The 55,517-nt window shown below is 48.9% G+C and overlaps 1 protein-coding gene across 2 annotated transcripts; it reads left to right on the forward strand.

The window, feature by feature from the left end:
- The first annotated feature begins 2,712 nt into the window (after positions 1 to 2,712).
- On the forward strand, positions 2,713 to 46,731 carry EMP2 (epithelial membrane protein 2). Of its 2 annotated transcripts, none has more exons than XM_052661583.1 (5): positions 2,713 to 2,839; positions 35,025 to 35,156; positions 38,646 to 38,736; positions 42,008 to 42,154; positions 43,238 to 46,731. In XM_052661583.1, the coding sequence occupies exons 2-5, from the start codon at positions 35,079 to 35,081 to the stop codon at positions 43,423 to 43,425; spliced, it is 504 nt and encodes a 167-aa protein (XP_052517543.1). In that variant the 5' UTR covers positions 2,713 to 2,839; positions 35,025 to 35,078; the 3' UTR covers positions 43,426 to 46,731. The 2 variants fall into 2 exon arrangements, with proteins under 2 accessions (XP_052517543.1, XP_052517537.1); XM_052661577.1 differs by lacking the exon at positions 2,713 to 2,839 and adding an exon at positions 32,859 to 32,992.
- Positions 46,732 to 55,517: the final 8,786 nt, after the last annotated feature.

Below are 55,517 nucleotides of genomic sequence, written 5' to 3' on the forward strand. Positions count from 1 at the left end.
GGCAACGGTATCTGGTTAGAAGGTGCTAACACTGTCTTCTCTGGGTAGTGTTTATATTTGCAAGTTTGTCTTCTATTTTTGGTAGTTGGGCATTGGTTTCCTGTTTACCATACGATATAGGGCTTCCTTTTTTAAAATAAATATAGTTAGATAAACAGAGTTGATTGAAAGAAAAATATTAAGTGAATACTGGTTCAGTTGGCCTGTGGATATGGCGGAAATCATGGTGAGTGTTTTGTAAACAGCGATATAGTGGGAGGAGGAGAGCGAGGTTTGCTACAGTCAGAGTGGGTTCAAATTCACACTCCGTGTCTCGGATAGGGTCTTTGGATGAGCTACTTAGGTAGCTCCTGTGAACCTCAGTGTCTTTATGGGCTGTTGTGTCATGTTAATGATAGAGTTCGTGGCACAGTGTGAGGCCTCAGCAAACGGCAGAAACACGCCTCTCCAGCCTGTACCTGGACTGTCCATTCTGGGAGAGCCTTTGGGTTTTTCAGTCCCCCAGGTGGCCACGGGATAGGCAGGCATCAATGTTCCTGCTTGTGGTGGGCCCTGCACAGACCCCCTCTGCAGCAGCCAGACCCCTTCTCCTCCCCTTTTATGTGGGACCTCAGTTCACATGGACACCTTCCTGGCCCCTTGCCAGCCCCACAAAGAATCTCTTGCTTGGGAGATGAAAGTCTTGATTAGTCATAGAATTTCAAAACGAAAAGAAATGTGGGATGTCAGACACTTGTCCAGCTAGGGAACATCGAGATGGGGCTTGGATGAAGGCTGCTTCAAATTGCCTAAGGATCTCTAATCTAGACCCAGGGAGGGTTTCCCCTTGCACAGTTTCCCAAAAGGATTGAAGAAAGACTCATCAGGGGACTTCCCCGGTGGTCCAGTGGTTAAGAATCTGCCTTCTGATGCAGGGTACACCAGTTGGATCCCTGGTCGGGCAACTAAGATCTCACATGCCTCGGGGCAACTAAACCTGTGTTCTGCAACTACTGAGCCCACACATTGCATAGAAAAAGTCTGGATGAGGCAACGAAGACCAAATGCAGCCAAGAAGAAATACTTCAGAAAATTTAATGAAGCATGGTTTCCCAGCCAGACCAATTATCACACAATAAGTTAGCATTTCTTAAAAGAGTTTCTAATTCTTTTGTTATTGGCACAAGTCCTTTGCCTTATGTTTTGGGGTAAGTGCAGGTAACATTAACCTGTTCAATTAAATGCTTAAAAACGTACTGTAATACTGTTGTGGTTCTGTTTTGGAACTTCAACTTTTTCAACAGTCAGTCCTCCCTCCCCACCACTGCTCACCCCCCACAGATGGGAGTCAGGCCCCTCTGACCTTTTCCTTTATCCCACAAGAGCCTCCAGGGCACAGTAACCCTCTCAGTCCCAAATGAGGCAACTGAAGCTGGAGATAACAGTGTGTCTTTTGACGTCATTTCCAGGGACAATGAATTCCAGGACCGTGGGTTCAAAACACGTGTGGTGGTTTGTGTGAGGCAGACTCTGGTGGAGTCCTAAGATGGGATCCCTGGTTGTCCAGCCACTTCCCAAGGTTTCCCAGCCACTTCCCAAGGCTTCCCAAGCCACCAAGGTCAGGGACTCTGTCAGATAATAAGAACAACTACAGCTTAGATTGGTGGTGGTTTAGTTGCTAAGTCGTGTCCCGCTCTTGCGACCCCATGGACTGTAGCTCGCCGGGCTCCTCTGTCCATGGGATTTCCCAGGCAAGATTACTGGAGTGGGTTGCCATTTCCTTCTGCAGGGGATCTTCCCCACCCAGGGAAGTCGCTCAGTTGTGTCCGACTCTTTGCGACCCCATGAATCGCAGCACGCCAGGCCTCCCTGTCCATCACCAACTCCCGGAGTTCACTGAAACTCATGTCCTTCGAGTCAGTGATGCCATCCAGCCATCTCATCCTCTGTCGTCCCCTTCTCCTCCTGCCCCCAATCCCTCCCAGCATCAGAGTCTTTTCCAATGAGTCAACTCTTCGCATGAGGTGGCCAAAGTACTGGAGTTTCAGCTTTAGCATCATTCCTTCCAAAGAAATCCCAGGGCTGATCTCCTTCAGAATGGACTGGTTGGATCTCCTTGCAGTCTAAGGGACTGTACTAAAGGTATGACACGTCACTGTGTATAAAACGTCCGTTCTCTTCCCTGTCATCTCCGGCATCTTAGATTAACTGAGTTTAGATTAATTGAGTTTAGATTAACTATGTACCAGGCACACTCAGGTATGACCATTTCCGGTCTTATAGTAACCTAAGGAAAGCGGTTCTACTGTGACTTCCATTTCCAGAAGGGGAAACTGAGGCAGGAAAGATTAAAGAAAAAATCACTACGTTGAGAAAAGGGCCAGGGAAGGGGTGCTAAAGTAGGGAGTCGATTCCAGAACGCTCGTCCTTAAGCCTTACGGGAGGGGAAGAGACGGGGAGAAGATGGGCAGGGGTGGAGGGAGAAGGGCGAACGCAGCGCAGAGAGCCTTCGCGTGCCCACTCCCTCCTTCTTTACCCCCTCACCCGGCTACCAGCTCTGCCCCAAACTGGCCCAAAGGAGCGCAGGGAGGCGGGCTGGGGCAGGGGTCGCTGCCCGGGCTCCGGCCTTCCCCTCCCGGGTCCCCCACCCGCCTCCCGCGGTCCCTCCCCCTCGGCTCTCCGGGCTCCTGACATCACGCCCTGGGAGGCGGGGTCGGGGAAGGAGGGGGACGTGGGGAGGAGGCTCGGCGCCAGCGAGAGGGAGGAGGGAGAGCGCGCAGTCCCAGCCCAGAGCTTCAAAACAGCCCGGCGGCCTCGCCTCGCGCCCCAGCCCGTCGGTCGGTCCAGCCGCCCGCGTCCGGTGAGTCGGGGGCGCGCCCGGGAGCCGCGCGCTGGTCGGGGCGGGGGGCGCTCGGGGCAGCGAGAGCCGGGGCAGCGCGGGGCGCGAGCCCCTGCAAGTACCCGACGCAGGGAGATCCCTGCGATTGGGGTGGGGGGCAGGGAGGGGCCCCTTCCCAGCGGAAAATCCACTGTTCCTCCGCCAGATCGCACGGGGGCCGACTTCCCGCCTGCCCCCCGGCCCGCCCTGGATCCCGAATTCCACCTTCCCACCCCCGGACTGCTTCCTTCGCCTTTCGCGCCGAGGCGGGCGGGAAAAGTTTGGGGAGGAGTCAGGGCGACTCCCCTCGCCCCCGCCAACTCTACGCCCAGGGCTCTGGGATCCCGGGCCGCCCCCCTCTCGTCGTGTGAGAGTCCCCGGCGCCTTGGCGCGGGTCCCCCGCCTCGTGGGAGCGCGCGGGACCTGCTGCGCCCAGGCTGAGTCGGTGGGTCCCTCTTGGCCCCTGGCGGCGGCGGCGGCTCCGTGGCGCCCCCCAGCGGCGAGGAGCTGCTGACTTCGGTCTGGGGCGGTGGAGGGGCTTGGGTGACGCCTATGTCCCCTCTCCCCTGCGGTTGGACTGGGGAGGAGCACTGAGAGCCCCACCCATAGGTCCAGAGCGATGGGAGGCTAGCGTTCGTGTATAGAAGGCCTATACACTCCCCCCAAACCCAGGGTCCTAAACCCACCGGTAAAGAATCTGCCGGCAATGCAGGAGACCTGGGTTTAATTCCTGCGTTGGGACGATCCCCTGGAGAAGGAAATGGCAACCCATTCCAGTATTCTTGCCTGGAGAATTCCATGGACAGAGGAGCCTGACCGGCTACAGTCTACGGGGTCGCAAAAGTGGGACACGACTTAGCGACTAAACCACCAGCACCAAATCCACCCCAGGGAGGCCCTGTTTGGGGGCTGACACAGGAACCTCAAAGAATGAGGGTTAGGTGGGGGCACCTGTACCTGCTGGAGACCCCACATTGCAAAGCCCTTCCCTCCAGGCCACCAAACCCACCTCTGACTTTGGAACAAGAATGACAGCCCTGTTTCAGGTTTGGGAAAACGGTCAGTGCCCCCTCCCAGGCTCCAAAGCGGTGCATGTGAAATGCCGTGGGGTGATCTTTGAACTTAGCTGTATCTAAAATGCAGAGAACAGGTAAAAAGTGACCGGCAGAGTGAGGAGTAAGGTAAGGGGCTTGGAGAGGGTCTTGAGAAGCACTGACAGGAGACACCTAGAATAGGCGAGTTCATAGGGACGGAAAGTAGAGTAGAGGTTAGCTGGGCCAGGGGAGAGGGATGGGGAGTCCTTGTTTAATGGGTACAGAGTTGGGGAGGATGCAGAGATTTGGGGTATAGATAGTGGTGATGGTTCTATGACATGGTCAATGTATTTAATGGCACTGAATTCTACACTTAAAAGTGGTGAAAATGATTAATGTTATGTTCTGTATATCCTGCCACAATTAAACTGACTCTGTAGCCACCTCTGTGCTTCAGTCTGAATCAGCTAGAAATCTGGGAGGCCAGTCACGGTTGCCGGCTACCTCTCCCCAGAATTTGGCCTCAGTATAAGGAAGTGGAAGGAGGGCGAGGAAGGGACAGGAGCCAGGTTTCCCCAGGAGTCTGGAAGGGACGAGGAAGGGAACCGAAGCTGATGGAGCCTCTGTAGGGCACGGCGCGCTCCTAGAAGCCACCCCCACCCACCCTGCCACCCTGCACCAGCTCCTCCACGCTCCCAGGCTGCAGGTGGGAAGAGTCAGGCCAGAGACCTTAAGTCAGTTTCTCAAGGTCCTTGAGCTAGTAGGTGCCAAGGGCCAGACCTTGGATCTCCATCTGTTTTCCCCAGTCCCTGCTTGTATTGCCACCTGGAGATGCCCTGGTGGGACTTGAAGAGGCAGGGGGAAGACCGTTCTGGGGAAATCAGGGCCCCGATGCCTTCGGGGCCCTTGGCAGATGCCAAGCCCGAGGCAGAGGGAGGGCGTGGGGGTGGCAGGAAGGTGCAGAACCTGTTTTCCCACCTAGGGGTTTTGGATCAGCGTCCTCCACCCTCGCTGGGAATTGGGGAGTGGGAGGCAGGGAGTGGGCCACATAGCCTGTAGCTACCTCTGTCCTTCCAGTGGGGAAAGTGAGATTCACCCGAAATCTGGGAACAAGTGACTGCGTTGGAAGCCACAGAGGGGGGCCACAGGGCAGGTGAGGGCAGGGCCAGGCCGGTGGGCACTGATGCTGTGCTGCCCCGCCCAGAGGGGAGAGGCGGAGCCCTCTTCTGCCGTCCAGGCCCCAGATTAGGGCACAGTTTATGAGGGGCTTCCCAGGTGGCACAGAGTGTAAGAATCCACCTACTAATGCAGGAGACATAGGAAATGTGAGTTCGATCCCGGGGTCGGGAGGATCCCCTGGAGAAGGAAATGGCAACCCACTCCACTATTCTTGCTCGGACAATCCATGGACAGAGGAGCCCGGTGGACTCCTGGAGCCCATGGGGTCACAGAGTTGGACGCCACTGAGCACACGAGGGGCTAACGAAGGTCTGTGGCAGCCAGTCGTAGATCCAGGGCACAACCATCCTGTCCTCCCTGCCACTCCCCTGCACACACAAGTCTTGTCTGAGGCCCTTTGTTTATAGAGTGGAAGTGAATGTTTCACCTAGATTTTCTCTCTCTGCCTGTGCACATTATCTTCAGGGCGGGAGCTGAAAGCACGTGTGTGTGTGTGTGCGCAGACTCCCGATTTTCCAGGCACGGGCGATTCCCAGGAAGGCTCAACTGGCCCATGTCTCATCCCAGGCCTGCACTTACTCCCCTGCCCTCCGGGGCCTTCCTGGTTGACAGGGGCACAGTGGAGGCTGGCTCTTTGTCACAGTGAACTCCGTCAGACGTGACCAGGAAGGGAAGTCTGTCCAGACAAAAATACAGGAATGCCTTTCCAGGCCAGATGGGGTGGTGGTGGATTGCTGGCTGCTTGGTGGGATTTGTTTGGAAGGCAGAAGTCCAGCGGACTGTCCTGGGGAAGGCAGATTGGTGTGTGTGTGTGTTGCAACATGTGGCTGCTGCCCAGCTTTGTGGGCAAACGAGGCCTCTGACCCTGGCTTCAGGGGCTAACGTGGCACAGAGGTGGGTTCTCCAGTCATGGGGTGGTGACAGCCATCCCCCCAAAGAGGGAAGCAGAGTCCTTCCAGGAGAGGCTGTTAAAAGCTGACGGCAGGACTCCAAGACAGGGGGGTGGGCTCCAGGGACCTCTTACTGGGCGATTGGCAGCAGCAGCTGGAATGGGGAACCAGGGCAGCTGGCACCTTAGACAGAACTGGGACCTGACCCTTGGATGTTGGCGTCATCTCATCCAGAGAAGAACGAGGGTGGGGTGGGGGTGCTGGGAAGAGGAGGCGCCCGTTCTTACCCCAGGAGCGATGGAGCCCGGCTTCCTGCAGGAGTGACCCCAAAGTGCAGTTTTGGCAGGACTGGCCCGTGGCTGGGGATTGTCAGATGCGTCTGGCTCTTGTTAGGGACGGGCCGAGGGGGGGAGTCTAAAAATACCCAAGGCAGAGCTGCCACCCAGCAAGAGCACGGCCTGTAACTGGGCAACCACAGTAGCACTAGCTGTCCCCGCTCCAGTCACTGGGGCTCTTCCAGGCGGCTAAGCCCTGGGCAGAGGCTGGGAGGCGTGAGAGTGCCCTGGGCCTCCGTGGGCTGGGATCAGAGTGTTTCAGGGGCATAAGGGCCTTAGTACGGATATGAGAGTTGGACCATAAAGAAGGCTGAGTGCCAAAGAACTGATGTTTTCAAGCTGTGGTGCTGGAGAACATGCTGGAGAGTCCCTTAGACAGCAAGGACATCAAACCAGTCAATCCTAAAGGAAATCAACCCTGATTATTCATCGGAAGGGCTGATGCTAAGCTTGAAGCTCCATTACTTTGGCCACCTGACGTGAAGAGCCAATTTACTAGAAAAGACCCTGATGCTGGGAAAGATTGAAGGCAAAAGGAGAAGGGGGTGACAGAGGATGAGATGATTGGATGGCATCCCTGACTCAATGGACATGAGTTTGAGCAAACTTGGGGAGATAGTGAAGGATGGGGAAGCCTGGTGTGCTGCAGTCCATGGGGTCACGAAGAGTTGAACATGACTTGGCGACTGAACAACAACAACAACAACAACAACAAAGGGCCTTAAAAAGTCCCAGTGTAACTGCTAGGGATGCTCAGAGGAGGAGTGACTCACCCGGGGTCACTCAGCAGGGTGGCAGCAGTACCTGGACGAGAACTGCGTCTGGGGACTCACTGCCAAGGAGCTGGATGACTGGGAGTTGCCAGTGGGTTCCTAGGCCAGGTCCCCTTATGGTCCCCCAGGTCCCAGGGATGCTTATGGCACGTGTCATCCATCCAAGATGTTGAGTTTCCACGCTCACGTGCTGATCAGTGAAAGGTGGGCCAAGAGCCATGCTCAGGCAGTGGGTCACTTCCCACTGGCCTCAGGTCACTCCCAGCCAGAGCTGTTGGGCTCTGGGAATATCATCCATCCTCAGGCAGGAAATAGGAAGACTTGGGGGCTGGAGAAAAGCTGTCTTCCCACCTGAGGACACTTGGTTTGTTCACATGGTATCTCCAGGGCTTAACAAGGAGTTGTTGACCTGAATAGTTAAATTCCCAGGACTCTCACCTTTTTGGGAAGCTGGGCTTCAGTTGATCTAGAGAGGGACTGAAGGTGAAGAGATTCTCCAACTTCCTGCCCTCCTTGGACAGGTTAGATAACATCAGCTTCTAGAAGCTTCCTAGCACTCCTGGGTCTAGAGCTGAGGGATATAAGCTCTAGATATTTGGATATTTGGTGCCAAAACTGAGCTGAGAAATTTGGGTGTGAAACATCTCTCACCCTGCAGGATGCAGAGAGGGACTGGTTAAGTCCCTCAGTGCAAACTGCTTGTAAGCCTAAGATCAACTAAGTTTGTCCAATAGGGAAGTCCCTTTGAAGATTTCCTTTTCTGATCCTTTTGATCACAAACTTCTCTGGAGAGCTTTCTTTCCTTAAAATGAAGTTAGTTAACAATTTTTGCAATGAATACATGTGACCCAAAGTCTCATTCATCTTATTCTAAGGAATGTTTCCCAAAGTGTATTATCGCTGGTGGTAACCAAGATCATTTTTAAAAGTTCATAGTTGAATGTGAAACAAACAAACAAAAAGAGTAATTATGTCTTTTTCTCCATTGATATGAAAAAAACAGACAGAACACAAACCCATAGTTTTGCTACTGCATAGGGTGAAACACTGAAGTTGATGTTTTAAACTCTAAAGCATTTTTTTGAAATAATGGAAAGGTGTCGTTAATAAACAATGATGATCCTTGGGTTTGGTAAAAATCTTAGTGTGAAAGGGACTGCCTTTGGGGAGATGGCATAAGTGTAAGTGTTAGTTGCTCAGTCCTGTCCGACTTTTTGTGACCCCATGGACTATAGCCTGTCAGGCTCCTCCATCCATGAGATTTTCCAGGCGAGAATATTGGAGTGGGTTGCCATTTCCTTCTCCAGAGATGTTCATCCTTTTGACAACAATCTTGAAATATCTGTGAGCTCCCCGCCCAAGCTCCTCTTCTACAAAGAGGCCCCAATGTTCAGCTTCAGACCTGATGTGCCACTCAACTTCCGAAGGAGTCTCTGCATCTTTGATGAGGGTCATCATGCCCCCAAATGCCTTGGATGGTTGTTCCGGGGATTGGAAGAGTTGGAATATTGATGTTCATGGAAGTGGCTGAAGGTGTTTGTGGTTTGCTTGAACCAAAGCAAAGCTGAGGGAGCGTCTGGCTTGCCCACTTTCATCCTGATGGCTGTTATCACATGACTCTGGGCATTGAGCCATGTAGGCAAAGGGGGATTTCGCTCTCTTCAAAGGAGGTTTCAGTCCCACGCAGAAGATGGTGGGTACAAGCATGTATGTGCCAGGAGTGGAGTCACGAGATGGGGTTTCAGGGGAGCCCATGTCATGGTGTGCAAGAGTTTCCTTAAGCCTGTCGGACTGGAGATGGGCTTGGAAGAGTCCCTAGAATCCCCCTGGGCAGTGATGGCTCCGGGTTTGCAGAAAGGAGGGAGAGGAAAGGTAGCGGGTGCAGGCAGAGGTCTTGCTTGGGCGGATGCACGTGTCTCGTTAGCCGGCAGTGCAGGGCGCAGGAGAGGAGGGCAGGCCTGGGGGCCGAGCCGGATGGCAGAGACAAAGGGGGCTTCCCTGCACATCCCAGTGAACCTGGTTGGCGAGGCAGGCGTGATGACGTTCACACTGCAACACTGGGAGGAAGAAGGAGTGAAAGGGAAAAAGTGGAAGTATCCTAGAAGCAACTAAATACCCATTGGTCACATTAGGGAGTATTTTGCAGAAGTTAGGGCTTCCCTGGTGGCTCACATGGTAAAGAGTCTGCCTCCAATGCAGGAGACCTGGGTTCAATCCCTGGGTCGGAAAGATCCCCTGGAGGAGGGCATGACAGCCCACTCCAAAATTCTTGCCTGGAGAATTCCATGGATAGAGGAGCTTGGTGGGCTACAGTCCATGTGGGTCACAGGGTCGGACAAGACTGACTAACGCTTTACAAAAGTTAAAAAAGCAAAACTCAGGATCTTCCCTTGGCAGTGCAGTGGTTGAGACTTGCACTCCCAATACAGGATTCTGTCCCTGGTTGGGGAACTAAGATCCCACATGCAGGGTGGCCAAAAAGCATAAAAATAAAAATTAAAAAAAGACAAGATGCAAGGGGGGTGGGAGGGGTAAAATAGGTGGAGGGGATTAAGAGGCACAAACCTCCAGTTATTAAGTAAATAAGCCACGGAGATATAATGTATTTAGCTATTAGACTTATCATGATGGCTATTTCATAATGTGTGCAAATGTCAAGTCACCATGTAGCACACCTGAAACTAACATATTGTACATCAATTATATTCTCAATCAAAATTGTTTAAAAATTTAGATCTCAGAGAAAAAACTTGGAGGTTCATCTCTGTGTACCAATGTAGAAAGGTTGATAAGTAACAAAGGTATATATGGGAAAATAGGTTATTTACATAAAAGCAAACTGAAACAGTGTTCCTGTGGCCTCATATGTGCTACATGTATGCAAGGAAAGTGACTGGAAGGACATATCAGAATCAATCAGTGTGGCTACCTGTGGGGACGGGGAGAGGAAGGAATGGACTGTGGGACTCCAGTCTTGTTGGTTTCTGAGAAAATATATTTAAGAGTTACGTAAGTGTGGTGGTGGTGGTGGGGCAGTTGCTAAGTCATGACTGACTCTTTGTCGACCCCATGGACCGAGGAGCCAGGCTTCTCGGAGCCAGGATTTCCCAAGCAAGAGTCCTGGAGTGGGTAGCCATTCCCTTTTCCAGGGAATCTTCCTGACCCAGGGGTGGAACCGGGGTCTCCAGCATTGCAGGTGGGTTCTTTACTGTCTGAGCCACCTGGGAAGCCCTAATATGTGTCTGTGAAGTTCAAGAATAATGAAATAGTCTTCCCTGAATTGGTAAGCAGTGTGAGTTTTGCAGGTTTGGAGTGGGGAGCTTTTAGAGGTGGGGTGGGGGCAATGGTAGACAGACTAGGTGGGGGCTGTGTCACAATTCAATGGCAAGGTAGCCAGGACATGTGCCATTCAGCCTCCATGGAACGTGCCCCTGGGAACGTCCCTTTGTGTACCTCTCCTGGCCATGATGGTTTTCCGTCTGGATGCTGTTAACAGACAAGTGGTAGTTTGGGGAGGGGGTAATGTGGTACATTTAGGGTGTGTTAAGAATCCACCTGCAACACGGGAGATGAAAGAGACTTGGGTTTGATCCTTGGGTTTGGAAGATCCTCTGGAGTGGGAAATGGCAGCCCACTCCAGTATTCTTGCCTGGAGAATTCCGTGGACAGAAGATCCTGGTGGGCTACAGTCCATGGGGTCACACAGTGGGACATGACTGAGCGCACACATACAATAGGGCCATTATGAGATCCCTGGAAGGGTGTCCAGGAGACCATTAGGAGTGGCAGTCTGGGGCTTTGAAGAGAATTCAGAGAGACACCAAAAGGGTCTGGAACTGTGCTGTAGGTTGGTGTTTGAGAATAGGAGAAAATGACTTACATTTTGCCAGTGTTAACAGCAGTAATTTGCCATAGCATTTACAGGGTGCAAAGCAGTTTGGGCCACTTGCTTTACAGCCTCTATCTCATTTATAATGAATAACAACCCTCTGGGGTTAGGAGTATCATTATCTCTGCCCAATAGATGAAACGGAGTCTTAAGAATTTTGCTTTAGGATTTGAATCCTAGTCTTGTAGACCCTGGGGGCTTCTCAGGTGGCTCAGGGGTAAAGAATTCTCCTGTCAGTGCAGAAGAGGAGGGTTCAATCCCTGGGTTGGGAAGATCCCCCGAAGAAGGAAATGGCAACCCACTCCAGTATTCTTGGCTGGGAAACCCCATGGACAGAGGAGCCTGGTGGGCTACGATCCATAGGGGTTGCGAAGAGTCGGACTTCACTTAACAACTGAACAACAGCAAACTCTCGGACTCTGCAGACCCTGTCCCATTGGATGGTTGGTTGGGTCCCATCACATCCCTCTTTTTAACAGACATCTGAGTCCTCTTGAAAAAATCCTGGTCCTTTGGGCCAAGAAAGTGTCTTTGCTGCTGACGTGTTGATGGATGTCTTAGAGGCCTGTGTTCTTCCTCTCAAGTCAACTTTCTCAGTCCTGAGGATCCTGGACCACATGAGGGTCCTCTGCCTTTAACAGCCTGGTCACAGAGAGCAGAACTCACCCCCACCTCTGCCCTGGGCAAAGCCAGCTTGATTCCTGTGTTTCAGATGTGTGTGTGGAATGGAGAAGGAATCCTCTTTCTAAGCGGTGATCACTTCCATTGCTTCCAACGGTCTTCATTTGAGGGACCAGCTCTTTCGAGTTCCCAGGGGTTTCTGCAGCACCTCTAGCACACAGCTAAGTATGCAGTGTGTGCTCAGTTGTATTTGATGCTTTGCGAGCCCCTGAGCTGTAGCCCGCCAGGGTCCTCTGTCCGTGGGATTCTCTAGTCAAGAATACTGGAGTGGCTTGCTATTTCCTCCCCCAGGGGATCTTCCCCGCTCAGGGATTGAACCCATGTCTCTTGTGTCTCCTGCACTGGCAGGCGTGTTCTTTATCACTGAGCCACCTGGGAAGGGTGCAGTAGGTGCTCAGTAAGTCTCTGCTGTGTGAATAGCTGAGGGAGGGCATCCCCCCAGGAGTCCCTGGTTTTCCTGCTTTTCAGCCCACCCCCGGGAGGAGTGGCAGAAGTGAGGCCCCCTGCCTTGGATGAGAAGCGGGCAGGAGGCTGCAGGGGTGGAGACGGGCAGCGTGGGGAAGGGCTGAGGGCAGCTGCTCCCCTCCCCGCCTGCCGCAGTTGGTTCAGGTCCAAGTGGCACAGTCAGCATCCCTCTATGTCAGCATGACATGGGGTCACATTCTTCTAGGCCAGAGCCCGAAAGAGGCTTAATCATCGGCCCTCCCAGAGTGCGGTCTGCACACCCACAGGCATTTGGAGATGATTTCTGTAGCATACAGGCAATGTTACAAACTGTAATACGCTCTTTTTTTTTCATGTATTACTAAAATGTCAGTCACTTGGCAAGTGATATTGACTTTCCCTATACAGTATAATACCCGTTGAAGGGGCTTCCCTGGTGGCTCAGTGGTAAAGAATCTGCCTGCCGATGCAGGAGATGTGAGAGACTCGGGTTGGATCCCGGGGTCAGGAAGATCCTCTGGAGGAGGAAATGGCAACCCACTCCGGTATTCTTGCCTGGAAAATCCCCTGGCCAGAGGAGCCTGGCGGGCTACAGTCTATGGGGTCGTGAAGAGTCAGACACGACTGAGCACGTATCACTATCACAAAATAGCGAGTATAATTGTCTGTGCTCCTGTTTTCATTTCCCTGGGGTACTTACCCAGGAGTGGAATTGCTGGGTGCTATGCTAACCAGGTGGCGAAGTGGTAAAGAATCCACCTGCTACTGGAGGAGACGCAAAAGACGCAGATTCGATCCCCTGGGAGATCCCCTGGAGGAGGTAATGGCAACCCACTCCAGTGTTCTTGCCTGGAAAATGCCATGGACAGAGGAGCCTGGCGGGCTGCCGTCCATGAGGTCATAAAGACTCGGACACGACTGAGACATGTACACAGACGGTAACTCTGTGTTTAATTGTTTGAGGACCAGCTAGACTTTCCCACAGTGGCTGCAGCATTTTACACTCCCAACAGCACTGGATGAAGTTTCTCTGCTTCCCCAAGTTTTAATTCCGTGCCCAGCCCTGTCCTGGCTCCTGAGAAACTTCCACTGGTGGAATTCCTAGAGGTCTAGAGCAGGTTGCAGGGGGGCGGGCTCCTGGGTTTAAGGAAGGGCCCACCAAAGGTTCTGGGCTGGGCTGGGCCCAGCTGAGTAGGCGGGGGGATGGCGGGGAGGAAGGAAGGGCACATGGGGAGCACCTGCGAGAACTGGAAACCGTGGAAGGCAGAGCCCTCCATAGCACTGTTCCCTGCAGGACCCTGGACTGATTTTAGGTGCTGCTGGATACCACATCGTCTTGTAGTGCGTTGGTCTCTCAGTTGTGTCTGACTCTTTGTGACCCCATGGACTGTAGCCTGCCAGGCTCCTTTGTCTGGCAGGAATTCTCCAGGCTTGAATACTGGAGTGTGTTGCCATTCCCTTCTCCAGGGGATTTTCCCAATCCAGGGATGGAACCCGGGTCTCCTGCATTACAGACAGATTCTTCACCGTCTGAGCCACCAGGGAAGTCACTCGGTGACAAGGTGGTTCTCTTTTCAGTTGTCTCTCGGCTCTTCTGATTCCATCAAGGGGAACATGCCTCTCTGACTGTAATTTTCCTTCTTTTTTTTTTTTAAAGCTCTATTTCTTTTTATTAGTCACAGTATCACAGGCAGTGTGCACTCTTTGTGTCTGGCTTCTTTGATTCAGCATAAGGGTTGTGTGAATCATCCATGATGTGCGTTAGTACCTACTTGTAGCTCCTTTTATTCCTTTTTCATTGCCGAGTAGCGTTCCATTTTATGGCCATGTCACACTCTGGCTTTGGGTGTGTGTGTGGTCATGACACATGCTTGCAGAGTCTAGTTCCCTGACCAGGGACTGAACCTGGGTCTGCTGCAGTGAAAGTGTGGAGCCTCAACCACTGGGCCACCAGGGATTCCATCAGGGGGAAGACGCTTCTTCAATTCTAGTTTTCCTTCTTTAACCAGACAGACAGACCAGGTCTCCACACAGCCTTTTGGAGGACAACAACATTGAACCAGAACATGTGAAATTTTTTTAGTGGGGGTGGCTATTAATTTTCTCAATCAATCGATATGGCAGGTCATGCTGATTTCCCATTCCCAGGGAGCCAGAAGATTTCTTCTTGAAATACCTGTATTTCTCTTACAGAGTGGATTTATTTCATGACAAATATGGAATAAAATCTTACAGTGGTACTCAGGAAGGAGGTAAGCTGATGACTGAAGTTCTTCTGATGTTTAGAGCTCAGTTCTCAGGTGGTGTGTCAGGAAGTGGTGAGGTCTCCAGTCCTGGGGCTCATACACATGGAGACTGGTCGCTATAAAAATCATCCAGGTGGAGGCCGGGGCAGGGGTGATTCTGTACAATCACACAGCACCCTTAGCTGAGACTGCGTGAGTCTGTGATTCTCATTGTGTGGGGCCCACTCCCAATTCCACCGCTGGATGATTGTCATAGCTGCAGATGGAGATCATCAGAGGTGGCCCAGCTGGATGGGCAGGAGGTCTGGCGGGCTGCCTTTCTTTCCAGCCAGGCAATCTCACAGTTCCCCCCCCACACCCCGGGGCATGCTGGTGGGGATATGTTACAGGGTGATTCCAAGTTCATGGGGATCACTCCCCAGCTGGCTCAGCATCCGTCCCGATCTTGGATGTTTAACAGAGGGCATCCCTTCCTTTTGTTCCTTTTTCATTGCTGAGTAGTATTCCATTTAATGGCTGCGTCACACCCTGGTTTTGTGTGTGTGTGGCCACCACATGGCTTGTGGGATCTGGTTCCCTGACCTAATTAAAGGACATGGCCTGCCAGCTCTTGGGTTAGTGAGTCTGTATGGTCTGCATAGGTATCCCAAAGGAGAGCTGCTATTTTAGTCGGGGTTCTCCAAGAAACAGAGCCAGCAGAATGTGTGTACATTTGTGTGGCAGAGGATGCGATGGTGAGATAGCATCACTGACTCAGTGGACATGAATCTGAGCAAACTTCAGGAGATAGTGAAAGGCAGGGAAGCCTGGTGTACATGGTGTACATGGGGTTGCAACGAGCTGGACATGACTTAGTGACTGCACAACAACGACAACTGTATACGTGTGTGTATACACTTCTCTCCACATGGAGAGAGGTGTATTTTTAAGGAACTGGCTTATGCAGTTATGAAGGCTGCTGCTGCTAAGTCCCTTCAGTTGTGTCCGACTCTGTGCGACCCCATAGATGGCAGCCCACCAGGCTCCCCTGTCCCTGGGATTCTCCAGGCAAGAGTACTGGAGTGGGTTTCCATTTCCTTCTCCAATGCATGAAAGTGAAAAGTGAAAGTGAAGTCGCTCAGTCGTGTCTGACCCTCAGCGACCCCATGGACTACAGCCTTCCAGGCTCCTCCGTCCAGGGGTTTTCCAGGCAAGAGTACTGGAGTGGGGTGCTGAAAGTCCAAAATCAGTGGGGCAGGCTGGCAGGCTGGGCACCCAGGGGAAAGCTGGTGCTGCAGTTCAGCTCCAAAGGGTGCTGGGGGCGGGGGGCGGTGGTAGTGAATGTAAGTGTTTTGTTCTATTTGAACCTTCAAATGATCAGATGAGGCCCACCCACATTATGGAGGGCAGTCTGTTTTACTCAGAGCCCACTGATTTAAATGCTCATCTCATCCAGAACCATCCTCACAGAAACCCTGTGGCCCAGCCAAATTGACACAGAAAACTAACCATCACAGATGCTGCAGGTGGGCTAGACTCACAGCATTTAGTGCTGTGCTGTGCTTAGTCGCTCAGTCATGTCCAGCTCTTTGCAACCCCATGGACTGTAGCCCACCAGGCTTCTCTGCCCGTGGGGATTCTCCAGGCAAGAACACTGGACTTGGTTGCTATGCCACTCCAGGGATCTTCTTGACCCAGGGATCAAACCCAGGTCTCCCGAAGCCCTTTTAAAATCATTCCTTTTTAAATTCCCTACCAACCCTCCAAGGAGGAAACCTCAGTTTTGTGCTATTATGTCTTTAAGAGAACTTCCCAAACACATGGGATGTCCTGTTGCTTCAGCAAAGAAGGAGAAAGCGAGCCTTGGACTCAGAATTTTGAGCAGCAACAGTTTCTCGCTGGAACTGAGTAATGTTCTGTTTTCATTGTGTATTTCTTTCCTCCTCATCGACTGCCACCTTTCCATTTTGGTTGTGATATAGGGTTTCCTTTTGTAAAGAGGTAAGTTCAAAAAGTGAGCAGGCTGCTAGCAACACAGGTGGTACACAGATACACCAGAGATGCTGCACGTGGTGCAGGAATGACAGGTTTGGAGGGACATTGACACAAGCACGGTGAGGACGGTGCCTGAGGAGCCCCTACCTGTCCACACGGCTTGAGCTGCCTGTTGTCTGTTTGTACTTCTTCCCTGCTGGAGACAGCTGGGTGGTTTATTTCCCCTGGGTGACTGCCCCCCGAGAATGGCAGTGGATGAGGGGAGGATGCTGACTCAGGACGGGAAAGGTCTGGGGGTGGCTGTTCTAGGAACTCCTTGGCCATGGTGGTGGCTGTGATCGGTGCCTGTACGTAGCACTCGTTGGGTGCCAGATGCTGTTCTAAGCACTTTCAGTCTATTATCTCCCGGTGGTCCTAGGAGGTGGGCATATCATAGTCATTCCCATTGTACAGATGAGAAAACTGAGGCACCAGGTTGTTAGGCTGCTAGACTGCGGTCCAGTCTGGCTCTGTTTATGCTCTTCTGTGTTTTGCACATATTACTTCCTCATCTTCTCCCCTTTGTCCCCTTCGTGTGTTAACTTACCTGGAGGTGGAGGCCTGGCTTTCTGGTCCTGGGGGTCCCTGGGTCTGGCCAAGTTATAAGCATTGGTTCCCAGTCCCTAACTTGCTGGCAGAATTCACCCAGTTTAAAATGACAGTTTAGGAAAGACGGAAAAGCTGTTAAAGTGAGCACCACTGATCTCCTGGGGGTTACTTGGAAGTCACTAACACAGGATGCTCTGTGAAGGGAAGAACATCCCTAACCTGATGGCTGTGAGGATGACAAGCACCCCGAGTCTGACACTTGCCTCACCTCAGCCACTTAATCCAAATGACATATTGTGTGCCTGCAGGTCCCAGCCCGCTCTGAGCTGGGGTGAGGGTGTGTTGGGTGGCATAATTATAGGGAGCTCCTTGGATGACAGCAGCCAACAGGGAGCCCTTTAATTGATGGGGTCAGACAGCAGTCATTGGCAGAATGGTGGTTATTAGCTCTTCTGCCAAAGCTGTGCAAATTAGCAGACACTCACCAGGTGTTTGCTGAGTAACTTTGGGCACTGGGGATAAGTAAGGCGTGGTTTCTGTCTTTGAGGAACCCTGAATCTAAGAACATAGTGTTTCTCTTGTATCAGTTAGCTCTTGCTGTGTAACAAACCACCCTGAAATGTACAGGCACATCCCAATTCATTGCCCATCACTTGATTGCACTTTGCAGATTCTGTGTTTTTGTACAAATTAAAGGTTTGTGGCCACCCCACGTTGAGCAAGTCTGTCAACACCATTTTCCCAGCAGGGTTTGCCCACTTTGCGTGTGTCACATTTTGATAATTCTCTCAATATTTCAAACTTTTTCACTGTTACTCTATTTGTTATGTGATCTGTGATCTTTGATGTTACAACCACGATTTGTTAGTCTCAGATGATGGGTGCTTCCCTGGTGGTTCAGGCAGTAGAACGTCTGCCTGCAATGCGGGAGACCCGGGTTTGATCCCTGGGTCAGGAAGATCCCCTGGAGAAGGAAATGGCAACCCACTCTAGTACTCCTGCCTGGAAAATTCCATGGACGGAGGAGCCTGGTAGCCTACAGTCCATGAGATTGCAAGGAGGTGCACACGACTGAGCAACTTCACTTCAGATGATGGTCAACAACTTTTGTAGTAGAGTGTTTTAAAATTAAGGCATCTACATTGTTTTTCTTTTAGGCATCATGCTGTTGCACACTTAATAAACTACAGTGTAGTGTAAACATAGCTTTTAAAACACTTTGTTTTTTAATATGTATTTATTTTGGCTGTGCTGGGTCTTTGTTGCTGCCCACAGGGTTTCACAGGCTTTCTTTAGCTGTGGCAAGCAGGGACTGCTCTCAAACTGCGGTGCACATGGGCTTCCCATCGCAGTGACTGCTCTTATTTCGGAACACAGGCTCCTGAGTACATGCTCAGTGGTCGTGGTGTACGGGCTTAGTTGCCCTGAAACATGTGGGATGTCAGTTCACTGACCAGGGATCAAACCTCTGTCCCCTGCCTTGGCAGGCAGATTCTTAACCTGTGGACCACCAGGGAAGTCCCATATAACTTTTATGTGCACTGGGAAACAAATTGACTCACTTTATTGCGGTATTTGCTTTATTGAGGTGGTCTGGAACTGAGCCCATAATATCTCGGAGGTCATAATGTCTTAAAAGAGAAAACATTTATTTAGTTCACGATTCTGCAGGTGGGCAGTACTGGGTCGGCTCTGCAGGGCTGTCTCCATCTCTGTGGCCAGCTGGGGGGTCAGCTAGGAGCTGGCTGGTCTTGGGAGCGCCTTGCTGGAGAAAAGCTCATCTCTGCTCCATGCAGTCTCCTACCATCCATCGGGCCAGGCTGGGCTCGCTCCTGTGGTAGCCGAGACAGGATGTACATGAGGTCTCTTGAGTCCTGGGCTCAGAACTGGCCCTTTTGCTGCCTTCTGTTGATAAAAGAAATCACCCAGGTTCAGTGGGGAAATAGAGATTCCACTTCTTAATAAGAGGATTCGATTTGCTAATAACATTTTGTCAAAACCTTTTGCACATATGAACATGAGAAATATTGGTCTGTATTTTTCCTGTTGTGGAATGTGTTGCCTGGTTTGAGGATCAGGATGATCTCTGCAGGCCTCATAGGATGAATTGGGAGCCATTCCCTCCTCTTAGATTTTTTTGGAATGTGTGTGTAGAGTTGGTATTGATGTTGTTGACATTTAGCTGCTAAGTCGTGCCTGACTCTTTGCAATCCCATGGACTGTAGCCCTCCAGGGTCCTCTGTCCATGGGATTTCTCAGGCAAGAATACTGGAGTGGGTTGCCGTTTCCTTCTTCAAGAGATCTTCCCGACCCAGAGATCGAACCCGTGTCTCCTGCGTTGGCAGGCAGATTCTTTACCACTGGGCCACCAGGTAAGTCCACCAGGTATTATAATAATACCACCAGTTATTATTCTTCCTTAAATGTTTGACAGAATTCACCAGTGAAGCCATCTGGGCCTGGAGTTTTCTCTTTGGGAAAGGACTCCAGAGCCTTGATAAATACTTCTTTCTTCTTGTATGGCCAAACGGGAAGGAAAAGTCTGGCTCCACTTCTTTATTTACTTATTTTTCGGTATGTGTTTTTCTGTTGAAGTGTAGTTGATTTACAATGTTTGTTAACATTTTTGACTTCTTAGCACAGCCCCTTGAAATCTGGCTCCTCTCTCCCCTCCTTTTCTGCCTTCTTCCTTCCTTCCTTCAGCACATTTATTGAGCACCATCTATAACCGAGGCACTGTTCTAAGTGCTGAGAACACTGACGTGCAGAATCTGCTGAGTCCCTGACACGGTGGCAGGGGGATAGTTAACCCCCACATGACAACGAGGAGGAAAATAAAGAAGGGCTTTAGTTCAGGTCACTAAAATGGTTACGAGTTTGCCAGCGAGCTGACTTTCCATCCTGATGCCTTTTTCCTACTCTCTTGGCTTTGGGGCCCCACCCTCGGCTCTCGGTTTCCCCGTCCCCTCCCCTCTCCCAGCCCTTCCTCCCTGGTGCTATTTCACAGTTACTAGTGGCTGTGTCTCCCATCCAGCTCACAACGCAGGGATTTCTTTTCCCAGGTCCCATTTTCCTGTGGGTGATGGTGCTACCCATATTTTCAACTGTCCCAGGAGCATCTCCACGGCTGGTAACTGGACATTTCTACCACCAATGACCTGTTCCCCTCATCCTTCAAACTGCTCCTCCTGCTCTGAGCCAAGGACATTAGCAGAGCCAGCATCTACTCTGAGCCCCCAGAATCCTTTGCCTGATCCACCACCCATCACATTTTTATCTTTATCTGGACCCTCTCCCTTTCCTTTTTAATAAATTAATTTTTAAAAACGTTTAATTTTGTATTGGGGTACAATGTTAAGATAGATTTAGGTGAACAGCGAAGGGACTCAGCCATGCATATACGTGTATCCATTCTCCCCCAAGCTCCCCTCCCATCTAGGCTGCCACATAATATCGAGCAGAGTTCCCTGCAGGACTTCCCTGGTGGCTCAGACAGTAAAGAGTCTGCCTGCAATGCAGGAGACCCGACTTTGATCTCTGGGTCGGGAAGATCCCCTGGAGAAGGAAATAGCAACCCACTCCAGTATTTTCGCCTGGGAAATCCCATGGATAGAGGAGCCTGGTTAGGCTAAAGTCCACGGGTTGCAAAGAGTCAGACACGACTTAGGGATTAAACAACAACATACAGTAGGTCCTTGTTGGTTATCCATTTTACATATAGCAGTGTAGGCAAGGACCCTGTCCTTTTCTCACTGGGGCTTCTCCAGCAGCTTCCCCAATTCTCTTCCTCCTCACCCATCCTTCTGATCGTGGAATGTTTTTCCTCTAGAGATAAGTCTTATTCCTTTCCTACTTCAAAGCCTACCCCATCTCCCCACTGCCTCTAGGGTAACACTCAAACTTCCAAGCCCCATCGAGCTTCTCACCCAGCGTGGAGTTCTGGCTCAGCCCCGAGGCCCTGCCCAGCTCTTCTCAGGCTCACTCTGGTGATACTTCTGCGCCTCAGAGCATCCTGTTCCCTTTGCCTGTAACACCCTGTCCCCATGGCTCTGCCTGGCAAGCCGCCCAGCCTCTGAGACCCAGCCCAGTTGTCACTTCTTCCATGAAGCCTCAAATGCTGCCCCCACCCTAACACGGGGCTAGTCACCCCTTCCTCTGCGTTCTCATAGCACGCAGGTCATCACCTCGTGCTTATTTGTTTATATGTCCCGTTCTTTATGTACCAGGCAGCTCCCAGGAGCTGTGGAGCCTGCCTTTCTCACCCCTGTGTCACCAGGACCTGGGAATTGGTGGACACTCCGTGAATGCTGGTTGCCTGATTAACTGCTCCTTTTAAAAACAACGGAGCGCCTACTGCTGATTCATGTTGATATATAGCAGAAACCAACACAATATTGTAAAGCAATTATCCCTCAATTAAAAATACATAAATTAAAAAATTAACAATGGGGGAATTCCCTGGCAGTCCAGGGGTTAGGACTCCATACTTCACTGCCAGGGACCTGGGGTTCCATCCCTGGTCAGAAAAGAAGACACCCCCTCCAAAAAATGGGTGACAGGCTAGTGATCTGAAGGCTGGGGTTTGAGCCCTGACTCTGCCACCTGCTAACTGGATGATGGGGACGAAGCCCTCAACCTGACTTCTCGCCTGCAAAGTGGATCCTAGTCCTTGCCCATCCTTTTGACGGAGCTGTCACTTCACTGACAGGTATTTATCCCGTGTGCAGTGAAGAGAAGTGCTTTCAGCCTGGAGGACTCATGAGTGACTGTGTGCTCTGCTTCCCGTGTCCCCAGTGTGTGTCACAAAGCGTGTCCCAGAGTGAGGGCAGATAGTGATGACCAGCCTCCAAAGCCACGTGTGGACCCAGGACTTTGGACCGATCTCTTGATCAGGCCCGAGGCTACCTGGATCCCAAAAGGGAAAAGAAATTCAGATTTAGGGTGGGCAAGACTTAGGGTTTCTCTGATGCCAGATTGTCTGTCTTCAGATCCCAGCTCCAGCCTCTGCTAGCTTTGTAACCTTCTAGAAGGTGCTTAACCTCTCTGAGCCTTAGTTTCTTTGCCTAACTATAGCACCTATATCATAGCTGGTTTTGTGAAGAATGACTAAGGTAATGCACAGAATGAGCTTAGAACAGTGCCTGTCACATTCCAGGCAATAAATATCGGCTATCGTTATTGTCAATGCTGTTATCATTATTCCAGTGGATTGAAAGGCTCAGGCCTGCACAGATAGAACCATCCTCAGTGGCTTCTGCCCTGGAGCACTGCCAAATCCCAATGTCCTCGGCCTGTTGCCATATTTGGACAGAGCCAAGCGTTGGCTATGTGCCCAGAACCCCCAACCAAACACAGGGAGCACAAAGCGGGGCCGCCCGGGCACAAAGGGCTTCTGCCATCCCCAGGTCATCTCGGACGCCTGGTGATTCCAGGCTGGCTGGTGTCCAGATACGAGGGCAGGAGGCTGAGCTGACCTCTGCCTTCCTGAAAACAGGCCAAAGCCGCCATCCCCTCTGAGTGCCAGGGGAGCTGGGCTGCGGGTGCTGGGTTCCAGCCAGCCTGGCGGGGAACCGCCAGCTTCAGAGTGGGTCCGGGGGTGCCCCTGGCTGCGTGGCCTTCCCTGGCCTGCTGGGTGGGAGCTGTGGGCGGAGGCCTGCTGGGCTGGGGGACCTCAGACACCAAACATTGCGGGTTTGTTTTGCAAAGTTCTGGACCTCAGGACTGTCCTTTTGCTTACAGTTCTGGGAAAAGGCTGCAGCTCAGCTGAGAATGGGCCATGGCGTAAATGGTAGGAAGAACCCCTGAGGGCGGGGTTGGAATCAAGTGGACAAGTGGTCATCTCACAGTGTGTTCTCACCCGGGGGGAGCCGCCACCCTCTGGCTCCCCTGCACGTCATGACCGAAGCCAAAGCAGCTTCCTTTAGCTGCACCAGCCAGGGCCGTGCTGGCGGGGGGCTTGCGTTTTCGTGAAGGAGAGGAGGGGAGGGGACACTCACATCGCCCTGGGGAAGCTCCCTTGGCCTCTCTTCACCTGAAAGACCCTGCTGGTGATGTCCCACCATAAACAACAAATAAGGTGGTGCTTCTGGGGGGGATGGGGGGTCAGGGAGTCAGCAGCAGGACCTTCTCCACACCCAGTGCTGGACGTGCAGCACACACACAGAGACGCAGACACACAGACACACAGAGGCACACAAACACACACACAGACACACAGAGGCACACAAACACACGGACACACACACACAGACAGAGACAAATACACAGACACACACACAGAGACAGACACAAATACACAGACACAGAGACACACAGAGGCACACAAACACACACAGACACACACACACAGAGACAAATACACACACACAGAGACAGACACAAATACACAGACACAGAGACACACAGAGGCACACAAACACACACAGAGACACACAGAAGCACACAAACACACACACAGACACACAGAGGCACATAAACACACACAGACACACACACAGACAGAGACAAATACACAGACACACACACAGACACAAATACACAGACACAGAGACACACAGAGGCACACAAACACACGGACACACACACAGAGGCACAGACACAAATACACAGACACACATACAGAGACAGACACAAATACACAGACACACACACACAGAGACACAGACACACAGACACAGAGACGCAGACACAGAGACAGACAGAGACACACAGACACAAATACACAGACACGTACAGACACACACAGATACATATACAGAAACACACACACAGAGACACACACATAGACACACACAGATGCACACACAGACAGACAAATACACAGACACACACACAGACACCTATACACAGAGACATACACACAGACACACATGCACACAGACACAAATACAGACGCATACACGAACAGAGACACAGATACAAAGACACACACACACACACACACACACACACAGAGACAGAAGACACACACACAGACCCAAACACATTTCAAGCAAAGCCGGGTCCAAGGTGTAGCAGGAGGGCACCTCTGCCTAGGAAGCATTGAGGAGATGCCAGTTATTGGTGTATCCTGGTTGCTATCTGAGGTCTGGAGGGACATTTCTGGGAGTACTGTCCCTTATCCCAAACTATCAGCCTTTTTTCTTTTTAAACCATCAGCCTCTGGAAGTTGAAATTCGCTGACCCACGAACACTGCATGCTGGGCAGAACCCCCAGGGCCCACCCCCGCTCCTGGCGCCCCTCCCCTCTGCCCCCTCCCTCCAGGGTGATGCCCAGAGGACGCTCGCTCCTGCTCAAAGAAGCACGTTTGCTCCTCCTGCTATTCCAGCTCCTGATTCTTTTTCCTTAAAAACATCTGAAGTTCTAGTATCTTGTGTTCTCTATTATTTCATGCGATTATTTTTATGGCTGTTTTGTAGAATGGGGAGTAGTTAGGCCTTCAGTCTGAACTTACTTTGCCATGATTCCTACACGGCACCTAAATCAAGGTGGGGGATCCAGGTGAGACATCCCACCTGAGCTTCTGGGTGGAAAGGAGGCACACTGTGGTAAATTTAGAAAACAGAACGGACTCCATTCTCTTGTGTCTGAATAAATTCCCTTCAAGGAAAAGCTCTATCCAAAGTCCACACCAATCTCAGAGCAGATCAATAAAGACACCACACGCTTCAGCTGGGCTGAAGAAGTAATGGGATAAAGAGTGCAAGAAACTCTATTTTTAGTACAAATGACAACTTAAGCATGGTTTTTAATCAAGCTCTCTCTTGATTAACACAGTCACATCTCTACTTTAGCTAATGGCCAGGGCAGAGAGACACTGCCTTCCAAAATCCCTCCTGCCTCATACAGAGGTTGCGGGAAATCCAGCCAAAGGGAAGGATACAAGGATGACCTGGGGGACTTCCCTGGTGCCGGTGGTTAAGAATCTGCCATCCAATGCAGGGGATGTGGGTTCAATTCTTGACCAGGGCACTAAGACCCCACGTGCCCTGGGGCAACTAAGCCCATGCACCGCAACTGCTCAGCCGTCACGCCACAGCTAGAGAGAAGCCCATGTGCCACAACAAAGATCCAACACAGCCAAATAAACGAATGTTTTAAAACAGATGACTTGACGCTGCCTGTGGCCTGTTGCCTTACTTTCATTAAGCCCTAAGCGTGGGAAACAGGAAAGCGGGTGGCAGGGCGAACGTCCCAGATTTGGAGTTGGAAAAAGAGGGGTTAGAGTCTGTGAACTTTGGCGAATCGTGTGACGCCTATGTGAGCCTCAGTCTTTCATCTGTAAAATGGGGATAATGACACCTTGCTCTGCCAGCTTCAGAGGGTTGACCCAGAGATCCAATGCAAGATACACATTGTAAACTGCAACTTGACCTTTAATCATGAGGAGTCTCATTTCGTGTGGGTTGCCCCTCTGGGCACCACCCCCTCCCCAGGGGGCTTTATCTCCTACACATCTTGATGCTGGCATCCTGTGCCCTGGACACAGGAGAAGATTTGCTGGTCTCTGTCCTGTGACAGTGGAAGCTGCTGAGGCTGCACCTGACAGAGGGCAGAGGAGGACAGAGTTGGGAGGGAGGGACTGCTGGAGATAGTATCTTGCAAAGGAGGAGTCAAATCACAGGCCCTTAACTGAAACCCTGCATTACTTTGTGTCTGGGGTTCTGCAGTAGAAGTCTTGGAATGATGAGAAGTTTACAAGAACTGAAGAAATGGGGGACATAGATGGAGCCACAGAGGGAGCAGGGAAAAGACAATTAGTAATGCTCGGGAAAAGAAGAAAAAGGTGCATAGTACTTCAGCTGGCTCTGCAGTGTATGATGTTTACATGGTCATAGCATAAATGAGAGCTATTGATGTATGAAAAGATTGCCTTCCCAAGTGGCGCTGGTGGTAGAGAACCCACCTGCCAATGCAGGAGACATAAGAAACGCGGGTTTGATCCCTGGGTCCGGAAGATCCCCTGGAGGAGGGCATGGCAACCCACTCCAGTACTCTTGCCTGGAAAATTCCTATGGACAGAAGAGCCTGGAGGGCTACAGTCCATGGGGTAGCAAAGAGCTGGACACACTGAAGCGACTTAGCCTGCTCACACAAGACTGTATCGGGATGGTGGAGTAGAAGGGTGATGATGATGAAAAAACTCAGGAAGTCTGTATTGTTTGTAATAGATGAATCAGGAAAGAGAAGTGTATGAATATTGTTTGGACATACAGAACTGTTGGGAAAAGAAACAGCTGAAAAGGTTAGAAGTGATTGCTTCCGGGGATCAGGACTGGGGCAGGGGCAGAGACTGTGGTTTTCATTATATGCCTTGGGTTCTATAATCTTTTAAAAGAGAAGTTTGGCAAATCGTGGGACTTTGATTTCTAGACAGGAACTTGAGAAACTCAACTAGTACAGTCTCCCAACTGTACGTCTGCCTTAACATTCAGACTGGCTCAGAGGGTAAAGCGTCTGCCTGCAATGTAAGAGAGACCGTGGTTCGATCCCTGGGTCAGGAAGATCCCCTGGAAAAGAAAATGGCAACCCACTCCGGTACTCTTGCCTGGAAAAATCTCATGGATGGAGAAGCCTGGTAGGCTACAGTCCATGGGGTCACGAAGAGTTGGACATGACTGAGCAACTTCATTTTCACTTTCAGACAGGTACACGCCCTGACCCAGGTAGCCCCTAGACTGTCCTGCTCAATGCCTGAAGGAATCACAAAAGGAGAAACAACATCTTTCGGACCACTTGGTGAAATTTGTGCTTGGAAATGGCAGAGGCTTTGGGGAAATAGTTGTTGACCATTGAGAGACTGCTGGGTGCCTTCTGAGGGGTCTCCCACTGAGGCCAGAAGGGCAGTTGGAGTCTGGGCCAGGACACTCCCTGGTTCTGCTCTTGCCTCTGCCTTGCCGTGGGATCTCATCGTGTTACAGCCCTTTCTGGCCACAGTTCCTGCCTCTGGACCCACGGCTTTGAGTTTTCCCAGGGTTTTTATATAGTTTTACATTTCTAGAAATGACAGCAAATAGCTTTCTGTGCACTGAGCACAGCAGGGAACAGAGGGGCAATGGATAACAATCGAGTGAATAAATAAGATACTTTCGACAGTGAAGATCCTCCGAAGAAAATTGTATAAATCTTAATTATGTCAAATTGGTTCATAATGCTTTTCAGGTCTACAATATTCTTCGACTTCTCTGTACATTCATTCAATTAATTTCTGAGAGTTCGATATTGAAACTCCAACTAAAAATCTTAATTTATCTACTTAGAACAAACATATAGTGGAACTATATGTAACTTTGTTCTGTATTTTCAGGTCTCCTGTAAATGTGTTATCATATTTTCATAATTTAAAAAATTTAAAAAAGGAAAGAAAATAAGCCAGGGGGTTGGGATGGATACCGAGGGGATAGATACTGGAGGGGCTACTGGGTGATCAGGATCCAGGATCCTGGGGAGAGGATGCTTGGCTTGAGACCTGGACAGTGTGAGAGAGAGCCAGCTGATGGTGGAAGGGACGCAGTGCTCCTGGGAGCCCTGCTCCAAGGGACTGAGACCAGACCCGGCTGGCCGAGCGCTGAAGCCCACGAGGACAAGGGGAGGCAAGAGGGATCAGCATTCAGTATGATGATTTTGGAAAGGAAAATAAATTTCTGTGAATGGCAAAGATGAATTTGATGCCACCCTGGGTTTGGTGGGCCAACTTTCATCCAACATCTAGCCCATGGAGCTGTCTGTTCTTCAGTATATCCAGAGAGGGCCCATGAGACACAGAGCAGGAGTGAAACATGGGAGGGAGAGACCACTGGGGAGAGCCGTGGATATGGCAGAGGCTGGTCTGTACAGGCCAGAATTATGCTTCCAGGGGAATTGAGGGATGTTATTAACTCAAAAACAACAACAACAACAAAAAAAAAAAACCAAAAACAAAATCCACATGATGTCAAGGCTTGTCCACCCACACGATCCTCATGGAACAGTTGGTCCCGTACTTTATACTCCTTGAAGACCCTCTGAAGATCAAGGCTGGCACAGTGTCCAGTATTGCTTGCACTAAATTAAATTTGAATTGAATTGAAAATTAAAAGTAAAATAAATGTACTTGCCTTTGACCTAACACCCCTACTTCTAAGATTCTGACCCTCGGAAACACTAACACAAGCACACCAAGAAATAAGTACAAGGATATTCACAGCGGTGTAGTTTCGAGTAGCAAAAAGTCTGGAAATGCCCTAAATAGCCCTTATTGTGTAGTTTCGAGTAGCAAAAAGTCTGGAAATGCCCTAAATAGCCATTATTGGGGAACTAGTGGAGTAGATGTTGGCATCACCGCCCAACAAAACCCCAGGCAACCATTGCAAGAATGAGGTGGACTCATATGTGGGAAAAAGATCTCTAGGGATATTATCAAGTGAGGAAAAACGAGGTTGGAGGATGGCTTCTCAGTTCTACAACCCTGCCCGCCCCTCCCTGAGCCCTGGACCCCGAAGCCAAGGGAAACTGGGGCTCTGGGAGACAGACATACCCACTTATTATCTAGGACGGAGGTGTGGGGAAGGACAAAAGAAAAGCCTTGTGAGGGAGCCTGTCAGTAGCTGAGCTCCACCAATCCAGGAAAGCGGACCTGATGCACCTTCCAATCAGAATCAAAGGAGTGAGTGGGGGCGGGACCTGAGGCCGAGAGTGTTGCCCTGTTGCAGCTCCCTCCACACTGGAAACCAGAGTAGTGGGGAATAAGCATTCCTACCTAACAAGTATTTCTGGAAGGATACACAGGAAACTGGGAGAGTGTTTCCTTAAAGGAAAGGAACTTGAAGACTCAGTCAGGGCTAGTGGTGAAGGGGGACTTATTTTGGTATAGAGATGCAAGAGCAGAGGGTCGTTTTTTAGTATCTCTTCATGGTTCATGGGTTTTTCTCTATGAATGAATAAGTGCCTCCAAAGGGTCTGGTGAGGTTACCAAGCCATGCCTTAGGTCTGAAAGTTTTGTCATTGATTTACCCCGTTTTGTTTTTCACTGGGGATCTGAATTCCAGACACCATCACGCGGGAGGACTAAGTAGGTGAATTTACTTCTCTTCTCCCTAATTTCCCTGGACTCTTAACTGTTCAAGCCAATCAGTAGCCGCCTTTGTATGCCCTTAGACTTTTCTCTTAAACTGGGCTCAAGACCTTACTTAACATCTTGTAAAAACTTGCTCTTCTCTGTAGGAGCTTACTCCTAATGTCTAGAATTACAACTGAAATCACTCCCAGGTGTTAAAGCAGTGCTTCTCAGACACTAGGCGTTTGAGAACCATCTTCAGGATTTTTGCTAACATTGGAGACCACCTGCCCTTTTATTTACACAATATTTTTTCTTAAAAAAAATTTTTTTTAAACTTTTTTATTTTGTGTTGGGATATAGCCGATTGACAATGTTGTGATTGACAATGTTAGGTGAACAGCGAAGGGACTCAGCCATAGATATACATATATATATATCCATTCTCCCCCATAATTTTTCTTAAATGATTCACTAAAACTCCAATAAAGTTGTTTTAAAAGGTGACTTTCTATCACTACTGTAAGTGCCATTACTTCTTATAAAAAGAAAGAACTTTAAAAATAAACATAATAAAATCTAAAAACATTGTTAAATTCTAGCTATGCACTGTGGCCAGTCCAAAGGTCTTCTTTTTCTTTGTGTTTAAAGGAAAATTGCTAAGTGTTAGAGATAGGCTCCCCCCACCCCCACCCCACCCCGGTAGCTTAGTTGGTAAAGAATCTGCCTGCAGTGCAGGAGACCCAGGTTTGATTCCTGGGTTGGGATGATTCCCTGAGAAGGAAATGGCAAACCACTCCAGTATTCTTGCCTGGAAAATCCCATGGACAGAGGAACCTGGCAGGCTACAGTCCATGGGATTACAAGAGTCAGACATGACTTAGTGACTAAACCACCACCACAGAGACAGGCCAGCACCAAGCCGCGTCTTTTTCCTTGATGAGCTTGGAAGGATTAGAATGGGGACTTTCTTACTATGTGGTTCACTGTTGTGTAATGCCATGTCCATGCACCATCCAAAGTCTTGCCCTATAACATTTGAATTCCACACTTTAGGAAAGAGTTAAAGTCTTTCTTTTCTGTTTCAGAAAGGTTTAGTTATGCATCCTTATGTATTTATATCATCCGAGCTGAACAATATGTAAAGCTATTATCACCCTGGAATTACTGGCACTGCTTGTGATGCTGGCATTTTGGCCTTCCAGCTGATATTGAAGGAACGTGGCATTCAGTGTGGTAATGCCCCTTTTTTTTGTGAGGACCAGAAATGCATCTATTTGAAGGCAGCATAGGATGGCAGCTAAGAATGACGCAGGCCTGAACAAAGGGGAATTTGTCCTTTTTGAAAGAACTGGAAGAATCTGTGAGCTGGTTCACTGCGTTCTTCCAAATGATGATGTGTACACAGAATGGCGGCTGAGAACTTGGCTCTTGGATCACTGTTCATGAGTCCTGGGTCTCAGAGAGCGGCCGGCCCTGGTGTGAGGTCACGAGCCTTGGTCTGTCTCATGAGGGAATAATGCATCCCGTGAGTGAGAGTGAGCAGAGAAAGGGTGGGGGGTTTTGTGCAACGCAGCTCTCTTAAGTGGAAGAGTTAGTGTCAGAAAAAGGCTGTTTTATTCTTTTAAAAAAAATGTTATTGAAGTGAAATTGATTTACAATGTGTTAATTTCTGCTATCCAGCAAAGTGATTCAGTTATATATATGTATGTATTTCATCTTCTTTTCCATCATGGAGTATCACAGGATATTGGGTATAGTTCCCTGTGCTCTACAGCAGGACCTGTTGTTTATCCATTCTATATACAATAGTTTGCATCTGCCAACCCCAAACTCCCAATTGTTCCCTCCCCACCCCTTGGCAACCACAAGGTGGTTCTCTGTGTCCGTGAGTCTGTTTCTTTTTCATAGATCTGTCCATTTGCATTGTATTTTAGATTCCACATATAAGTGATATCATATGGTATTTTTCAAAAAAAAAAGCCCATTTTAAGTGATTCTACTTCAGAAATATCAATGGATGCTCAAACTATTGGGGTGACATTTTAATGAAAGATTGGATCTTAAGGTCAACCCAAAATATCTCCCTACACGTGCTACAACAGGGATGAACCTAGAAAATACTACCAAATGAAAGAAGCCAGACGCAAAAGGACAAATCTTGTGTCATTTCATTTTTTATGAAATATCCAGAATCAGCCCAATCCATAGACAGAAAGCAGATTAATGGTTGCTGGGGGCTGAGTGGAGGGAGGAATGGGGAGTGTCTCCTTAATGGGTACATGGTTTCCTTTCAAGGAGAGGAAGTGTTCTGGAACTAGACAGTGGTGATGGATGTACAGCCTTCTGAATGTACTAAATGTCATCAGTAGTACACTTAAAAATGATGTGCCTTTTATCACAGTTTAAAAAATGCCTCCCCAGAAGTTGCTTTTTAATTACAAAGGAAAAGTGCACAATGGAGAAATCTGGTGACCCTGAACCCCTTAATCAAAGTTAGCATCACCAATAATGGACAGCCTGACATCCTATGCCTCCTGGTGGGACACACCAAGGTCACATGAGTGTGTAATATTCACACCCTGAATCTAATCATTAGGAAGCATTTAAAAATGGAGACTTTCATGTACTGATGAACCTATTTGCAGGGGAGTAAGGAGACACAGACATAGAGAACAGACTTATGGACATGGGGGCAGGGGGCGGGGAGGGGAGGAAGGAGAGGGTGGAATGTATGGAGAGAGTAACATGGAAACATATATATTACCCTATGTAAAGTAGATAGCCAATGGGAATTTGCTGTGTGACTCAGGAAACTCAAATCAGGGCTCTGTAACAACCTAGAAGGGTGGGATGGGGAGAGAGGTGACAAGGATGTTCAAGAAGGAGAGGACATCGGTATCAGTTCAGGCCGTTCAGTTGCTCAGTCATATCCAACTCTTTGCGACCCCATGGACTGCAGCACGCCAGGCTTCCCTGTCCATCACCAACTCCTGGAGCTTGCTCAAACTCATGTCCATTGAGTCGGTTATGCCATCCAACCATCTCATCCTCTGTCGTCCCCTTCTCCTCCTGCCTTCAATCTTTCCCAGCATCAGGGTCTTTCCCAATGAGTCAGTTCTTCACATCAGGTGGCCAAAGTATTGGAGTTTCAGTTTCAGCATCAATTCTTCCAATGAATTTTCAGGACTGATCTCCTTTAGGATGGACTGGTTGGATCTCCTTGCAGTCCAAGGGACTCTCAAGAGTCTTTTCCAATACCACAGGTCAAAATCATCAGTTCTTCGGTGTTCAGCTTTCTTTATAGTCCAACTCTCACATCCATACATGACCACTGGAAAAACCATAGCCTTGACTAGATGGACCTTTGTCAGCAGAGTAATGTCTCTGCTTTTTAACATGCTGTCTAGTTTGGTCGTAGCTTTTCTTCCAAGGAGTAAGAGTCTTTTAATTTCATGGCTGCAGTCACCATCTGCAGTGATTTTGCAGCCCAAGAAAATCAACTCTGTCACTATTTCCATTGTTTCCCCATCTATTTGCCATGAAATATTTTCCATGAAATGCTATGGCTGATTCATGTTGATGTGTAGCAGAAACCAACACAATATTATAGAGCAATTATCCTTCAGTTAAAAATAAATAAATTGAATTATAGTAAATAAATATGCTGCAAGGATATATTATACAGCACAGGGAATACAGCCAGTATTTTATAATAACTTTAAATGGACTATAATCTCTAAAAATATCAAATCACTGTGTTGCATACTTGAAATTCAAATAATATTGTGAATCAACTATACATCAATTTTAAAAGGAAATATATTTAAATTCTTGTTTAAGTTTCAATAAACTCTATGCCTCTAGACTATAAAGAAAGCTGAGCACAGAAGGATTGATGCTTTTGAACTGTGGTGTTGGAGAAGACTCTTGAGAGTCCCTTGGACTGCAAGGAGATCCAACCAGTCATCCTAAAGGAGATCAGCCCTGAGTGTTCATTGGAAAGACTGATGCTGAAACTGAAACTCCAATACTTTGGCCACCTGATGCGAAGAACTGACTCATTGGTAAAGACCCTGATGCTGGGAAAGATTGAGGGCAAGAGGAGAAGGGGACGACAGAGGATGAGATGGTTGGATGGCATCACCGACTCAATGGACAGGGGTTTGGGTGGACTCCAGGAGTTGATGATGGACAGGGAGGCCTGATATGCTGCAGTTCATGGGGTTGCAAAGAGTTGGACACGACTAAGTGACTGAACTGAACTGAACTGATGCCTCTAGAAAAAAAAAAAAAGAGACTTTCTACAAAATAAATGGTCAGTACTCTAATATCAGTGCTAGGAAGGCCAAGAAAGGCTGAGGAACCATAAAGAGATATGACAATAAAATGCAACACATTATCTTGGATTTGGCCTGGACCAAAAAAATAGCTAAGGCCACTACTGAGATTATTGGAGAAATTTGAATATGGACTGTAGATGAGATAAAAGTACTATATAATGTAAAATTGGGGGGATTATCATGCTGTGATTACGTACAGTGATGGCCTTGTTATTTCAGAGATACGAAATATTTAGACATAAAGTATGGCATAGACAGAGTGAGTGAGTGAGAGTCGCTCAGTCGTGTCCGATTCTTTGCGATCCCATGGACTGTAGCCTGCCAGGCTCCTCTGTCCATGGGATTTCCCAGGCAAGAATACTGGAGTGGGTTGCCATTTCCTTCTCCAGGAGATCTTCCCAATGCAGGGATCGAACACAGGTCTCCTGCATTGCAGGCAGATTCTTTACCATCTGAGCCACCAGGGAAGCCTACTATTAAGAGATGTTTCTAAGTATAAAGACAGGTCCACTCAAAAAGTATCAGCAGATACATGCTTGACTTTATCTTATATTCCATAGACAATACGTTAGAGTGTGTAATGAAGCCATATATCTTTTCCAAAGTAATACCCAAGACAGAAGTAGCACTAAATTTATAAATGACAATCATCAATCGGATGAAATAATTTAGATGAAGCTTTTCTCTTTCAAAGAGATGGTGTAGGCAACCTACTCTCAAATGGTTCAGAACACAATGTGTGTGTGGTGGGGGATGGGATATTTGGAGGGAGAGAAAGAGAGGGTTAAAAAAATTAAATCAACCCACTGAAAACTGGTGCTGTAATATCGTAAAATAGTGAAAACAAGGTCTGATTTGGAGTGTGTTTTTAAAAGTGAAACTAAAAATTAATTTTATGTTCTACAAAACTTTAGCGATGGTAACTGGTCACAAATGATTGGAGTGAGTGAAAGAAGAATGAATCATGTATTGATTTGGAGGGTTAGTAGCATTCACTCGTTCAACTGGATTAGTTGGTGTGACATTTTAGACATTTTCGTGTTGTTTGACCAAGATGATGGTCATTTTTTTAGAAATATTCAAAGACTTCATCAGTTTTCCCAAGTGTTACTTTTTGTCCTTTGATATTCACAGCATTCTTTTGAATGCTTGCTTTCTTTGCTTTCTTCTTTGGATCTTTTCGATACAAAGATGTGTGCCCAGGAATGGGCTTGCTGGATCACATGGCAACTCTAGCTTTTTAAGGAACCTCCATACTGTTTCCCATAGTGACTGCACCAACTTACATTGGGATTAATTTTATAGTCAGATCATTAAGAAATATTTCCTTAGTTGATCACTTTTGCTTTGTTACGCGGCAAGGCAGCAGGGACTGTGATAATGAATACTCAGACGGTGAGCTTACTCGGGTGCTATGAAGTCCCCATGGCATTGCTTGGTGGGTGGGGGATCCGAAACAGTATTTTAGAGCGCTCCTTCCTGCCCTGGTGCCTGCGGTGTGCAGCTTTGAAGGCTGCAGTGCTCTTCTGAATTAGGGATTGTAATTGATCCTCACTTCTCTTCCTCCACGAGAAATGTCTGGCCTCTGGATGCAAAAGAGAGCAGCTTCTCATGCCAGACTTTATCCAGTGAAGTCTCCAGGCAAAGGAAAGAGGGAAGAGCTGTTTAAGCTTTTCTAAAATCTCATGAAAGTTTAATTTTTCACTTTCCTAGTGTTGTGTCACTGACAAATTTGAATTTCTTTCACCCTGTTTAGCACGTCTCCTCTGGGCTTTAAACACTGCTCTGTGCCTCTCGGTGCCCCGTGAAAATGTTGGTGCTTCTGGCCTTCATTATCATCTTCCACATCACATCCGCGGCCTTGCTCTTTGTCGCCACCATCGACAATGTAAGTTCCCTTTCCTTCTGACCTTCCCAGAACTGGATCCTAGAGTCAATAGAAGCAGGGTTGAGAACTCCCACAGTTCAGTTCAGTTCAGTTCAGTCGCTCAGTCGTGTCCAACTCTTTGCGACTCCATGAATCGCAGCACACCAGGCATTCACGTCCATCGAGTCAGTGATGCCATCCAGCCATCTCATCCTCGGTCGTCCCCTTCTCCTCCTGTCCCCAAACCCTCACAGCATCAGAGTCTTTTCCAATGAGTCAACTCTTCGCATGAGGTGGCCAAAGTACTGGAGTTTCAGCTTTAGCATCATTCCTTCCAAAGAAATCCCAGGGCTGATCTCCTTGAGAATGGACTGGTTGGGTCTCCTTGCAGTCCAAGGGACTCTCAAGAGTCTTCTCCAATACCACAGTTCACAAGCATCAATTCTTCGGCACTCAGCTTTCTTCACAGTCCAACTCTCACATCCATACATGACCACAGGAAAGACCATAGCCTTGACTAGACAGAACTCCCACAAGGTGATTATGATTTGGGGTTATCCTCCCTTCCAAGGGCTTCCCTGGTGACTCAGCTGGTAAAGAATCCGCCTGCAATGCGGGAGACCTGGGTTCGATCCCTGGGTTGGGAAGATCCCCTGGAGAAGGGAAAGGCTACCCACTCCTGTATTCTGGCCTGGAGAATTCCATGGACTATAAAAGTCAGCCACGACTGAGCGACTTTCACTTCACACCCTACCAAGGCACACCTGTCTCCTCAGCCCAGGCCTGAGGACTCTTGCCTGAAGTGTGGGAGTTTGAAGCACCCCATATGTAAGTCTGGATGGGCAGGGACCTTGGTCCACTGTTCCCTGAGTCCCCCACAGATGCCTTAGCTGTAGGAATTCCTTTGCAGACGTGGCTTAAATCCAGCTCTCCTCAGGTCATTTTCTCAGCTTCAGCACTGTTGTCCTTTTGGGACACCAAGAAGATCAAACCAGTGAATCCTAAATGAAATCAACCCTGAATATTCACTGGAAGAGCTGATGCTGAAGCTGAAACCTCAATACTTTGTCCACCTGATACAAAGAGCCTACTCATTGGAAAAGACCCTGTTGCTGGGAAAGATTGAAGGCAAAAGAAGAAGGGGGAGGTAGAGGACAAAACGGTTAGACAACATCACCAACCCAATGGACATGATTTTGAGCAAGCTCCGGCAGACAGTGAAGGGCAGGGGAGCCTGGCGTGCTGCAGTCCAAGGGGTTGGAAAGGGTCGGGCATGACTTAGCGACTGAACAACCTCTTTGTTGTGGGTGCTTTGCACATCGCAGGGTGTTTAGCAGCATCCTTGGTCTCCAGCAGCACTCCTGCCCCTAGCTGTGACACCCCAAAATGTCTTCAGACATTGCCAAATGTCCCTGGGAGGCAAAGTCACCCTTGCTTGAGGACCGTTGCCCTAGATCCCTCAGGTGACCCATCCCAGGTAACCTTTGCCCCTCTTGCCTCTGACATCTCCTTACCAACAGGATTCTTGTTGTAAGCCTACCTGAGCATGCCCTTCCCAGCAGAGTGGAACACTCCCCACTCTGACCATGTACCCATGAAAAATTTAATTTTTTTCTTGGAGTATCCATATGGCAGGGGTGCATTTGATAAATAACATATTGGCATAGATTAACATCCCCTCTGGCAGAAAAATGAAGCTTTTAACCAGATGTTCCCTAGGGCCCACATCCTGATCCAAAGGCCTCACTTCAGTCCTGATGGCTTCAGACTGTGGACACATTTAGAGTCAAACTCTGCTCAGAAAGCCAGAAAGGGCATTGTACAAGTGGCCTCCAGGTCAGTCAGCATATAATCATATGATTGACTCCTGTCAATTCATCATCAAAACAATAACAGCAACACGGACCAGGAGAAGACCTGTCACTTAGAGGCTGCTGACTCTGGAGCTCCTACCCCCTGTCCTTTGATCATCTCCTGTGATCGTCACCTCAAGTCTGTGAGATCCTTCCTCTCCTGGCGGTATTTCATGATGAGAGACCTGGGCCTTAGGGCAGTTAGGGTGTCTGTTGGAATTTACGGGACAGGAAGCGGCGGAGCTGGGATTTGAAGCATTCCAGAGGCCCCTGGTTCTAGATGCCCTAAGGGAGATGAATGAGTGGATTTGGGTTGGCGTTCCTGGGGGTTCTGGAAGAGCTGTCATGAGTGGCCAGGGCAGGGGCCACGTTGTTAAAGCCTTGGGAACCTACCGTTATCCAAAGAGCCCACTTTGTGTGAACCGAATGGTTTTGAACGTGCTTTTACAATCTTTTTCTATTTCTTGCATCTAGCCCTTGGGATCCTACAAAGGTCCCAGACAGAGTGAAAGGGATACACTAATATTAGGGGCAGAAAAGCCATCAGCCATAGCACCAGCCCATCCTATGGGTGTTTCTGTTACCACGGGCCTTCCTGAGAAGACACAGGTGGGCGTTTTTACCAGTCGATGAGTCACTCGATCTTTATTATGTGTTAGGAATTGCGCTTGGCAGTGTCATTGGGGCCCGTAGTGAGAGCTTAGTGACCAACTGTGGCCTGGATGGATGGTGGTTTGGGGAGATTCCAGTCTTTGGGTGGATGGAAAGCAGAAGGGAGGGCATGGATGTGTGCTAAGTTGCTTCAGTCCTGTCTGACTCTGCGACCCCATGGATTGTAGCCCGCCAGGCTCCTCTGTCCATGGGGACTCTCCAGGCAAGAATACCGGAGTGGGTTGCCATGCCCTCCTCCAGGGGATCTTCCCAACCCAGGGATCGAACCCACATCCCTTATGTCTCCTGCATGGGCATTCTTCACCACTAGTGCCACCTGGGAAGCCCAGAAGAAAGGTCACCTGGGCGCAAAGAGCAGCAGGAACAGAGAGACACAGAAGCACTTGCACAGAAGGCGGGAGACTCTTGTTCGGTCATTTCATTCGTAACAGGCTCCCCCCCAAGATGTTATCTTTCTGTCTGCCCCTCCAGCTTCGCCCCGGCAGTTCTGGGGGGACTCACCGCCATCTGCTCTTATCATCACCAGCTGAGCCTCGCCTCCTCACCCAAGTCCTGGGAGAGCCTGGACCTTCCCTGTCAGCACCCCAGCAGCATGGGCATCACCTGGGAGCCTGTTAGAAACAAACACTCCCACCCCACACCTCTTTTTTTTCTTAATTTTAAAATTTAATTTAGTTTTTAAACATTTTTAACGTTTATTTTTTGGCCACGTGCGTGCATGTTCCATCACTTCAGTCGTGTCTGACTCTTTGCAACCCCACGGAACTGTAGCCTGCCAGGTCCCTGTGTCCATGGGGCTTCCCAGGCAAGAATACTAGAGTGGACATTTCCTTCTCCAGGGGATCTCCCTAACCCAGGGATCAGACCCGTGTTTCCTGCATTTCAAGTGGATTTTTTTACCACTGAGCCACCAGGAAAGCCCTGGAGGCCTTTGTTTTCATAATGAACAAACACCCTTTCCCTGTGTTTCTCTGTCGTGTTCCAGGCCTGGTGGGTAGGAGAGGAGTTTTTTGCAGACATCTGGAGAGTGTGTGTCAACAATACGAACTGTACGGAACTCAATGACACTGTTCAAGGTGAGTGTGAAGTTGATGGCAGAGCACTGAGTGAAAAAAGACCCCTCGGGAGAAGGGCTTCCCTATGGTCTGACCCCTCACCCCTCCTTCCGTCTCAGCCTGTGCAGAGGGGCTTGGCTGCTGCCCAGGGCAGGGGGAGCAGGGTCAGCGTAAGCTGAGGACAGGAAGCGGGGGGAACCGGAGGCTAGAGGGCACCAACCCCAGCGACACTGGGCCCCACCCTTCTCTTCTCTCTTGACCTAGCAGAGCTTCCCTCCCTCACCCCTTCTCAGCTCCAGCCCTTATCTAGAATCTTCTCTCCACTCCTCTAAATAGCTCAGAGACATTTGTGTCACTTCCTCGCATCTCAGCAGCCTCATGGGCAGAAACCCAAGAGCTGGCTCCTTTAAGAGCTGTGTGACCTTCCCTGGGGCCGGTCACCTGAGCGCTGCTTGGACTCTCGATAACCTCAGCTGTCAGTGCGGGTGACAGCAGTGCCTCTGCCGTGCTGCTTCGGCACACGAGCTGCAGTAGAAAGATGAAGTAAAGTGAAGGCCGCTCAGTCGTGTCCAACTCTTTGCAGCCGCATGAACTGTAGCCCACCAGGCTCCTCTGTTCATGGGATTCTCCAGGCAAGGATTCTGGAGCAGGTAGCCATTCCCTTCTCCAGAGGATCTTCCCAGCCCAGGGACCAAACCTGGGTCTCCTGCCTTGCAAGCGAAGTCTTTAACAACTGAGCCACCAGGGAAGCCTCAGAAAAATAAAGGGTTTTGTAAATACAGAAAATCACATCTAAAAACATGTCAAGCCCTCTTCTTCCCTGTGGAGTGAATGGTTCGGTTTTCTGTTGCAGAACTGACAAAAGCGATACTTTGACTGACAAAACACTGGACAGCCAGTGAATTTGATATCTCAGATAAACAATGAAAAATTGAGTATAATTTAGGTACCAAATATTACATGGAACACACTTAACACTAAAATAAATTGTTGTTTACCTGATATTCAGACTTAACAAGCATCCTGCTTTTGTGTTTGTTTTTTTCTTAGAATCCTACTTAGGGAGAAAGGGACCTTGCTCACTGGGGCATAAAGTCTTACTATTCCATCAGCAACAATGGCAATATTCATAATAAAAGCAAAACTACCGAAAGGAGGCGCTGGGCTAAGTCCTTCACATAAGTGGTCTCCTGGCCCTGTTTCAGGATGGGGAAACTGAGGCACAGGGCAGAAACCCAAGGTGACAAAGTCAGGAGTGAGTGATGGAGTTAGGAGTCCATCTAGACATGACCAGCTCAGAAGCCTGCCTTCTAAGCCCCTGACGCTGCCCACCCACCGCCCCCCCACCCCGGGTCTGTTTCTCTGCCATTCTAAGCCTTGACCCTGGAAACAGCCACTCTTCCCCTTTGGAGCCTCATTGTTGCCAGGGTGTGTGGTCAGCTGGCGACACTGGTGGTGCTCTGAAGCAACGTTTCCAAGCTTCTGTCATTTGTGTGCCACTTCCCCATATGCAGCTATTCCCTTTTATTTTTATTTTTTTAATTAAAAAATTATTTTGACCACGCAGCATAGCTTGTGGGATCTTAGTTCCCCAACCAGGGGTCAAACCCAGGTCCCCTGCAGTGGAAGTGCAGAGCCCTAACTACTGGACCACCAGGGAAGTCTCTTATTTTTCTTTAGCATAACAGGCTGTCAAGCCACCAGCCAGATTCAGTCCAATAAGCTAAGAGTGGTTTTTTATATTTTTAATACATTGTAAAAAACCAAAACAAGAAAAAAGCCAAATAAAACAAGACAATGAACCGGGGACTGTATAGCCACAAATCCTGAAATATTTACTGTCTAGCCTTTATAGAAAAAGCATCCTGACACCTGCTTTAAAACAGTTCCTTTTTTTCTACATGTGCATGCATTGTGTCCGACTCTTTGCAACCCCAGGGACTGTAGCCCACCAGGCTCCTCTGTCTGTGGGATTCTCCAAGCAAGAATACTGGAATCAAACCCACATCTCCTGCATTGATAGGCGGGTTCTTTATCACTGAGCCACCAGGGAAGCCCAAATAGTGGATTAAGTACTTAAAAATCATGCTTCCCTTAGTCAGTTTCCAGCAAAACTGGAAAAAAAAAAAAAAAAGATCTATCCTTAAGTTTTCCTTTGCCGCTTTGGGCACTGTGCCCCTCACCAGTTGCATCCTGGTGGTAATAGCCATCCCCTATACACGACTCTCTTTCTGCCAGCACTGCCTGGAATCCTTGGCATCCTTGGTGGCTCACTGGTAAAGAACCCTCCTGCCAGTGGAGGAGATGTGGGTTCGATCCTTGGATCAGGAAGATCCCCTGGAGAAAAAAAAAAAAAAAAAAGGCAGCCCACTCCAGTATTCTTGCTTGGAGAATCCCATGGACAGAGGAGTCTGGTGGGCTACAGTCCATGGGGTCGCAAAGAGTTAGACGCAACTGAGCAACTGAACATGGGCTCACTGCCTGGAATCCTCACTCAGCTGTGAGCATTCCACCTTCCCCTGCTGATGAAGCGGAGCACTCACTCTCCCCAAGTTACAGGTGAGGAAGCTGAGGCCCGCACAGGTGAATCCAGGGCACGCACTTGACCCGTTCACAGCCTCGCCTGTGTCTTTCCTGCATGCAGTGCCCTCCGCCCAAGACCAGCTCCTTTGTTCCCGAAAACTTCCCGGTGCCAAGCCCCAAACTTTCATGCCCTGTTCACTAAGGCTAATCTGAAAAGACCCTCACCTTTCCTTTTCCCGAATAACAATCACAAGGCTTACACTGTTATATTTAGAGGGTATTTTGTATCGACAGGGCACTTTCAGGAGGTCCCTCAGCTCCATGAGCCCCATATGTCTAAGAATCCCTTTTGAGGTCTTTATAAGGTGCAGGACCCCCAATCCCCACCCAACCCATCCCATTCCAACCTCTTGATCCAGAATCTTTCAGGATCTGAGGGTTTGTACTTAAAACATAAAACCTGCCATTGACCCAGGCATCTGGGGGCAAGACCCAGGCATCTGGGGCAATACCCAGACCAGGAAGACTGCAGAATGGCTGGTTCTTGCACCATTTTCCAGATAAGGACACTGGGGATTATCTGGTCAATTGCACAAGTGGACAGAGTGGGTGTCGCAATGACTCACTGGCTGCACATGTGCTCATTCTGTGCCAGTGGAAGGCTCGTGACCTCTTGGCTCCGTCCTTGCTCTGGAGCCGTCCCCATGCTCCCCAGGGGCCCAGGAGGCCTGTGGCCCTTAGTCGTGTGCTCTTGCCCCTTCTCCCGCAGACTTCTCCACGGTGCAGGCGGTCCAGGCCACCATGATCCTGTCCACCATCCTCTGCTGCATAGCCTTTCTGATCTTCGTGCTCCAACTCTTCCGCCTCAAGCAGGGAGAGAGATTTGTTTTAACCTCCATCATCCAGCTCATGGCTTGTAAGTGAAATGACGGGCTTCCCAGAATAAACACTCCCTTCCCAGCCAACCATGAGTATTCTGGTGGGAGGAGCGTGGCAGGTGAGGAATTGGAAAGGAGGGGTCAGCAGCTGGGATGTTTTTTGCACTTCAGAGTTTGGATTTAGTTAGAGCGTCAGAAAAGGTGTCCTAAAAATGTGAAGCCTGAGCTAGGATCTGTAGGGTAAGTAGGAGTTGCTGCCGTGGTAGAGAGAAGAGAGGCATAGCTCTCCCCCCAAGGAAAATCTGGGTACTTGGTCTCATTGTACCACTAATATCTGTGAATGCTGATGGTTCAGTAAGGATGTTTTCAGCTGTGATTAAGAGAGAAATCCAATTAGCAATGACTTCAGACACAAAAACTTTACTTTTTCAATATAACAAATAGCTTGAAGGTGGAAGGTGCCAGAGTTGTTTTGGCAGCTCAGCAGCAGCATCAGGAACCCTCCACTCTTTCCATCCTTCCATGCTGGCATCTCCAGAGTGTCAGTGATGGCTTCCTCATGGCCCCAAAAGGGCTGCTGCAGCTCCTGACATTCATCCTGACCTAATAAACCACCACCACCAAGAGTTTCTAAAGCAGTAAGCAAGGGAAAATACAGCATCAAGAAATGCTTTCTCCTCTCTCATCTCCCTCTTTTCAGGATAATACAGTAATAATTTTCACTGTAGAATTTTCTATGGCCAGAACTGGGATATATAGAACCATAAACCATAACAGGTAAACAGGACAGGATGAGTAGCTGCGATAGAGACCATATGTGTCCTGCAAAGCAAACTACTTCCTGCCTGGCTGACCCATATCCTGGAGCAGTTATGACCCTCTGGGCTGGGTAGCTGGCTGTCCAAATGACACTGGATTCAGCCAGCAAGAATGGGCAGCTGAATGGCTACAGGGCAATATTCTGCCACAAAATACTAGTTGTAATCTTTCCAAGAGACTAAAATAAATGCCTGCTAATAATAAAACCTGAAATTTGTCTTCAGCTCCGACCACAGTCCCCATGGGTCCCTGGTGCATACTGTGGTCTGTGATTTATTTGGGCCCTGGCTTTCTTCCAACAGGCCTGTGTGTCATGATCGCAGCTTCCATTTACACAGACCGGCGCAAAGACATTCACGAGAAGAACCAGGAACTGTATGCCCAGACCTTGGGTGGCAGCTTCGGCTACTCCTTCATCCTGGCCTGGGTGGCCTTTGCATTCACCTTCATCAGCGGCCTCATGTATCTGATACTGAGGAAGCGCAAATAGAGCCAGGAGCTGGGTGGCTTTCGCTGCGGTTCAGAATCCACGTAACCGTTTTGTATATAATCAGTTTTTGTGTGTGTGTGGTTTTTCGAGCAAACACATTGTTTCCTTTAAAAGCCAAAAGAAGAGTTTTTATGTTCTCGAGATCAGAGAATAGACTATGAAGGCTGGAATTCAGAACTTCTCCCCATCCGAAAGCCTCAACACGGCAAAGCCAAAAGTCTTGCAAACCTCAAATCCAAAAGTGTTCAGCAGGATAACCACGGGGATGTAATGGGATGGACAAGACGCCGAGAAAGCCAGGTCTTGGGGGCATCTTCCCCTAGGTTTGGGCTACACTGAACCCCACTCCCTCACCTCAGCTTCCTGTACTGAATCTCTGTGTATTTAGTGGTGGAAGGTGGGGAGGCGGGGTATGGGTACAGGAGAAAACCTCCTTGGATGCTTAGCCAAGTTCCTCATGAGAAGCAGGTATAGGCCTTCCGGTGTTCTGTCTACATCCAGACCAGAGCCCCAACCCTCCTGTCATGGACTGGCTTCAGAAAGTGCTACCCACGTTTGCTGACAGTGTCACCTGCTTGCCTTCAGGAAGGTGAGCTTTAATCTGAGGGTCTGATTTAGGCTCACACGTGATCCCCCAGGTACCTTGTAAAATGCAGGCTCTCTGGGTCCCTTCTTAGACCTACAGAATCAGAGTTTTCGGGGATGGGGCCCAGGAACCTGCATTTGTAACAAGCTCCTTGGTGATGCGCAGGTGCCTTAAAATTGAGGACCACGGTGGTCCCAGGGCTGGGTGAGCAGAACTGCCTCATACATGTTAAAGATCTCATCGTGTGGAGATGGGGAGGTGGGTCTAGACTGCACTGAAAGCCCAAACCTTGGCCTCCATCATTGGCTCATTCTTCACTGCCTCTTCCACAGCTGCTCACATCTGGACCACCCAAAGTCCAGTCCCAGGGCTTGCATCCTGATAGCCAAACACCCTGGGGTGAGGGGTGGGGAGGGGAGGATACAGCTTCCTCCCTACCCTGACTTAGAAGGCCTCTCCCTTCTCCTGCCCTGCCTTCTAAGGCTGCCTGACTTCTACTAAGCCCCACTTCTGGAGCCATAGAGGGGCGTTCGCCATTCATTAATCTGTCCACATAAGTGATGGAGTGTTTGTGCCAGGCACAGGGGAAACCGTGTCCAGAGAGCCTGTCTCCTCGTGGGGCTCACTGTCTAATGGAGGAGACAGATTAAAAAACCGATTGGGGAAACGAATTACAAACAGCGGTGAAGGCTGCCGAGGACACAACCAAGGATTCAGAAGAGAGGTTCCATGAGATGGGAGGGTACCCGCACTGTGCCTGCCTGCGTTTTAAAAGCTCCCGGAGGATTTAAATCACCCTGAATATCGCTCTGCTCAGCCGAGGCAGGTGGCGCGGATGGAACGGGGCAGTCCACCTGGCACCCGGAGAACTCTTCCTTCCCTGGAGGGGCTCAGGGTCCCGACAGAGAATGAAGTCCCCCCGGGAGGGCCCCAGATTGCTGTGGTTCTCACAGTGCACGTGCCTCTCATGGGAGGCTGCCTGCCAGGATCCCGGGTAAATGCCGCCGGGGACTCCGAGTCCTTAGGGTTCTGAGAGGATCGGGCAGGACGTGACTATGGGAGAAGCCCTTTGCCCCTCACTGCCGTTTCCCTTCCGTGTTGTGAGCCTGCTGCGGGAGGTGTGCCTGGGAGCCCTCTGCGCATGTCAGCCCTGGTGCCATGTAAATAACCTCCTGCTAAATGAAGCATCAGCCCACTTCCTGTGGAGCTGGGGAAATGTCTGGTTTAAGTCATCCAGGGTCTCCATGGATACCTCTTTCACGCAGGATCAGGTTTTCTCTCCATCTACCTGTTCACTCCATTCAGTTTCAGCAGAATACTAAATGCTGTGTTCCAAGCATTATGCAAGGTTCTGAAAACAGGCCAATCCAGACATCCTGCCTGAAACAGGGCCCCCCTCCCTGCAGAGAGGCCACCAGGACAGTGCAGGGAGGCATGGGGCCAGAGGCAGGAGAAATGATCACTTCCTGCCTCAGAGGAAAACTCTCATTAGTCCTGTTTGGGGTAGGAATGCAGGTTACACCCTTGGGCTTGGCGGGATGCTACGTACACCTTGTGGAGGAAGGTAGGTGTAAGTGCCCCCCAAGGTTTCTGCTCTGGTGGCTTGTCTGTAACTCTCTGATAGCCACAGTGGAAACAAGCAGAACCCCTTAGAATCAGAAATCAGAAAGCTTCATCCCCAAGCAATGAATGAATTTCGTTTTCCAAAGGGCTCCAGGAGTGGTATCTGAAATAACCCATGGATTTTCCTGGCCAGTCTCTCTACTATTCCTGTATAGCATTCAATGCCCACATCCATCTGTGATGCCAAGGTTTTGTGAAGCAACAGAGCTTCCTTTCCCCTCATGACACAATGTGCCCTGGAGAGGTAGAAAAGTGGTGATGGCATGAGCAAGACAGTGCCCAGCCTTCTTACCCATTGGTAGGTTCAGCCCTCACTTGGTGCTCATGATCAGTTACCCAAGGACAGGAGAGACAATGAGCTAAGACATCCAAGAGGCAAATATTAGGACCAAATGTATTACTGATGACAACTGCATTTGAGGGAACTGTAGTTTGCATATTTTAGGACATTTTTATAAAGTACTGTAATTCTTTCATTGAGGGGCTATGAATGAAGACAGACTAATTCATTTTTATTACTCGCATTAAAATTACTTTGGGTCTCTGTTCAAATAAGTTTGGAGAATGCTTGATTTGTTTCTCTGCGTGAATGTATATACTCATATGTGAATACAGGAAAATTGGAGACATTTTCCCCCGCCCTGCCCCACGTTCTCTGCAATGGGTTGTGTGTCTCTGCGCATCCCTAATCAAGAGGATGAAGCCCTAGGATGCTCTGTATTCACTGGTGATGAAGAAACCTAACCCCACAAGCCTGTATGTAAGCACACTAAACGCGGTAGCTTGAATAGATGCTGTAGCCTCATTTAAAATCTGCCTGGATGGGAATTACTAAACTCACTAATAGTTGAAAGATTACTTACAATACAGCAAGTTGGACAGTTTTGTATATTGGGGTGGGTGGTGCAGTGGTGATGGGGAGATGCTAGGGAAAGGTGTAGAGGTTAAGTTTGAATCTTGACTTGGGGACAAATGTGATTTTAAGAGTAGTTAGATACTTTCTACTTAATGTGCCTTTAAAGTAGTCCATTTTCTATGTTTTGTATAATCTGAAACTGTAAATGGAAAAATAAAGTTTAAAACCAAATTGCCCAGAACAGTAGACTCCAGTGTTCCCAATGCTGCCAATATCTAGAGAAAGAAGCTGCCACGTTGAGTGCAGGGTCCTAACGTGTGGCTTGTACAGCAACCTGGGAGGGTCTGAAAGGTGGTCAAAGGAGGGCTTCTCACTCTGTCTGCTGCTTTTCGTGGGCCAGCTTTCTGGATGAATGACCTGCAGTGACACAGGAGCCCGCCCACACCTCGAAGGGCCCCATGCTTGGTTAATGATCGGCTAGCACCGACTTAAAATTCTTAATGATATTTGGACAAACAGCCCCACGTTTTCCTTTTGCGATGGTCTCTGCAAGTTATGTAGCCAGTCCTGTTCTTCAGTTTGTGTTTAAAAGACTTCTGCTTTAAAGGGTTGGGTGATGAAGAAAACAAAACTATCATAAAAATACACTCTTCACCCAGGCCCCCCCCAAAAAAAAGAAAAATTAAACCAGAGCTTTCACTTTTCCCTAAGGAATGCCAGAAATAGTCAAAAGTTATACATTCATGAAATGAACCATACCCCTTGCCAGGAGGTACACACCCTGAAGTCACGACCACTCCAGGGTCACTTGGTGATGTGTTGATATCCATCAGGCCCAGTGTGGCTCCTTATGGCCCATAAGGGCCATATGACTCTATGACTTAGAGTCATCACAGGCTCCTAAAGGCACCCAGTGAGGAGTAGGGAGAAAGGAACAGGAGGTCTACAATCAATGGTCCGGTTTGGAAAATGGATGAGCAGGATAAGCATCAGTGCCCAGCGGTCCAGGCATGGTTTCCCTGCTGGTTATCAGTTCCAAGAGCTCCCGTCCATGGTGGGAGTAAGACCAGGGCTGTGTCAATGCAGGATTTGTCTGGTTCCACTCCACGTGATGATCTCTCTAGTGCACAGTCCTCCAAGGCCTTATCTAAGGTGGGCGTGGGGAGGAGGCCCTTTCCTCCTTCTTGTGGGTGCAAAGGGTCTCAGTAGTACCTGGGGGTTGAAGGCTCTCAGTTCCTCTGACGATGCAAGGCTAAGCCAGCCAGACCTCTCATGTGGATTTTTTTAAACAAAAATTTATTATCACACACATTTTGACAGGGATCCAGTAGCAGCATTGTAGGGTGGTTTTGCTTTATGGTCTTGATGAATGAGATGGACTTCATCTTTGGACCTGAGAATTCTTACCTCTCAGTCTTACGCTTCAGTATCTTCGAGACTTCAGTCCAAGCCGTGTCCCCAGGCTGATCCTTTGTCTGATGAAGAATGCTACAGGATCTGACATCTTTTCCTATCACCCTGTATATCTTCTGCCCAGTTTTTTGCCTTCACACCACAGACCCTTAGTCTAGACCAGAGCTTAGCAAACTACTGGCTTGCTGGCCAAAGCCCTGCCTTTCTGTGGTCCTCAAATGCGGAATGCTTTTTCATTCTTAAAGAGTTATTTGGGGCCTCCCTGGTGGTCCCAGTGGTTAAGAATCCATCAGCCAATGCAGGGGACATGGGTTCGATCCCTGGTCTGGGAAGATTTCACGTGCTGTGGGCCAGCTAAGCCTGTGTGCCACAACTGACTGAAGCCTGTGCACTCCAGAACCCGTGCTTTACAGCAAGAGAAGCCGCTGCAACAAGAAGCCCACGCGTTGCAGCTAGAGGAGCCCCTGCGCACCACAGCTAGAGAAAGCCCACGCTCAGCAACGAAGGCCCAGAGCAGTCAAAATTAAATAAATAAATATATTTTTAAAAAGAGTTATTTAAAAAATGCAAAAAAGAGACCGTATGTGACCTATAACACCTAAAATATTTATTATCTGGCCCTTGACAAATAAAGTTTATCAGCCTCTGCTTCTGAATCTGACTTGCTTATCCCTGTAAATCTCCCAATCACTGGATTCTCCACCAATTTAGGTTGCCAGTCTCAGACAGAAAGAATCTCCGTAAAGCCATATTTTCTTCCATTTTTGTTGTTAAATGAACCATCTTTGGCCCAAGATTGACTTTTTCTTGCAGGAGCGTCCTGATGTGTTTCTACAAGTTTTTCTGATGCTCACAACGTCCATGGGTACATGGTTGATGTGAAATAGGTGACAGTTTAAACCAGGGTTAAACCATGGTTCATGGGCCAAATCCAGGCAACCATCTGATTTTCTAAACACAGTATTATTGGCACATAGCCACGCCCACTAATTTGCATACTATTCCAGGCTGCTCTGAAAGGCAGACTTGAGCAACTGCAGAAGAGACCATATGGACCTAAGTGTGAAACCCTGACTAGCTGGCCCTTTACAGAAAGCTTCCAAGCCTTGGTGTAAGCCACATGGTTTGCGATAGCAATGCCTGGGCTGCCGCCTCCCAGCCTGGAAAGTGGGTCCCAGCTGCTCTCTGCTCCACCGCTGTGTCTGTGGCTTGTGGCACCCGTGTTCTGTTTTAGTCAGGGTCCTGAGTTGCAAGCACCAGCAACTTTGGCTGACTTAACAGAAAAGAAAGGACTTCCCTGGTGGTTCAGTGGTTAAGGCTCCATGCTTCCAATGGGGATGGGTTCTATCCCTGATTGGGTAACTAAGATCCCACGCACGTGTGGCTAAAAAATAAATAGAAAAAAAAAGTTAAATCAGAAACCTATTAAAAGGAAGTCAGGTAGCCACCCCAACTCCCCACACCACATCGGATGGTTCCACAGAACTCAGTTTTCTAAGGAAACCACTGCTGTCACCACAACACGATGCTGCTTGCACCAAGAACTTGATCTTATGGAAAGCATCTGTGCAACCCTGACTGCTTTAGAGTCGTGTTGGGCACAGTGCATCTGATTGGTGAAGACGGGGTCACGTGACCATGGCCTTGCTGCAAGGGAGGCTGGGAAATTCTTGTCAAGCATCTTCTGTTTCTACAGTGGGAGGTAAGTTCTGCAGCCCACAAAGACCCAGAAAGAAGGGAATGCCCCCAACAAAAGAGGGAAACTCAGACACTGGGCAGGCAGGAAGGCTGGTGCCTGCTAAACCCCATCAGAAGCTCCGTTTCTTATCATCCCACAGCTAAGCTAGTGTTTACCAAATGTTACTGACCCATATGCCAGCTGCATGCTCTTTGCTAGTAGGTATGTACATCCTATGCTATCATTGACTGGAGATTTTTTCCCCCTTAAATCGACTCTCTTTTATATAAATGCATTTATTCAGAAGAGAAACTAACTTATAATTTATTTCAAATTCATAAAGTTGGAGACCAACACCAGTTGTCGTTAGTGACCCAGTTAGAAATGGGGTGGGCTTCCCAGGTGCCACTAGTGGTAAAGAATCCATCTGCCAGTGCAGGAGATGCAAGAGACGTGAGTTTGATTCTGGGTCGGGAAGATCCTCTGGAGAAGGAAATGGCAGCCCACTCCAGCATTCTTGCCTGGAAAATCCCATGGGCAGAGAAGCCTGCTACACGGGTTACAGTCCATGGGGCCCCTAAGGGTTGGACACAACTGAGCAATAAAAATGAGATACAATTAAAACCAAGAATGTTATTAAATGCATATTTCAAGTGGTTGTTCGTAGGAGGTTTTGAGTCCGAGGACTACTCTTTCTCTTTTTCTTAAAGAATATATAGTTTTAATATTTATTTATTTGGCTGAACCAGGTCATAGTTGTGGCATGGAGGATCTAGTTCTCTGCCCAGGGATCAAACCTGGGCCCCCTGCATTGGGAATGTGGAGTCTTAGCCCCTGGACCACCAGGGAAGTCCCCTTGCTCTTACTTAACTAAGAAAGGAGGTTAGAGACTTCCCTGGTGGTCCAGGGGCTGAGACTCTGTGCTGCCAATGCAGAGGGGCCAAGTTCGATTCCTGGTCAGGGAACTAGATTTCATGCCACAACTTGGAGTTCACATACTGCAACTAAAGACTGAAGGTCCTGTGTGCCACAAGTAAGACTGAGTGAAGCCAAATTATATATATTTATATACATATGCTATGCTATGCTAAGTCACTTCAGTCGTGTCCAACTCTGTGCGACCCCACAGACGGCAGCCCACCAGGCTCCCCCGTCCCTGGGATTCTCCAGGCAAGAACACTGGAGTGGGTTGCCATTTCCTTCTCCAATGCATGAAAGTGAAAAGTGAAAGTGAAGTCGCTCAGTCGTGTCTGACTCTTAGCGACTCCATGGACTGCAGCCTACTAGGCTCCTCCGCCCATGGGATTTTCCAGGCAAGAGTACTGGAGTGGGGTGTCATTGAAATATATATATATATATATATATATATATATATATATAAAGAAAGGAGGTTAGTAACAGAAGTGTAGGTGTTAAAAATGATCAGGACCATACCTACTTGATGTACTCAGTAAGTGAACAGAAAAGGATAACTTCCTCTTTTGTGATGTGACTTCAGGTACCAGGTGACTCTGTTGGCTAACACTGGGAGTATTTGCCTCGTAGTTTACTTTCAAACCTGTCATAGTTTCCTGGTGCTGCTTTAAGAGATCACCACAACCTTCAGTTCAGTTCAGTTCAGTCACTCAGTCATGTCTGACTCTTTGTGAACACATGAATTGCAGCATGCCAGGCCTCCTTGTCCATCACCATCTCCTGGAGTTCACTCAAACCCACATCCATCGAGTTGGTGATGCCATCCAGCCATCTCATCCTCTGTTGTCCCCTTCTCCTCCTGCCCCCAATCCCTCCCAGCATCAGAGTCTTTTCCAATGAGTCAACTCTTCGCATGAGGTGGCCCTTAAAGTACTGGAGTTTCAGCTTTAACATTATTCCTTCCAAAGGAATCCCAGGGCTGATCCCCTTAAGAATGGACTGGTTGGGTCTCCTTGCAGTCCAAGGGATTCTCAAGAGTCTTCTCCAACACCACAGTTCAAAAGCATCAATTCTTCAGTGCTCAGCTTTCTTCACAGTCCAACTCTCGCATCCATACATGACCACTGGAACAACATTAGTGGCTTTAAAACAACATAAATTTATTATCTCACATTACTGCAGGTCAGAAGTCTCAAATTAGTTTCACTGGGTGTTGGCAGGGCTGGTTTCTTCTAGAAGCTCCAGGAGAAGAATCCATTTCTTCCCTTTGTGTCTAAATCCACCTGCGTTCCTTGGTGTATGGCCCCTCCCTCCATCTTCAAAGCATCTTCTCTTCCCTCTGACCTCCTAGGACCCTGTGATCACACTGGGCTTGCCCTGATAATCCAGGATAAACTTCCCATCTCAAGATTCTTAACTTAATCACATCTTCAAAGTCTCTTTGCCATGTAAAGTAATACATCACAGCTTTTGGAACTAGAAAGTGGACATCTTTTGGGAGGGGCATGATTCACCTACCTCAGCCCCCTCCAATCTCGTCTTTCTTATCTGGGTGCATTGGAAGAGTGTGCTGTCACTCCCGACTCTTGGTGATCACATGGACTTTAGCCCACCAGGCTCCTCTGTCCATGGGATTCTCCAGGCAAAAATACTGGAGTGGGTTGCCAGTTCCTTCTCCAGGGGATCTTTCTGACCCAGGGATTGAACCTGGGTCTCCTACATTACAGGTGGATTCTTTAACATCTGAGTCACCAGGGAGGCCCTGCATTGGGGGGGAGGACACGTGCAATACGAGAACACGTGAACTCTGATGTCCTCACTGGTGTAAGGGAATTCACACGTGTGCTTTGTTTCTCCCTTGATGGATTTCCTGCGTCTCCTCTGTCTGAACTGGGTTTCCTCTCTCAAGCTGACCTTGTAGGACATCCCAATCCAACAGGAAATTAGAAATATATATTTTGGGAACTTCCCGGCGGTCCAGTGGTTAAGACTCCCACTTCCACTGCAGAGGGAGTAGGTTCCGTCCTGGTCAGGGAGCTGAGATCCTGCCTGCCACACTGCATGGCCAAAAAAAAAAGAAAAAGAAAAAGAAAAGAAACAAGTATTTTGGTTTAGCTACACTTGGGTGTATGATCAGACGCTTCCAGCTTCCAAGAAAGCCCGTCCTCTCTCCCTCCTCTGAGCACAGCTCCCCCTCGAGCTTGTGGGCTCAGGCTCTGGGTGGAAGGGGCTGGAGGAAGCGCGTTGCGCAGCCCCGCACAGATGGCCTGCGGGAGAGCAGCCCTGCCAGGTGTCCGGAGCTCACTAATTACAGAGCCTCTCTGACTTTACAAAGCTGAGGTTTCTGACTCATCACCCGTGGGGCAGGAGCCTTCATTTGCCTTTTTCTGTTCTGATCATTGCTTTCCTTGCCCCCATCCAAGGCCATGGCCCGGGACTTCTGTGACGAACCAAACCCTCCCTGGGAGGCAGTGTAAACTGGAGTTCCGACCCGACTGGGCAATTAGGAGCCAAGAGGCTTGAGTCAGCTACTTAGACTCTTTAAACCTCATGTCCTAATCTGCAAAACCAGAATGATACTTAGTCACTGGGTCTCCCCTTCCCTGAATATTTGTGGAGCACCTATCATGTGCCACACATTGGGCTAGGCACTGAGACACAAGGTTGTGTCACACAGAATAGCCCCATGCACCCATGGAGTCTACGTGGTCATGGGGGAGGCGGGCAGACAATAAATGAGAAAAAGGATAAGTAAAATTACGAGTCGGCAGCAGAAACCAACACCACATTGTAAAGCAAATATCCTCCAACTGAAATAAATTTTCAAGAAGTTTTTGAAAACAGGAAAAAGCTACACATTGGGATATAATCTGTGAAGGAAACAGTGTATCAAAAAGAGAGCCACCTGGGCTGGGTGAGGACTCAGTGATGAGATGACTCTGAAGCTAAGACCAGGAGAGCTGAGGGCGGGAAGGCATGGGCCAGTCTGTATAGAGGGGCATGGGGATGAAACAGATGGTGCAGCAGCGTTCATCCAGGACCTGTCACCAAGTGGGGGACACTGTGCTTCCAGACCTACCCAGAACTTCAGCCTACAAAGTGCCTTCGTGTGAACTGTATCATTTGATTCTTGTGACCACCCACCCAATAGAGAGGGCAGACCCTGGTGTGCCCATTTGATTGGTGGGAAAGTGATGGGAAGTGCCGTTAAGTACAGCAAGGAGGCAAAGCCTTTCCTTTTGTCTCTGATCTCCCCAAAAGTTGCCTGCTTTGGTCGACAGTGCATGCGTGCTTAGTCGCTCAGTTGTATCTGAATCTTTGTAACCCCCATGGACTGTAGACTCCTCCGTCCATGGGATTCTCCAGGCAAGAATACTGGAATGGGTTGTCATTCCTTGCTTCGGGGGATCTTCCCGACCCAGGGATCAAACCCGGATCTCCTGCATTTGCAGGCTGATTCTGTACCGTCTGAGACACCAGGGAAGCCCTTGATTGATGGGGGATGCTTGCAAGATAGCGGGTGAGTTAGCTACTGCTGCGCAACCACAGCCACAATGCATACGACAATCAGTGTTCATTGTTTACGTGTCTGGGACCAGCTAGGTTTTGGATGGGCAGGTATGCTGACCTTGGCTGGATATGCTCACAGGTCTAGGTGTTGGCTGGTGATGCCCTTCGGTGAAGTGACTGGGGCAGCTCAACCTCCTTCCTAAGTCTCCTGTCCTGTATCAGACTGACTCAGGTATGGTCTCATGTGATGGCAGAGATTCAGGAGAGCAAGTGGCAACACAAAGCCTCTTAAGCTTGCAATTAAGATACCATTATTCTCTGCCTTCTGTTGGCCAAGCAGGTTACAAATCCTACCCGGGTTCATAGGAGGTGAAATCAGCTCCTTCCTTCAGGGAAAGGAATACAGAGGTGAGGGCAGAAGCAAAGAGTTAGGGTCTTTAATGTAATCTATTACCGCAGGCTTCCGTGAGGGTCACAAAATGGAGAAGTGTGTGTGTGTGTGGGCGCGCATGTGTGTGCACGCGCATGTGTGTGCACATGCATATGTGAAACAGTTGAATCGTTTAACACACACATGGAATATTTGTGAAAGTGCGGATTCTAAACTAAGCCTGTTAAATGTCTAAGAGCATGACTCAGAATCTGGTTTTTATAAGCCCTTCAGTTTATTCTGACGATCATAAAAAGTCTGCCAACTATTATTTTAACGGATCAGGCCCTATGTACACAAGCCAGATGGGTTTTCATTTTACATTTGGAGGTAAATACTGGAACAAGAAGTATTTAACATATAGACGTGAAGATGAATCTCTACTCCTCCGTCCAGAACATGTGTCCAAAATTTATCCTGCTTCTGAAAGGCCAAGTGGCCAGAGTGAAAGAGATGGTAATACTACCATCCTCTAGTGGTGGTTTGTGGCAACACACCAGAGCCATAAGGCACTAAATATGTATAGTAATCCTGGAGAAAGTGACAGCCCGCTCCAGTCTTCTTGCCTGGGAAATCTCATGACAGAGGAGCCAGGCGGGCTGCAAATCCATGGGATCTCGAAGAGTCGGACATGACTTAGTGACTTAGCATATAAAGCCATTAAGCAAAGATATTTTCTTTCACGTCCAATGCAGCCGAATGTAAGACAGCTGATAAAAGCTAATGTGAGCTATTTCTCACAGCTTTACAGTTTAATCTATTACTGCCAGGGCATGGCTGGGTAGCTGTTTTCATTGAGCTCAAGTTATTAATTTTCAGCTCAGTTTTAAAATCTGTACTCTTTTCAGCCAGTAGAATATGACAACGTTGAAGGAGATTTACAGTTTGCAGCTGGATGTCAGGGTAGAATTTACTGTTCTCACTTAAAAAGAAGATATTTTAAATGCAGAACCACTTTGAAGTCATTTTGAATAATTGTATTATGAAAACTACTTGTGAATGTTTTCTTGCAAAAATTTTCCTTCTAAGAGCTCTATATTATATTGACACTGGGGGCCAGGTAATTCTCTGCTGCAAGGGC

The sequence above is a fragment of the Budorcas taxicolor genome, chromosome 2 (assembly GCF_023091745.1).
Source record: "Budorcas taxicolor isolate Tak-1 chromosome 2, Takin1.1, whole genome shotgun sequence".
Taxonomy (NCBI): Eukaryota; Metazoa; Chordata; class Mammalia; order Artiodactyla; family Bovidae; genus Budorcas; species Budorcas taxicolor.

Bases quoted from the DNA above. Each gene is read 5' to 3' on its own strand.
- EMP2 (XM_052661583.1), top strand. From the start codon at position 35,079: ATGTTGGTGCTTCTGGCCTTCATTATCATCTTCCACATCACATCCGCG. The intron at 35,157-38,645 runs GTAAGTTCCCTT...GTCGTGTTCCAG, and splicing joins TTGTCGCCACCATCGACAAT to GCCTGGTGGGTAGGAGAGGA. The intron at 42,155-43,237 runs GTAAGTGAAATG...TTCTTCCAACAG, and splicing joins CATCATCCAGCTCATGGCTT to GCCTGTGTGTCATGATCGCA.